General features: G+C 33.7%; 5 protein-coding genes and 1 pseudogene across 6 annotated transcripts; all 6 read left to right on the top strand.

Annotated features, from left to right (window-relative positions):
* Positions 1–13,776: 13,776 nt before the first annotated feature.
* On the top strand, positions 13,777–17,145 carry LOC124924702 (annotated as a pseudogene).
* A 1,234-nt stretch (positions 17,146–18,379) lies between these two features.
* LOC124927119 (putative GEM-like protein 8) lies at positions 18,380–19,832 on the top strand. The gene is made up of 4 exons (XM_047467470.1): positions 18,380–18,883; positions 18,989–19,054; positions 19,139–19,413; positions 19,525–19,832. Exons 1-4 carry the CDS (start codon positions 18,706–18,708, stop codon positions 19,720–19,722), a joined length of 717 nt encoding a protein of 238 aa, XP_047323426.1. The 5' UTR covers positions 18,380–18,705; the 3' UTR covers positions 19,723–19,832.
* Positions 19,833–26,911: 7,079 nt separating this feature from the next.
* On the top strand, positions 26,912–62,911 carry LOC124927120 (putative GEM-like protein 8). Of its 2 annotated transcripts, none has more exons than XM_047467472.1 (3): positions 26,912–27,071; positions 62,291–62,580; positions 62,672–62,911. In XM_047467472.1, the coding sequence occupies exons 1-3, from the start codon at positions 26,975–26,977 to the stop codon at positions 62,870–62,872; spliced, it is 588 nt and encodes a 195-aa protein (XP_047323428.1). In that variant the 5' UTR covers positions 26,912–26,974; the 3' UTR covers positions 62,873–62,911. The 2 variants fall into 2 exon arrangements, with proteins under 2 accessions (XP_047323428.1, XP_047323427.1); XM_047467471.1 differs by lacking the exon at positions 26,912–27,071 and adding an exon at positions 62,098–62,204.
* Positions 27,135–28,612, top strand: LOC124927937 (putative GEM-like protein 8). Its single transcript, XM_047468449.1, has 2 exons — positions 27,135–27,431; positions 28,403–28,612. Exons 1-2 carry the CDS (start codon positions 27,135–27,137, stop codon positions 28,601–28,603), a joined length of 498 nt encoding a protein of 165 aa, XP_047324405.1. The 3' UTR covers positions 28,604–28,612.
* Positions 55,879–56,894, top strand: LOC124927121 (GEM-like protein 6). Its single transcript, XM_047467473.1, has 3 exons — positions 55,879–56,039; positions 56,136–56,410; positions 56,527–56,894. The coding sequence occupies exons 1-3, from the start codon at positions 55,883–55,885 to the stop codon at positions 56,722–56,724; spliced, it is 630 nt and encodes a 209-aa protein (XP_047323429.1). The 5' UTR covers positions 55,879–55,882; the 3' UTR covers positions 56,725–56,894.
* LOC124927933 (putative GEM-like protein 8) lies at positions 59,021–59,875 on the top strand. The gene is made up of 4 exons (XM_047468446.1): positions 59,021–59,158; positions 59,263–59,328; positions 59,413–59,733; positions 59,799–59,875. The coding sequence occupies exons 1-4, from the start codon at positions 59,032–59,034 to the stop codon at positions 59,873–59,875; spliced, it is 591 nt and encodes a 196-aa protein (XP_047324402.1). The 5' UTR covers positions 59,021–59,031.
* Positions 62,912–72,089: the final 9,178 nt, after the last annotated feature.

Here is a 72,089-nt window from a genome sequence, read left to right as displayed (position 1 = left end):
TACAATACTGAAATTTCACACAAAAAAATAGTAGACTAATTATAGAGTAATCACACAGATAGACAGTGAGTAGTTTGTGCTTGAGCTTCAATGATTGGATAGAGAGAGAGTGACCAAGTTAGCTTTAGATTCGGTTGTTCGTCCGTCGTCCGGTCAAATCTTCTTTGTGGACACGTGTCCTCCTTTTTTTGGATGGCCACTAATAGTATGAGAGTACAACAAACTATGAGCATTGGGATCGTGACCGTACCAGACAAGTAATGCGCCAATTATCATTTAATATTGTCTTATACTAGAGAGATACAACGTGGGCAATTTGAATGATCAACACGTACGTGGCAGTCTTTCATTTATTGGGATCAACTAGCTTGTCATACTATTAAAATCGGTAACTGCATATGAGCTGAGTGAGAACGTAGTTAGACGCTCCTACGGACGTCTAATCAACTTAGACGACGTCTAACTACGCTTCTCCTTTAGACCGCGTCTAAAAGAGTTAGAACGTATCTAACTGTGCTTCCCTTTAGACCACGTCTAAAGGAGTTAGAACGCGTCTAACTGCGCTTCCCTTTAGACCACGTCTAAAGGAGTTAGACTGCGTTTAACTGCGCTTTCCTTTAGACCACGTCTAAAGGAGTTAGTCCGTGTCTAACTATGCTTCCCTTTAGACCACGTCTAAAGGAGTTAGATCGCGTCTATCTGCGCTTCCCTTTAGACCACGTCTAAAGGAGTTAGATCGCGTCTAATTGCGCTTCTCTTTAGACCACGTCTAAAGGAGTTAGACCGCATCTAACTATGCTTCTCTTTAGACCACGTCTAAAGGAGTTAGACCGCGTCTAACTGCGCTTCCCTTTAGACCATGTTTAAAGGAGTTAGACCGCGTCTAACTGCGCTTCCCTTTAGACCATGTTTAAAGGAGTTAGACCGCATCTAACAACGCACACTCCTTAGACCACGTCTAAAGGAGTTAGACGACGTCCGAATAGACAGTCTTCTTTAGATCTGTACCTGCACAACGGCAAATAACTTAACTTAGTTTTGTTCAAACTATATCATCAAAATTATGTTGTGCATATTCTTTTACGTTAATTAATTATTTCTTTGTTAATTAATTTTCTCTTTTATTTGTTTATTTAACCCAACAATGTGAGAGAAAATGGATACTAGGGTCGGATTTTCAGTTGACCCGCTAATAAACTTAAAACAGTTAAAAATAAAATTAAAAAATGTTATATGTATGTTTCGAACTTTCAACCTAACAAAACAAGTACAACCATTTAACCAACTAGGCTAATAAAACTTTGTATTTTAAATTCAATACCAAATTTGATGAACGCAAGACATTTTAACAATATAAGTTCAACTTTTTAACTAACTAATCTATTTACATATAATGATGCTTAATTTTAAAAGTGTTCGGATTTTCGGGTCGAGAGTTGTGGTTAATTTGGTTATATATGTGATTTAATGGATACTTGTGTCAAATTTTGGGTTGACCCGCCCATAAATTTAAAACAGTTAAAAATAATATTAAAAATACTATATGTACGAACTTGCAACAACCTAACAAAACAAGTATAACCTTTTAACCAACTAGGCTAATATGACGTTATTTTTTAATTTTATGAACACAGAACATCTTAACAATATAAGTTCAAATTTGTAACTAACTAATATATATATATATATATATATATATATATATATATATATATATATATATATATATATATATATATATATATATATATATATATATATAATGATGCTTAATTTTAAAAGTGTCTGGATTGTCAAGTCGAGAGTTGTGGTTAATTTGGATATATATGTGAGAATAAATAAATATTTGAATCGTATTTTGGGCTGACCCGTCCATAAACTTAAAACGATTAAAATAATATAAAAAATTTATATGTGTGTTTCGAACTTGCAACCAAGAAAACAAGTACAACTCTTTAACCAAGTGTGATTGGGATGTAATTTGCCGAGCATTAATAAGTCGATATCAATTGAAAGTGGTTAAAATATATGAATCAAATATTTGATTGACCAAAGTGTGAGGTCACGATGTTAAATGTTAAAAATATGAATAAAATATTTAATTGACCAAATTGAAAGTGTAAGGTTACAAGATAAAGGGTTTATTCGGAAAAAATATGTGATGAGATATGTGACAAGATAAATTGTTTTACCGAAACGAATAAAATGTGGAATGAGAGTGTTCTATTTTCTATTTTAATATATTATTCGTGATTTGTTAAGAACTTTAAACATTGAATACATATTATTATTATGTTTTTATTTAAATTTATTTTATTTATATTTTATTCGTGTGTATCAAATGAGAATTTTTCTAGTTTTCTTAATCTTGTAATTTTACATTATTCCATGTGTAGTATAAATAAGAGAATATGGTTACATAGAAGACTAAAGACTAATGTATTTATATATGAATAACAATTCGCCTATGGGTCTAATATTTGGTGGAATAATTTGCTGCCCACTTCTTTCTCCAAAAAGATCCAAAATAGTAAACTTTGTTCAATTTTTGTCAGATTGCTTTTCCATAAAACCTTACCAGGAAACTGCTCAACGATTGGTTTGGTTGACGCCATCTTAAAAAAAGAACAGTATGTTGGAATCCTAAACCCATATAACATCGTGACGAATATGAATAAAACCCTAAACCCTTATATAATCGTGACAAATATGAACTATATAACCCTATAACCCTAAACTCATATATAAGATAATAATATGAATCTTAAAACCAATAACAAGGAGGTTTGACGGAAAAAATCATATATACAAATTTGAACCCTAAACCCTAAACTCATATATACGATCGTGACGAATATTAACCTTAAAACCCTAAACCCTAAACTCATATATACAACTGTGACGAATATGAACCCTAAAACCTTAAACCTTAAACCCTAAATATGACGAATATGAACAATAATACTCACCTGAAAAATCAAGACGAGATTTGAAAGAATGATAAACAAGCTTTGATGGATGAGTCGAGGCAGCAGTGAAGATGAGCAACTAGAGAGAGAGACGAAGACGACGAGAGATGACATTTTCAATGTATAAGTAGGGAGAGAAATGAAATTTTAATTAGAATCTGAATTGTCGTACAATCGTACAATATCAAATCGTCACAAACTTAAAAGATCGTCACGAACCTACATCAAATCATCATGGACTACAAAGAGATTTGTGACGATGAAAGATAATAAGGACATTTCACAGCTTTAAATGTCATTTTTACAAACAATATAAACTCTGTGTTATTTTTCAAATTTGACCTCTAATTGGAGACATTTCGTCAAATTTTTTGTTTAATCCTCAAAAGTGTTGTACATGTGAAAATTAATGGATGGGATTGTGTAACAAATGATGTTAAAAAAATAATTATTTAAAAGATTTTTTATAATATAATTTATTATTTTTAAATAAATGATTAATCTATTTAAATCAATAAAAGAAATATTTATAATATATTATTTTAAAACCTTTTTAATAAATATATATTTAATATTTGAGGCTAATTTGTAAATTTACCCAAAATAAATGGATGGGAGCAATAAAAAGTATTGACAACCAAATGTTAGGGAATGATAGTGCCATTTTTTTAATTTGAAATTCTCTCACCTATAAAATTTTGAATCAATTCAAAAATATATTAATCCTCTACAACTTTCTTGTTAATATTTTTTTCACTCACTATTGTTTCTCTTCACAAAATTCACATAATCTAAAAAAATATTAATTAGTAGTTCGGATGTTAGAATCTTTCACATAAAATTTACTTATGAAAATAATATATTGATTTTTAAACAAATTCTCCATCAAACCATTGGGAAACAACATTTTATTATTAAAACCTATTGTATTTAATAAATTCTTACTTATTAAAAATTTCTTATCAAATTCTTATTAAATAAAATATTTTGAAACATTTTATTTAAGAGTGTAAATAAACCGGTCAAAATGAACCAAAACCGTTTAAACCAAATTAGTTATCAAATCGAACTAACTAAACTGAATTCATTATAGTTTTTTTTACCAAATCGATCCCAACAGTTCGGTTTGTCAAAACCACTAAAACCGCTCAAACCGAACAAATGTTTAAAAAGTAATATTTAAATCAGACGAGAATAAAAATCAAATCTTAAATCGACAATAATGAGTAATGTGTTATAACTATTAGATCATAACACATATTTAAAATATAGAAATGATTTAGGCAGCAACTGACATAGGGGAGAGAAGGTAGCGAATCCGACATGAATAGAGAGAAAAATAAAATAAGAGTTTCCCTCTCCAGAAGATTTTCAGAAAATACTCATCCCCATATTTCTCTCTCTAAACGCGAAAGGGTTTCTTCTTCCTTGCTCGAATTTTTTCTTCCTTGCTCGAACTAAAATGCTACTCGTTGTCATTAGAAACAAAGTTCGAGCCCCAATCCAACTTTCACAAAGAGAAACAAAGCTCTCGTTGTCGTCGGAAAAATGTATGTTATTAAGGATAACCCTAATTTGATCTTAGTATTGTAATTTGTTTCTTTCAAAGTATTTAAATTATTATATGAACAAAGAAATCGATAGCATGTATGAAATAAATGCTTTGTGTTTTAATTCTAGTTGTTTTTAATATTAACATGTTTACAAAAGTGGGAGATAATAGGGCCAACTACTAACACTTTTGTCTTCTTAACTTTCTAAAGTACTTGATTAAAATTTCATTGTATGAACACTATAATAGTAATTAAAGATAGTTTCATGAAAATTTATTGTATATACGCCTATAATAATTAATAAATAATAATTTTAAGGTTCAAATACGACTTAAAATGCTTAAAACTAATTATATAAAGGAAAATGACTTCAAAATGCTTGAAAACTGAAAAATATATTGCAAACTATCATATAAAATGATTAACACCTTCATATAAAACGGTTAACACTTTCATACCAAACGATTTACACCTTCATATAAAGCGTATTATATACAGACTTGTAATACGATTTACTTAAGTACTTTTAAAATAAAATATTATAACAAAATATTTTTATAATCATTTAGAATGTTTGGTTTATGTTCAAAAATGATTTAAATTTTTTGAAAATTGAATTATATACAATAAAGACAACATAAAATATTTAATAAATAAAAAATATATAACAAACTATCATATAAAATGATTTAACACCTTCATATAAAACGATTAACATCTTAATATAAAACAATTTACACATTCATATAAAACGTATTATAGACCTATAATGAGATTTACTTACTTGATTAATAATTAAAAGATTATAATAAATGTTGTTAAAATTATTTAGAATGCTTGGTTTAATATTCAATACGATTTATAATACTTGAAAACTGAACCATGTACAACAAATATGACTTAAATGCTTGAAAACTGATAAATATATAGCAAATTATCATATAAAATGAATAACACCTTCGTATAAAATGATTTACTCATTCATATAAAACGTATTACAGAACTGTAGATTTACTTAATTGCTTAATAATTAAAAGATTATAACAAAAGTTATTAAAATCATTTAATGTTTGGTTTAATGTTCAAATACGACTTATAATGCTTGAAAACTGAATAAAATAAATACGATTTAAAATGTTTGAAAAGTGAAAAATATGTAGCAAACTATCATATAAAACGATTAAATCTTCATAAAAAATTATTAACACCATCATATAAAACGATTAACATATTCATATAAAATGATTTACACCTCCATAAAGCGTATTACAGACCTGTAATGCGATTTATTTAAGTGCTTTAAAAATAAAATATTATAACAAAAGATTTTATCATTTAGAATATTTGGTTGAAGCTCCGTAGACTAAGGAAAACGTCGACGCGTGTACCCTTTCTTCCGTAGAGAACCGTCTTTGTCTCTCCGCTCGAGAAAGTTGCTTATTCAACCGAAACAGCTCCTTCTGCGGCTTAAGCCATTAGGTGTAGGCGCTTGGAAGAAAGTGCAATGCACTAAAGCCGCCATGTCTTTCACATGAACATAGTTTCCCCTCCCACCATCGGTCGAGAAGCCGCGAGGTTGGTTGTTCTAGTTAAGAAGAGTCCCTCCGCTCCGTGGGCCCAACCATAGGTCCTACCTACTACTTCGATGGAAGAATGATTGACCGAGACATTGGAGTTGTCCTGTGCTGTGATTCTTTGATGTCCATGCCAAGCTGCTAAACAAGCCAGGAACTCCCGCTCGCTGCCAGAAGGCAGCGAGCTATCTACCAAAATAGAGTGCTGGACAGCTATCCTTCAACGCAAGCGAAAGGGACTTTCCACTTCCTTACAGGTTCTATTTCTTCAACCAAACCAGACCACTTCCATTAATTGATTTCCCAGCGACTTAAAATGCATAAAACTGAATTATATACAGGAAAGACGGCTTAAAATGCTTAAAAACAATTTTTATTTTTATCAAAATGTTATATAAAATGATTTAACACCTTCATATAAAATGATTAACACATTTATATAAAGCGTACTACAGACCAACCTGTAATGAGATTTACTTAAGTGCCTAATAATTAAAATATTATAACAAAAGTTGTTACAACTATTTAGAATGTTTGGTTTAATGTTCAAATACGACTTATTATAATGCTTGACACTGAATTATATAAAAAAAATACGACTTAAAATTCTTAAAAACTGAAAAAATATATAAAAAAAATTGTTATATAAAATGATTAACACCTTCATATAAAATGATTTACACATCCATATAAAATATAATTTAAACATGTAATGAGATTATTTAAGTTCTTTATAATTAAAAAATTATAATAAAATTTGCTAAAATCATTTAAAATGATTGGTTTAATGTTCAAATACGACTTATAATGTTTAAAACTAATTATTTAAAGCAGTTACGATTTTTATTGTTTGAAAAATATTTACAACAAAGTATTATATAAAACTATTTACACCTTCATATAAAATGATTTACACCTTCATATAAAGCGTATTACAGACATGTACGTAATGCGATTACTTAAGTGTTTTAAAAATAAAAATTATAACAGATGGTTGTTATAATCATTTAACTTTCTAACAAACTGTTAAAATATATAGCAAATTGTCATATACATGAATAGTTTTACATGATAAATTGCAAAGTAAAATTGTCATATACATGTATTATACATTTTGAGAAGTTTTTAATATTTCCTGGCAACTTGTGTTCATTTTATTCCTCAACTTGTTTATGTCCGAGTTTTTCCTCAACTTGTTTAACTTGTTTATGTCTGAGTCGAGGATAGACACCATACCATGTAATTTAGTTTGAGCGTCTTTATTCATTTCTTGGTAGTTTTAAGTGTGATGTCAGAACTCCCCTTCTTGTTGTATCCTATAAATGTTTCTATATGCTTCCTGCATTAGACATCACAATCATTATCATTTTTGTTATCCTGCTATGAAAGTTTCAAGACATATTTTGAATTTAGAGACCTTATCAACAATAGAGTAGTGTATACTCTTAAAAAAATGTGAGAAACTTGGCCTTATGTATACAATGATGAAAAAGAAATGATGTGAAGTAACATATATTTATTCTTAAATGATAAAAAAAAATAGAGTATTACCAATTCTAGTACCAACATATATTTATTCTCAAATGATACTTCCAATTTTATGTTGTCAAGTAATTGTATTTTCTTTTCGGTCATGTTGTAGCATACTAAGTAGAAATGTTCGCTGTAATATTAAGGGGAAAAAATCTGGAGAGTGTGTTATACACTAATACAAAATGTATAAACAATATAGTGTTAGTAGAGCTTACACAAGGCAAGTGGTGAAATAAATCTTATGTTTTTCTGGCCTTTTCTATTGTCTAAAATTCACGTTCAACAAAACCTCCCAAGCATCAACTATAGAACTGTCAACCCATTTATCGTTCTCTATGTTGAGGAAGTCCTCGCGCATCAACTACATGTATATAGTCTCAAATAACCTTTCTCTGCAAAACACAATAACATAATATATTTCAAAATAGTGTGAACATAAAACATTAATTTGGGTTATGTCCTTCTACAAAGATCAACCTCAAAATTAACTTATGCTTCATAGTCAATCTTTCTACATCCTTAAAAAGTTCGGAGAAAAAGGGGAAATTCAATTTCTTAGGTAATTTTATCACTCTCTTTTTGGATTTTAAGGGTGGAGGAGCCATCATTGCTTTTTTTGACTTTCCCAAGACTTGAATAGATGAAGGAGGAGTTTTCACTGGTACAATTGAGGGGCATTGCGTGCATGTTCCTTCATTCGATTTAGTGTGTATGCCTTCGTTGTTGATGTCTTCATTAGGAGGAACTTTCATTGATACAATTGGGAGACATTGTGTAGATGTTCCTTCATTCTTTTCAGTGTGTATTGTTAGGAATTTCAAGTTGAATAATACTTTCCTATTGAAATCAATTGATCTGATTAATTTCACAAGTCAACCAAATCATACTAGCAGATCAGCAAAGTAATAAAGAACACCAGATTTACGTGGAAAACCCTCTCAACACGGAGGGTAAAAAACCACGGGGCAAAACCAACAGATTTCACTAATTAGTAAGAAACCGATACAATTGTTCTTCTCAACTTTAAACCTAAAGTTGAGGTATACATACAGAGAAACTAATTTCATTCAAACCCAAACAAATCTAGGTTTGAGAAAACATGAAATTTCCTTTACAAATAAGAGAGAAATGAACCTGAGGGTAATCAAGACAAAGAAGGTGATACTCTGTTCTCCTTCTCTTCTTCTTCCTCTATATCTTCTTCTCTTCTTCTTCCTCTGTATTTTCTTCACTCTGTTTCTCTTGATCTCTTCACAGAACTTTCACTGAAAATTGTGGTAGAGAGAGAAACAAAATTAGGGTTTATTTGATTTTTATATTGCCTAATTGGGCTGGACCCATAAGGCCCAACAATCTCCCCCTCTAGCCCATGGAGAGAGGCACACCGATCTTCAAGTCATCACTTGGTATTCACGCCGACAAGCCGACAACAAAGCTCAAACTTGTCTTTTAGAACTATCTTCGTAAACATGTCTGATGGATTCTTATCAGTGTGAATTTTCTTCAGCTTCATCTGCTGGCTTTCTATTGCATCTCTTAATCAATGAAATCTCACATCAATATGCTTAGTTCTGGAATGATATGTAGCATTCTTGCTCAAATCTATAACACTCTGGCTATCACAGAAAACAACTGCATCTTCTTGTTGCATACCAAGCTCCAAGAGAAATCTAATCAACCACAATAGCTCTGTACCAGCTTCAGTGGCTGCAATGTATTCTGCTTCTGTGGTTGACAAAGCCACACATTTCTGCAATTTGGATTGCCATGACACGGCTCCCCCTGCAAAAGTAAACACATAACCTGAAGTGGATTTTTTGTGATCCAGATCTCCAGCCATATCAGAATCAGTGTAACCTTCTAGCACATGTTCACCATTTCTAAAACTCAAACACAAATTGGAAGTGCCTCTTAGATATCTAAGAATCCATTTCACTGCTTCCCAATGTTGTTTTCCTGGATTAGAAAGGAATCTGCTTACCACACCGACTGCATAAGCTATATCTGGCCTAGTGCAAACCATTGCATACATCAAACTCCCTACAGTTGAGGAGTATGGCACACTTGACATTTCATCCTTTTCTTTTTCTGTTGATGGACACAACTTCTTGCTCAATTTCAAATGTCTAGGAAGTGGACAACTTACTTTCTTTGCTCCTTGCATGTTGAATCTTTCAAGCACCCTTTCAATGTACTTCTCTTGTGACAACCAAAGTCTCTTAGCCTTTCTGTCACGAGTAATCTTCATGCCCAATATCTGGCGTGCTTGACCCATGTCTTTCATTTCAAATGTCTTGGACATCTCTTTCTTCAACATAGTTGTAAACAGAGCATCCTGTCCTGCAATCAACATATCATCAACATAAAGTAAAAGGATTATAAATTTTCCATTAGGAAATCTTTTGAAGAAAACACATGGATCTGCCTTGGTTTTCTGGTACCCATGACTCATCATAAAGGAGTCAAATTTCTTGTACCACTGTCTCAGGGCTTGTTTCAAACCATATAGACTCTTCTTCAATTTGCAAACCATATAGATCTCTTTTTCTTTCACTTCAAATCCCTCTGGTTGCACCATATAGATCTCTTCTTCAAGGTTACCATGAAGGAATGCAATTTTTACATCAAGTTGTTCAAGTTCAAGATCTAGGCCAGATACTAGACCTAACACTACACGAATGGAAGTCATTTTTACCACTGGTGAGAAAATTTCCTCAAAGTTGATGCCCTGTTTCTGTCCAAAACCCTTTACAACCAGTCGGGCTTTGTACTTCATAAGTTCTCCATTTTCATCTCTCTTTATCTTGAACACCCATTTATTTCTCAAGGCCTTTCTGCCCTTAGGAAGCTCCACAAGCTTATATGTGTCATTTTCTTGCAATGACTTCATCTCGTCTTTCATTGCATCCTGCCACTTAATTTTGTCTTTATGAGCTTGTGCCTCCTGAAAACTTTCTGGCTCTCCTTCTTCTGTCAACAGGATATACTCTGAAGAAGGGTATCTTTTAGAAGGTTTGTGCTCTCTTTTTGATCTTCTTACTTGGGGCTCTTCTGGCTCCACTTGATGATGTTGCTCCCCCTGCATAGAAGCATCATTAACAATATCATCATCATTACTACCATTCATGTCAGAGGTTTCTTCAGCAACTTCTTCATCATGTTCATCTTCATTTGTTACTGCTGACTGTACATATGAAGGAACTGGTATGAGTTCTATGAACTCATCAACCCTCTCTGAATTCTCGTTGATTTCTAGACTTATCCCTGTCTGACCTTCAAAGAACACAACATCTCTGCACCTGACAATTCTCTTCTTTTCTGAGTCCCATAACCTGTACCCAAATTCTTCATTTCCATATCCAAGGAAAATACATGGAGTTGCTTTATCATCCAACTTGGATCTTTGTTCCTTTGGAATATGCACATATGTTTTGCATCCAAACACCCTTAGATGTGAGTATGAAACATTCTTCTTAGACCATATTGTTTACGGTATCTCGAATTTCAAAGGAACAGATGGCGACTTGTTTATGAGATAGCAGGCTGTGCGAACTACTTCTCCCCAAAACTGTTTTGGCAACTTTGCCATCTTCAACATGCATCTCACCTTTTCTACAATGGTGCGATTCATTCTCTCAGCCACACCATTGTGTTGCGGAGTTCCAGGCACTGTCTTCTCATGTCAAATACCATATTTGGTACAGTATGCTTTAAATTCCTTGGAGGTGTACTCTCCCCCGTTATCAAAGCGAAGACATTTCAGCTTACTGTCTGTCTCTCTTTCTACCATGACATGGAACTCTTGAAAACAATTGAATATCTGGTCTTTTGTTCTCATAAAATAAACCCACACCTTTCTAGACGCATCATCAATAAATGTTAAAAAAATATCGATTTCCACCGAATGACTCCACTTCAAAAGGACCACACATATCAGAATAAATCAAGTCTCACACATTATGTTTTCTTTCTGATGTCTGACAAAAAGAGACTCGATGTTGCTTACCAAATGGGCAGTAGTCGCATAGATCCAGAACCTCATCTTTGGTTGAGGGGATGTGCAGCTTCCTCACCAGAATTCGCAGCCCTTTCTCACTCATGTGGCCAAGGCGTTGATGCCACAGATTTAGAGAGCTTTCAGCTTGTACTGCATTCAGATCATCTTTGAGTACCTTCACATGTGTTCTGTACAATGAGTGCCACGACTTCCCTTTTGCTACAATCATTGATCCTTTGCTGAGTTTCCATTCACCACCACCAAGATAATGCTTGAATCCATCTTTGTCCAATGCATCACCTGATATCAAATTTAGACGCAAATCAGGAATATGCCGCACATCTTTCAGTGTTAACCGATGCCCCTGTTCTGTCTGCAAATAAATGTCACCAATACCCACAATGCTTGAGTGACTAGTATTACCAATCTTCACTGTACCAAGATCTCCAGCCTTGTACGTGGTGAAGAACTCTTTATTTGGTGTAGCATGATAGCAAGCACCTGTATCAACTATCCACTCAACTCCTTGGTGATCTTCTACATGTAGATATTGTTCCTTTTCACAAGAAAGAATAACTACATCCTCTACAGTTACTGTGGCTGTGGTATTTCTGTTTTCATCATCTTTATTCTGATTTTTTCCTTCATTCTTTAGTCTTTTTTAGGCTCTACAATTTTTCTTCATGTGACCTTCTTTACCACAGTGATAACATTCTCTTCCCTTAGATTTTGATCTGCCTCTTGACTTGTTATGGCCTCTTGATTGTTGTCGGTGTTCAGCTCTTCCCCTGTTCTCTGTGACTAGGGCCTGTGCACTATTTGTATTAGTTTACTTCCTTCTTGTCTCCTCATTGAACAAGCTGCTAGTAACTATACTCATAGTAAGCACACCATTCGGAGCTGCATTACTAACTGTCACAACCAATGTCTCCCAACTGTCAGGCAATGATCCCAATAGCAATAAGGCTTGTAGCTCATCTTCTAAGGTCATCTCCATCACTAATAATTGATTAATCAAGCTCTGGAACTCGTTTAAATGCTCAGCAACACCTGTGCCTTCTCTGAATTTCAGATTTACCAACTTTCGGATCAGAAACGCTTTGTTACCTGCCGTTTTCTGCTCATACAATGACTCTAGCTTCTTCCATAGCTCATGAGCACTTTTCTCACTTGCTACATGGTGATAAACACTATCATCAAGCCATTGTCTGATTGTGCCGACTGCTTTCCGGTTCAGTTTTATCCAATCAGCTTCAGCCATCTCTTTTGGCTTTGCACTATCTCCTTCAACTGGCTCATACAGATCCTTACAATAAAGGATGTCCTCCATTTTGGATTTCCAAATCTGCCAGTTATTGTTTGTCAGCCTGATCATAGTGCTATTGCCTTCCATCTGAACCTAAGAAAAGCACTCTTCAATAGAAAGTAAACCTAACAGCTCTGATACCACTTGTTAGGAATTTCAAGTTGAATAATACTTTCCTATTGAAATCAATTGATCTGATTAATTTCACAAGTCAACCAAATCATACTAGAAGATCAGCAAAGTAATAAAGAACACCAGATTTACGTGGAAAACTCTCTCAACACGGAGGGTAAAAAACCACGGGGCAAAACCAACAGATTTCACTAATTAGTAAGAAACCGATACAATTGTTCTTCTCAACTTTAAACCTAAAGTTGAGGTATACATACAGAGAAACTAATTTCATTCAAACCCAAACAAATCTAGGTTTGAGAAAACATGAAATTCCCTTTACAAATAAGAGAGAAATGAACCTGAGGGTAATCAAGACAAAAAAGGTGATACTCTGTTCTCCTTCTCTTCTTCTTCCTCTATATCTTCTTCTCTTCTTCTTCCTTTGTATTTTCTTCACTCTGTTTCTCTTGATCTCTTCACAGAACTTTCACTGAAAATTGTGGTAGAGAGAGAAACAAAATTAGGGTTTATTTGGTTTTTATATTGTCTAATTGGGCTGGACCCATAAAGCCCAACATGTATGCCTTCGTTAGGAGGATAGTTTATATGAGGAATGTTTTTGTCTTTGTGAGGATGTCTTGGTCGGTTTAATGCTGTCTTCTATAAGCTATTTAGGAAGGTTTTTCTAAGCATTGGATTCTAGTTTATGAGCTTACAAATAGGGTTAATAATGACTTCTATAACTGGGAATGAATTCATGTTGTAACTCTGGGTAAAAAAATATGTGTTTTAGCATTTCTGCACCGTCTGCCAATAGTTTGAACACAGTGTAGCCTCAGCAATTCTTTTGAACGTATAGGCAATAGTTGGTGTCAATCCCCTAATAGACTGCTTAGGCATGTCCTTCTTAGGCTCTCCTTCTCAGGTCGCTCCTTCTTAGACTGCTCCTTCTTAGGATACTTCTTCTTAGTCAGCTCCTTCTCAGACATGTCATTTAAAGATTGATCATCTTTTTTCTATTATTTGAAAGTTTGTAATTGATCTACAATGTCCAAACCCCCAAGTTTGGACTCATACGCAATTCACTTGTACATACTATTGTTGTCCCAACATCCCAAAATGGGAAAAGTCTTGGGATGTTTCGGTGTACGCTCAATGACTTTGTCCAAGTAGCACTGATCCATTTGCATATATAAATATTTTATCAAAAATATATATATATCTAATAAATTATAATAATGTATTTATATGTCAATTGATCATTTATCAAAAAAAAAATATGTTAGTGGTCCATGAAAAAATGACATTTTATTATAATGCCACTTTAAAGTAGCACTATCCATACGTACATCTAAGGTGAAGGTGAATTTGCACCAGTTAAAATATTTTAATTTTGAAACAGCCTATAGAGATTTAAAGATTTTGAATTTACAACACAAATAACACAACAAACTATGCACTTTAAGAATATATTTACATGATAATTTGTTGCATATAAGTAGAAATTGATGTATACTTGTAGAACTTTGTGAAGTACACAAAAAACTGGAGACAACATAAACAATGAAGTTTATCTTAAAATGTTGTCTCCAACTCTATTCTTTAGAATTATTTTGGCATTTCATTCGAGAGAACTCAACTATGCATTTAGATATGCCTAGTGAAAAATGGAACCAAATCCAATGACCCTCACTGTATTTTTTTTTGTTTTTCGGATAATTATTGAATGAGGTTGTGAATGTCAATGGAAGAGGTTCGGGTCTTAAAAAAATACAGTTTTCTCTATAGAAAGTTTTTTTTTTTAAAATGCGTAATAAAATTTTCATGGGTTGTTCTTGCCAGTATTTCCAAGGGTGTGAAGTATTTGCTTGATGTGATTTGCTTAATTTAATTCTCCTCATTTATTATTTTAGTTGAACCTTTACAAATGAAATCAAACAAATAAGAAAAAATTTTAAATGAAGGTATGAAATATAGTTTATATGAACGTGTAAATCGTTTTATATGAATGTATAAATCGTTTTATATGACAGTTATTGTAAATATTTCAATTTTCAGGCAATAAAAATTGTACTACTTTATATAATTCAATTTTCAAACATTATAAGTCGTATTTTAATATTAAACTCATCATTCTAAATGATTTTAACAATTTTTATTATAATTTTTTCATTATTAAATATTTAAGTAAATCTCATTACAGGTTTGAACTACGCTTTATAAGAAGAAGAATGTGTAAATCGTTTTATATTAAGTTTAAAGTTAACTGTAAAAAAAATGATGTTGGTTGTTTTAGAGAATGATGTTTTTTACTAGAGTGGGACAACTAGTAAGTCGGTTTATATATTTCTGGGAGCTAAAGTTTTGAAGACGGTTGAGTTTATTAAATCATTTTTATATTCAGGCAGAAAGTGACATAAAAAGTATGCTGCCTGACATGGGTCATCACGTGGCATTGTCTGGCTTCCCCTATGGAGATGACGAGCTTCAACATCAGATTTCCCTCCTCTACAAGAATAGCCAAAAGAGAAATAAATAAATAAAGAAACCATCTTTACAGTCTAGCATTTTCCTTTGATCTGATCATGACATGGAATGGCACACAATGAAGGTTGTTAGGCTTATCATTCATGAACTACCCTTTTCTTTTTTCTCAATGAAAACTTGTTATTGGTCTAATACTTTTGCATGGACACTTTTTTTTGTAAGCAATGACGCTTTCCAGTCAGCTTCATGCTTGAAGAGAAAACCCATCATTTAAGAAAACATAAAATTCCAGCTCATAAAGCTAAATGATGATAAAAATAAGTCTATCTTGCTTGTTAAATAGAATTATAAACAAATAGATGATGGAAGAATCTGGGATCACTAATCTTTCCAAAAACAGATCCAAACACACACCACCAACTCAGACAAACAACCTTTTCAATTTCAGAACCGATCATTACAGTTGTTGACTCAGCCATACTAAAAGTTTCTATTCAACTGACCTTATAAAGTTAAGTTGCCTTCCCTAGTTTTGGAAAATATGAAAGGGCACACAAATATTTAATAATACATCCATTATTTAATCTAAAGCCAACTTGAGATGACACTTTTATTCATGTGGATGAGGCAAAAATGAGTCATCAAACAACTGAAAGATTTGAAAGCCTTATAAATTAGTGCCTATTACATTGATTCTAATTACCCACTGCAACAAGTCCACTGATCATTCCAAAACTTATTTCAAATCAAAGAGATTTGTTAAACGTGAAGAATTTGAAAACTGTTGAGAATTTCACTGGATTTCCCATTATTAGCTCAAACAGGCTTTTGCTTGATCATGGTAGACAGAATCATATATATGCAGTGATAAATAGAACGAAAAGACCAGCAGAAAAGGAAGCAAATAGCATTCTAGAGCATGGTAAATACTTTTTATCCTCAAGAATTCTCATATATTTATTCATGACAAAAAAATTAATCAAAGCTTATGTATTTTGGTTGATGTATGTATTTACAGTAAAACTAGGATCCAATATCACCACAATATTGAAGGGGAAGTTGAGCTTAGGAGCCAAAATTATCCTTTAAAATGGTGGAGTGGGTAAGATCTTCAAGCAAAAGTTCAATGTAGGAAATGGAGAGAAGATCTTGAAGGCTTCTCAATGTTATATATCCACAACTGTCGGTCCAATAGCTGGTTTGCTATTCATCACAACTCACAGAATTGCCTTTTATAGTGAAAGATCCCTTAAACTCCAGTCCTCAAGTGGAATGTCAGCCAGAGCCCATTATAAGGTAAGCTTACAAACTTCATTTCACTAAAAAATAAATCATTTTACTATAATTCCCTACATTTTTCTTGGAAAAAGTTGGAAGTACTAATGGTCTATCATTCTTCCTATCTTATGCAGGTATCGATACCTTTGGGGAAGATAAGGGGCACGATCTTGAGCCAAAACGAGAAGAGGACATCGCAGAAGTACATTGAACTTGCTACTGTGGATAAAACTTTGATTTCTGGTTTATGGGATTTCTCAATTATCAGAAAACCTACACTTGCATTCTAAAAGCTATTTCTCTAACTCAATTCTTTCAACTCACCCAGAAGTGATGATCAGAAGATCATTTTTAGTTGTAGATTTTTTCTTCTCATAAACAAGATTATAATGTACAGTACGAAGAAAGTTTATATGTGCATCTTTGTAAAAATCTTATCATTAACTAATGATAAGCATTCTAATGAAAAGTTAAGACAAATTAAATTTTCAGGAATTTTAAGTTATCGCATCATAAATGCAACTGCATTTCTTTTTGTAGTTAGAAATCTTCAATTTGAAATCATCATTCATTATGAAGTACAACAGTTAAATCTTGTAATATTATGGGTGAAACTCAATACTTTCAATGCTTCTTGAAATTAGTAAGTTTAATGAATCCAAAAAGACTCATGACTTAGAACTTGAGAGGTTAAGGTCTCAAGTTCGATTCCTAGTGAAAGCACCTTGATCCCTTTCCATGAAATAAACCCTAGTCTGAAAAAACAAGAATCCAAAATGGAAAAAATGATATTTAACCAATTCAACAACTCATAAATCCAGATTACAGATAAGAAGAAAAAACAATAATGAAAATTTTGACACTAAAAGCTGATCCCCAAGCCAAATTCAGAGAAAGGTATGGGGTAATTTTTACAATCCTACTACTCCTTCCAGAGTTAAAAAAAAAAAAAAAAGAGGCCTGAAAATGGACATCTTGGGATGATTAAACTTGATGTCATGTTTTTTGGCATACAATCCCATCTATTACAGCAATGGGTGGAACAAAAGAACATTCCAAGGAAAACGTATCGGAAAAGATAGGATGAAGGGCTTCTTCCTACACACGTTCTCTTCCATCAAGAAAATGGAAATTTGCAAAGGATGAGATTTCTTTATCCTGATAGAAATCTAATAACTGTATTTTTTTTCTTCGTTTTTCTGTCTTTTCTTCCCCCGTTCTTGTAAAAAATCACATTGGTTGGATACAACGCTGAACCTTTTTCTAAAAATACACATTAAAAGCACTAGATTAAAGTGAAAGATCATTTGGGTTATTGTGCTAGCAGGATACTGGCCTGGTTAAAAAGACATGGTAATGTAAAAAAAGTAAATAAATCCAAAGTCAAGTTGAGACCTTTAATCTTTATTTCAAGATCCCCAAATACTAATTAAACTTTCAACTTTGGTTGAAGTTGAATTATTTATTTAATTATTTTTACTTCCTGCTTTTAAACCATAAAGACATAGTGCCACCTCAAAAAGTTATTATACACACAACTTATCCAATCAGCAAAATATTATCCCATGTGTTTTGTTACTTTTCTGGATTAAATGTTCAAGATCCCCATCACCCATTCAGCCAACCACTTTTTACTTCCAATGTTAAGTTTCAGTACACCAGATTTCTAACTAATTAACTAGCTGAAGGGCTAAAAGTCTAGTAAGCTGGCTTTACTTAGATTAAAATATGGAAGGATACACAGACAAACAAAAAAGCAAGCATTATCTAATCTAAAGCTAACTTGAGAGGACACTTTTATTCATGTGGATGAGGCAAACATGAGTCATCAAACAACTGAAAGCTTTAAACCAATTGTGCTTCCATTCTCCTCCCTCCCCTAATCTTTATAAATATGTGCCGTTTAAATTGTTTTGGAGCACCCACTGCAAGAATTCCTTTGAACATGAAAAATCTGCAGCCCGTTGAGCATTTTATTGGAATTCCCACCAGATCAAACAGACTCTTGCTTGATCATGGTCGCCATAATCATATATCTTTTCCTGTCAATGGATCATTGAAGTTCAATCAGAGTAAGTTTTACTCCCCATTTTACTATTTCATTTTAAGAATTTGAGGATTATTATATTTTTTTTCAATTTTTCATTTTCTTAATGTTTCTTTTATTGTAAATGCAGTAATAAATAAAAAGAGAAGACCGACAGAGAGAGCAATTAATGCAGCAAATAACATTCTAGAGCATGGTAGATACTTTTCCCCAAACAATTCCTTCCATATATTCATTAAATAAATCATGATTTGTTTTCTAATGAAATTCATGCTTGCAGTAAAACTAGGATCTAATATCAGTGCAATAGTAAAGGGGAAGTTGGGCTTAGGAGCCAAAATCCTCAAAAATGGTGGAGTGGAGAAGGTTTTCAAGCATAAATTTAGTGTTGAAAATGGAGAGAAGATCTTAAATGCTTCTCAGTGTTATATCTCCACAACAGCTGGTCCCATAGCCGGTCTTCTTTTCATCACAACTAACAGGATTGCATTCTGTAGTGAAAGATCTATCAAACTCCAGTCCCCAAATGGAATGTCAGCCAGAGCCCATTATAAGGTCACACTTACAGACTTTAATTCTTTGAAACAAAACAGTCATTTTAGTAAAAAATCATATTTATGATCTTTCTGAAGTACTTAATGGTCAAATGATTCCTATCTTATGCAGATATCGATACCACTAGGAAAGATAAAAGGCGCAATCGTGAGCCAAAACTCGGAGAGGCCATCACAGAAGTACATTGAACTTGCTACTGTGGATAACTTTGATTTTTGGTTCATGGGATTTCTCAATTATCAAAATACTTACAAATACATTATACAAGCTATTTCTCTACCTCAATACTTTGAACTTTCTACTCACTAAGAAGTAGTGATCAGAAGAACATTTTACTTTGACAATCCTCTTCTTGTCCAAAGGACTATATTGTACAGTAACAAATCAATGGAAATGAAATTTCTCTTTATTTTTGTAAATGCCTATCATTAACTGTGATAAGAATTCTAATGAACAAATTTATACACAGAATACATATGAACTTTTAACTTTTATCTGCTTCCAAAAAATAAAATTCAATAAAGTAAAGTTCCAACATTATAAGATTTCTAAAACCATCAATAATATAATATCCCTCATTGATAAGATTGCAGATACCTGTCGATGGAAGTGAAGAAATTTATGAAATTGATCTTTGTAGAAATTTGCAGAGAAAGAGAATTTCATATATTTTGGATGATTTAAACATCACCAAAGTGGCTGTAGTTAAAAGGAAAATACTATAACACGGAAAATAAATTACAAAATAATTTTCTAGATAAACAAACATTAACAAGTGTTTTTGAGAAAGCAAGCCATCCTCCAATCATTTTGAGTAAATTCTTGGGAAGGCAAAGGAAGTTTAGGAATAGGCCTATTTGTTTTGAAAAGAAAAAAAAATGTAAGTTATCCCGAAAGATCTCATGTTCCTTTCATTACATAAAATTCACCACATTATAGGGATGGTAAACCAATTCTTTTTAAGGCGAATCTCCCTTATTACAATCAGTCCAAACTTACCAAAATCCGTCGATTGACTTTGGCATAACCCGACTAGGGCTGAGAATACAATCCCACAATTATCCCCTCTTCTAGCCTAGTGGCAATAAGAGGTGGATACTAACCCTAATATCTTGGATTCGAGCCCGTCAGGCGACAAGTTCTGCGCCTGGTTAAATGTGTTTGTAGGCTACATACTTAATCCGTTATCCTATTTATAATCCCACAATTATTTGACAAATAGGCCGTGCCCAAATCTTTTCGTAAGAAAAAAATGCCATCATTTGCTCACATTAAGCACCTCGTGAGTAAAGACTTACCATATGGTAAAATACTACATCCACCCGAAGAAAGACACATGTTGGGTCGATTTTCATATTCAAGATAAATTTTATTTAATTATCAAAGATGTCAAACTTGGTATTCTTATTAACTCAATTTCAAAGGGTCAGTGATTCCTAACTGTTGAAATTGAGTTGATGGGTCAGGCCCAAATTTAATAGGCCCAACTAACTAAAGTGTCAAAGGCTTAAGTTTGTTAAGTTTGTTAAATTAGTTAGGACAAGTTGTTTATATATATATATATGAGTAATTCACACAAGAGTGTAAGAGATTTCAGAGGTGTGATTGATATATATGAAGAACGAGGTGTAACTGAAACGTTTAATTGTGATAGTGGAATCGAGTTCGTAACAGAGCTCGACGGAGACGTAGACCATCTTTTTTGGGTCGAACTCCGATATCAAATCTTGTATTTTTTTATTGGTTTCTTGCTGCTATATTTCTTAAGTTCTTTGATTGATTAGGAGGGAAATTCCCTACAGTGGTATCAGAGCTCGGTTTGGGCAAGATTAGAATCAATCTTGAAGAATCTTGAGGAATCTTGGAAAGGTCTTTAATGCTGGCTAGTGATACAGATAAGGAAGATTCCGGCTCAGGCGCAGAAAAAGACAAAGTGGACAAGGTTCAATATTATACCAGAAAGAGATCAACACACAAGACAGTACCTTGGGAATTCCAGTGGCAGTCCATCTCAAGCATGAAGACTGACATTGACAAGTTCGATGGCAATGGAGATTTTCGCATTTGGCAGCGGAAAATCAGGGCTCTCTTGGCACAGCAGCATCTTCTGCGAACTCTAGAAGAACCAGTCTCGTGGCCAATGGAGATGAATAAAGATCAAAAGATCGAGATGACAGAGACAGCGATTGGTACAATCATTTTTCATCTCTCAGATTCTGTAATCCGATTGATAGACAATGAGAAGACTCCGGCATCGATGTGGAGGCGCCTAGACGAGCTGTTCCAATCCAAATCTTTGATCAACAAGATTTACTTGAAGGAAAGGTTGTTCAGTTACAAGATGATGCAAGAAAAGACTCTTACTCAAAATCTTGATGAGTTCTTGAAACTCAATATCGAGTTGGCAAACTCAGGCGAGAACGAAGCTATGAGCAATGAAAACCAGGCAATAATCATCCTCAACTCTCTTCCCGAATCCTACAAAGAAGTCCGTAATGCGATCAAATATGGACGAACAAGTATCACTCTTGAAGAGGTGATTTCGGCATTGAAGTCGAGAGAGTTAGAATTAAGGACAGAAAAGAAAGCGAGTTCGAATGGTGAGAATTACATGGCCAAAGGGAAAAACTTCTTCAAAGGGCAACCTCGCACCAATAACAAATCGAAAGACAAGAAAAGCAAAACATCACAATCAGAATCTACAGAAACAAGAAAATGCTATCATTGTGGAAAGGTTGGTCATCTTCGAAACCACTGCTATAGCTGGCTAAAAGATAACAAGAAAAAGCAAGTGGAGACTAAAAAATCAGCGAATTATGGTGATGGCTATGATAGTGGAGAGGTCTTAATGGCGTCAATGGAAGATACTAGGAGGGACTGGGTTCTTGATTCCGGTTGTACTTTCACATGACGTACAGAAAAGATTGGATCTCTAATTTCCAGAAACTGAGTGGTTGCAAGGTGCTGATGGGAAATAGCAATGCATGTCAAGAAGAAGGTATTGGAGATGTTAGCATAAAAATGTTCGATGGTGTTGTAAGGGTTCTGAAACAAGTCAGGTTTGTGCCTCAGCTGTCACGAAACCTCGTCTCTCTCGGGATTCTTGATGACTTGGGATACACAAATCAGATAGTGTCGGGGAAGATGAAAATAATGAAGGAAAACAGGTTAATGATGCAAGGTATCAAGCAAGAGGGTTTGTATCAGCTGATTGGTGAAACTGTGTCGAGACAGTCTGCACTTGTAGTTTCAGATGAAGACAAGAAGGCCACGATATGGCATCGGAGGCTCGGTCACATCAGTGAGAAGGGTTTGCAGATTCTCAGCGACAAGAATATATTAGGCTCAGATAGAGTCAAGGGTTTAAACTTTTGCGAGCATTGCGTGTTAGGCAAGCAGCATCGGCAGAAATTTAAGACAGGAGTTCATAAGTCCAAGGGCGTGTTGGAGTATGTCCATTCAGACTTATGGGGTCCTGAGAAAACATCGACGCATGGAGGTAACTCGTATTTCTTGTCAATCGTAGATGATTATTCTCGTAAAGTATGAGTTTATCTATTGAAACACAAAAGCGATGCTTTTGAGAAGTTCAAAACATGGAAGACTTTGGTTGAGAATCTGACAGGTAAAAAATTAAAGATCCTAAGAACAGATAATGGGTTAGAGTTTTGCAACGAAGTGTTTGATAGTCATTGTCATGAGCTAGGGGTTCAAAGACATAGAACAGTTCGATCCACACCCCAGCAAAACGGAGTTGCTGAGCGAATGAGTCGGACTTTGTTAGATAAGTCTCGATGCATGCTTTTCGGGGCAGGTTTGTCCAAGTCTTTCTGGGGAGAAGCTGTAATGACAGCAGCATATTTGGTGAATCGATGTCCGTCGACAGCAATTGAGTTCAAAACTCCTGAAGAAATGTGGACAGGTAAACCTCCAGATTTGTCTCATCTTAGACCATTTGGATGTACAGCCTTCGCTCATCAAAAAGAAGGCAAGTTAGAGCCAAGAAGTGTGAAATGTGTGTTTCTTGGGTATCCTCAAGGAGTGAAAGGTTATAGGCTGTGGTTAAAACAGTCTGGTGGTTTTAAAACCATAAACAGCAGGGACGTAGTATTCAATGAAGAGGAGTTTGTGTGTCTCTCTCAGAATCAATCTAATCAAGGTGACTTGGGTAAAAGCGAGCAGGGGACTGGTCAAGTGGAGATTAATGCAGGGGATCATGGTCAGGTGGAGCCATTGATTTCAGATCAAAACACTGAAATGGTTGCTGATAATCAGGAGGAATTTACTGGTACAGATGTTGAACCTGTTGTGGCACAAGACGAGGAAATTACAGCTCAGTCGGAAGCTAGTTATCAACTCGCAAGGGACGGGGAAAGGAGGCAACCAAAACCCATCCAGAGGTATGGGTTCTCAGCTTATACCGATATGTTGGCATATGCGTTTATGACAGAAGTTGAGTTAGACAAAACTGAGCTGGAAGATTTCAAAGAGGCTTTGAGTTCTAGTGATAAATCCAAGTGGATGGAAGCTATGAAGGAAGAAATGAATTCACTTTATAAGAATTCAACTTGGGAGATTGTTCCAAGGCCTGTCAAACAATCTGTAATCAAGTGCAGGTGGATCTATAAGATCAAGGAAGGTATTTCGATTCAGGAGGGGGTCAAGTACAAAGCAAGATTAGTTGCTAAAGGGTTCTCTCAAAAGGAAGGAGTGGCCTATAATGAGATCTTCTCACCAGTTGTTAAGTACAAAACAATTCGGATAATGCTCTCGCTGGTAACTCAGTTCGATCTTGAGTTAGAACAAATGGATGTTAAGACTGCGTTTCTTCATGGAAATTTAGAGGAAACCATCTACATGGAGCAGCCAGAAGGGTTCAAAGTTCATCAAGAGAAGAACATGGTGTGTTTGCTTAGGAAGTCGTTGTATGGACTCAAACAATCACCAAGGCAGTGGTATTTACGGTTTGATGTGTTTATTACTCAACAAGGCTTTATGAGGAGTAGCTATGATACTTGTTTATATACTTTAGAGGGAAGAATATACTTGAAGCTGATTATCTTCTGCTATATGTAGATGATATGCTACTAATCAGCAAAGAAGCTTCAAGTGTGAAGAAGTTGAAAATTGTTCTAAGTTCTGAGTTCGATATGAAGGACTTAGGCAAAGCTGCTAAGATTCTTGGGATAAGGATTAAGAGAGACAGGAAGAATGGTGTAATGACTCTCAGCCAGCAAGGGTATCTCGAGAAGGTGATTGACAAGTTCGAAATTCGAGGAGCCAAGCCAGCAAAGTTGCCGATCACGAATCAGTATCTGATGTTGTCTGTGAACTCGGCAAAAACCAGGTCAGATCAGACTTATATGGAAAAGATTCCGTATTCAAGTGCAGTTGGGTCTATGATGTACTCAATGGTCTGTACCAGGCCAGACTTGGCACATGCGATTAGTGTCTTGAGCAGGTTTATGGCAAGTCCAGGCCGTGAACATTGGCTCGCAATGAAGTGGTTACTAAGATACATAGCCTCGACTACTAATGTGGGGATATGTTACAGGAAAAGAAGTGGAGCAGATGTTAGTGTAATTGGTTACGTGGACTCAGACTATGCAGGAGATAAAGACTCAAGGAAATCAACTTCGGCTTTCTATTTTTTGGTGAACGGTAACTGTATCAGTTGGAAGAGCCAGTTGCAATCAGTAGTGGCCTTATCAACAACAGAAGCCGAATATATCGCAGCAACTGAAGCTGTAAAGGAAGCAATGTGGATTCAGGGTCTGCTGCAAGAACTGAAGGTGTTCGAAGGACCTGCGACGGTGTTCACAGATAGCCAAAGTGCACTACACTTGTGCAAGAATCCCGTGTTCCATGACAGAACAAAACACGTGGATATCAAGCACCATTTCATTCGAGAGAAGATAGCAAAATGGGTGGTTTCAATCAACAAGGTTGGAACAGAAGATAACCCGGCTGATGTTGGAACCAAGGTACTACCTCTAAGTAAATTCAGACATTGTTTGGATTTGCTTAGAGTTCAAGAGATTTAGTGCAATGAAGGCTTCGAGCAATGAAGTGATGAACATATTCGATTTCACTAGAACAAGAGAAGGACCCTTCAACTCAAGGTGGAGATTGTTGAAATTGAGTTGATGGGTCAGGCCCAAATTTAATAGGCCCAACTAACTAAAGTGTCAAAGGCTTAAGTTTGTTAAGTTTGTTAAGTTAGTTAGGACAAGTTGTTTATATATATATATATGAGTAATTCACACAAGAGTGTAAGAGATTTCAGAGGTGTGATTGATATATATGAAGAACGAGGTGTAACTGAAACGTTTAATTGTGATAGTGGAATCGAGTTCGTAACAGAGCTCGACGGAGACGTAGACCATCTTTTTTGGGTCGAACTCCGATATCAAATCTTGTGTTGTTTTATTGGTTTCTTGCTGCTATATTTCTTAAGTTCTTTGATTGATTAGGAGAGAAATTCCCTACACTAACCAATTCCACAATACTTGATCCAGAGCTTGAAGAAAATAAATTAAGAAAGAATGGAAGAGTGTAAAACATTAAGCATCTTCTGTCAGAATATTCACTTCAACTTGTCCTACAAATAGAATCCCAGCAAGAGGGAAATTTGATGGGGAAATTATGCAGACATAATGGTAGAAAGGTAGTGATTTTGCCAATTCTTCTTCCATGTTGGAAAAAGAAGGCCTGAAAGATAGACATTTTGGGAAGTTTTGATGCTTTTCTCACCTTTCACAGCTCAAAATGACGCGGTAAGAAAGGTTATAAAGGTATGTAATCAATTAGATTGCAATTTGTTATTTCATGAACTGAGATTTATCAAAACTCTTTTTCTTCCTATCCAGATCTTAAGACAGTTAAATTTATTAAATCATTTTTATTTTCAGGCAGATAGTTAAATATAAGCCGACTAACATGGGTCATCATGTGGCATTGTCTGGCTTCCCCTGTGGAGTTGACGAGCTTCAACACCAGATTTCTTTGCCCTACAAGAATAGCCAAAAGAGAAATAAAGAAACCATCTTTACAGTCTAGCATTTTCCTTTGATCTGATCTGATATGATAATGACATGGAATGGCACACAATGAAGGTTGCTAGGCTTATCATTCATGAACTACCCTTTTCTTTTTTCTCAAAGAAAACTTGTTATTGGTCTAATATATTTGCATGGACACTTTTTTTGTAAGCAATGACGCTTCTTTCCATTCAGCTTCATGCTTGAAGAGAAAACCCATCATTTCAGAAAGCATAAATTCCAGCTCATAAAGCTAAATGATGATGAAATAAGTCTATCTTGATTGTTAAAGAGAATTATAAACAAATAGATGATGGCAGAATCTGGGAACACTAATCTTTCCAAAAAGAGACCCAAAACGCACCACCACCTCAGCCAAACAACCTTTACAATTTCAGAAACCGATCAATACAGTTGTTGACTCAGCAATCCTAACTCCATTCAACTGACCTTATAAGTACATTTGCAGAAGATCTGGTCTCATTCATCTTCTCATCTTGATCAATCTCAGTCTTCTAAACATGAATATCCTTTCTCAGCAACAATTTTACAGAAACCCATTGACCACATTGGAGAAAGGTTTTAGTCGTTCTATCAATGCAATCGAGTGGAAACACAGTAAGTGTTCAACCTTCTTCTCAATAAGCATTAATTTTGTTTTCAACTGTTCAAACTTTAACCATGACTTCTTCGATGATGCGCAGCTCAAGTGGGTTTAACTTGTCAACAGCAGTGAAGAGAAAATTGAGCTTGGGAGCTACAATTCTTCAAAATGGTGGATTGGAGAAAGTATTCAAAAGAAATTTCCAAGTCAGACAAGGAGAGATGCTTGTAACTGCTTCCCAATGTTATTTATCTACAACAGCCGGTCCCATCGCGGGTCTTCTCTTCATTTCTTCCGAAAAGATTGCATTCCTTAGCGAAAGATGTATCAAATTATGCTCTCAAAACGGACAGTTTGTTAGAGCACACTACAAGGTGAGATCTTCTTTAATCAAACCCTTTTCTGATTCAAGGTTTCCACGTCTTTTCAACGTGTTTGAACTGACGCATACTATATTATGGGAGCTGCTTTTCCCACCCCCTCCCATATTCCCAACCCCCTCCCTCACTCCTCAATCAACTCTAAAATTCTAAAATGACTTATTTAACTCTTGCCACCTTTATATATTTACATTTCTTATTTTATTTATTTTAGGGCGCCGGTGAAGCGACTTATTATTAAAAATATTACGTTTAACTAATTATTAATATATAATATTATTAAGACTTATTATTAAAAATATTATGTTTGAATAAGTATTAATATATAATATTATTAAATAAAATATTATGATTATATTAATTATTAATTATTATTTAATAGATAATTTTATTTATAAAAATATTAATAATTATTAATATTATGTTTGACTAATTATTAATATATAATATTATTAATTAAAATTAGAAATAATTATTAATATATAATATTATTAATTAAAATTAAAAATATTATGTTTGACTAATTATTAATATATAATATTATTAATTAAAATATTATAATTAGACTAATTATTAATTATTATTTGATAAATAATTTTTATAAGTATTTTAATATATATATATATATATATAATTAATATAATAAAATATTAATTATTTATATTTTATTAAATTATTATATATTTCAATATTTAATATATTTTAAATAATTATAATATAAAAATAATAATATTTTGTATTTTTAATTAAATAAATAAAGTTAAAAAATATTAAAAATTAATTAATTAATTATATTTAATAAAATCACTCAATAATAAAATAAAATAAAATAAATAAAATAAGAAATGTGTAAATATATAAAGGTGATAGGGATAAATAAGTCATTTTAAAATTAATTAAGTAATTAAGCGGGGGTGGGAATATGGGAGGGGGTGAGAAAAGCAATTTGCCTATATTATATGCAGGTGACGATACCTCTGGCAAAAATAAGCGAGGCCATTGAAAACAAGAACATCACAAGACCTAAAGAGAAATACATCGAGATTGTGACTGTGGATAATTTTGATTTCTGGTTTTTGGGTTTCTCAAATTATCGAAAAACTTATAAGAATCTTCAAAGGGAAATCTCCGAATCTAAAATATCAGAGAACTGCAATGTAATGTGATTTCAGCATATAATTTAACTCAAGATTTTTGTAACTCTGATTTGCTATTTTTTTGTATTGATCTTGTATAAAATTACTTTTTCATTGATTAATCAAACTTTCAAGAACAAGTTCTCCACTAACTATTTAATTGGTTAATTGGGAAATTTGGTGGGTAAGAGTTCAAATTTGAAAATTAACTCATTGTTAATAATATTTGAAAAAAATGACATTTTAATCCGTAAAATGTTATTTTTGTCCTTAATATCATTTTTTTGGGTTTTTGGTGTCAAACCCTCTCCATTTCTTATGTTCATCTTCCCTCCCTAAATTATCATCCCCGCGATTTTCCAACTTTCAGCAGCGATTTCTCCCTCTTTCGCCGGGAAGCCGGTTTCTCCCAACATCAGCACGACCCTCCATCTTTTCCCTCTCTAATTTGAAGAAGACAATAATCATCGTGAAATGGGTATGTTAATATGTTATAGTTGTTTCGTAAAATTATATTTTCTTTGATATCAAGATTTCGTCACAATCTATACATTTTAGGATCTAGTGTACATTTTCTTGTAAAAGTCTTATATGACTTGTGTTAAACCTCCAGCAATGCTGTGAAGCTTTCATCTCTATAATATTTTTGCTCATTTGTACCAGCTCTAATAAACTTTGATATCAAGATTTCGTCTCGAATGGTTCGTTGGGAGTTGATACAAATGTTTAAAATTCTTATAGATCGTTGTGAACCTCCATGCTCAAACTTTGTCTCTCTATATAAAAGTGTGTACATAAAAAGAAGTGTAACATAAAAAGAAGTGACATAAAAAAATATACAAAATCGTCACTTATACATATCAAAATATATACTAGATCGTCAAGAATACATACTATATCGTCAAAAATACATACAAGATAGTAAAAAATACAATTAATGAACAATATGATATGATCGACTTTATCGATAGAGACGGGGTCTGACTATGGATGAAGGCTTATGAAAAACAGTTTGAAAGAAATCATGTTAGGGATTTAATTCGCTTTCTATTCTACGCAAACTTTTGTAAACACTTGAAACAGATTCAAGGCGGAATTGTTTACTTGGGTTTGAAGCTCAAGATGAAAGATGAAAAGATGACAGAAATGAAAGAACACAGCAGTTTGTTTATGGATGTTCGGTGAAACTCTTCTACGTCACCTCTTCTTCCAACCACCGGAAGGATTCACTATAATATGATTAGAATCAAATACAGTTTGCACACACTTAGCTCACTATTGAACAGAACACACTCTGTTCAATTTACAAGATGAAGAATATCACTCAGCTAAAGGTGTTTTTGATTTTCTAGCTCTCTCTTGATTCACACACAGTACAACTAGGAAAGCAGCTTCACGGTAAATGCTTGATTTCACAGAAGTTCTTCTCAGATAGTATTTCTCTCAGTTGATCGAATAGATGGTTGTTTGTCCGTTGTCCTTAGGATTTGATAAATACTAAGTAGAGGCTAACGGTCAAATCTTTTTGAATGATATGTGGCACTCTTCCATTGGAAAGCCTCCATTGTACACAGCAGGTTCTAAGCACAAAGATCGTGGTCGTACATCACTAGTAGTGCGCCGAATATTCCATTAGAGATGTACCTGCAAAACAAGTAATAAGAGAAAAATTCTCTTACGTGGCATTCATTGGTTGGTTGCATATAGCTGTTGTACTGATCTTCACTAGAAAGTGGAGCAGGAGTAGGGTACAGCTATAGCACGTGGGTAGGCAGGTGCTAGCTTCAAAGATACTGTTTAAGCTTAGCCTTAGACGTATTTCAGTTAGACGACCTCGTCTAATGAAATCAAACATCCCCGTCTAATAACAGAGTCCATTAGACCACCTGGTCTAATGAAATTAGACTTACGTCTAATTACAATCACTTCAAACTAATCTGAAGGAGTTAGACTCATGTCTAACTTTCATTGATTATACTCCACGTCTAATCATTCACTAACCATTAGACTGCATGTCTAACTCCACTGCACGTCTAATTCCGGTTCTAACTCAGACTTGTCTGAAGAAGTTAGACTTACGTTTAACTTTCACCAATTATACTACATGTCTAATTGTCACAAACCCTTAAACTGCACGTCTAACTCCACTGAGTTAGACTGCACGTCTAACTCCACTGAGTTAGACTGCACGTCTAATTCTGGTTCTACCTCAGACTTGTCTGAAGGAGTTAGACTTACGTCTAACTTTCACATTACAATAGATTGCACGTCTAACTCCACTAAGTTAGACTGCACGTCTAATTCCGAATATATTAGACTGCACGTCTAACTCCACTGAGTTAGACTGCGCGTCTAATTCCGAATGTATTAGACTGCACGTCTAACTCCGCTGAGTTAGACTGCACGTCTAATTCCGAATGCATTAGACTGCACGTCTAACTCCGAATGTATTAGACTACACGTCTAACTCCGCTGAGTTAGACTGCACGTCTAACTCTGCTGAGTTAGACTGCACGTCTAATTTCGAATATATTAGACTGCACGTCTAACTCCGCTGAGTTAGACTGCACGTCTAATTCCGTATACATTAGACTATACGTCTAATTGCAAATATATTAGATTGCACGTCTAACTCTACTGAGTTAGACTACATGTCTAATTCCGTAGATCTATTAGATTGTACGTCTAACTCCGCTGAGTTAGACTGCACGTCTAACTCCGCTGAGTTAGACTGCACGTCTAATTTCATTGATCTATTAGACTGCACGTCTAATTCTGTTGAGTTAGACTGTACGTCTAATTCTATGCATTCATTAGATTGCACGCCTAACTCCGTTGAGTTAGACTGCACGTCTAATTCTATGCATTCATTAGACTGCACGTCTAACTCCGTTGAGTTAGATTGCACGTCTAATTCTATACATCTAATGCCAAAATCGGTCTAATGAGCCTCATTAGAGCCAAGTCTTATTGAAATATGATTTCGATACACCTGCATCAAAACGCATAAGTCATTTCATCATCAAAATTATAATGGTTAAATTATTTCAACACTTAGTCAAAATAATTTGACCCAACACAATAGAAGACTAAATAGGTCTCTTTGACAAGATCGTCATGAATACATACAAGATCGTAATGAATACATACAAGATCGTCACAAATACATACAAATTAGTTAAATAGGTCTTTGACATAGATTAATTTGTTCTCGAGATCTTGTCTTAGTTTCATTCTTGACAATAATAAAATAATGAATATAAAAAAAATGCATGTCAAGGTTATCTATCTATCTATATATATATATATAGAATGATGCTTAAATTTAAAAGTGTCTGAATTGCCGGGAGAGCTGTGGATAATTTGGATATATATGTGAGAGTAAATGAATATTTGGATCGGATTTTGGGTTGACATGCCCATAAAATTGAAACGGTTAAAAATAATATTAAAAATATTATATGTATGTTTCAAACTTGTAACCTAACAAAACAAGTACAACTCTTTAACCAACTAAGCTAATAAAATTTTATATTTTAAATTCAATATCAAATTTGATGAATGTGTGACATTTTAACAATATAAGTTGACTAAAAATTTAAACTGGTTGTGATTGAGCCAAGGTAGGAGTGCATTCTTGCAACTCTAGCCATTGTTCCTGATCTTGTGGAAAGAATTAGGTTGGGACAAGCTGATGACCCACATCTCACCTTATGGAAGCAAAGAGAGGAGAAAGGAGAGACACTTTTGTATATCACTAAGAATAATCTTGTGTATCATAGGAATAGGCTATGGGTACCATCTGTAGGTTCTTTAAGGCAAGAATTATTGGTTGAGGCACATACTACTCCATATTCTATTCATCCAGGAAGTACCAAGATGTTCAAAGATCTGCAGATGCTGTATTGGTGGCCTGGTATGAAGAAGAATATCAGTAAATATGTTAGTGAGTGCTTAACTTTCCAGCAAGTTAAGATTGAGCATCAAAGGCCTACTGAACTTCTCTACCCACTATCCATTCCTGTTTCGAAATAGGATGATATTGCCATGGATTTTGTTTTTGAATTATCTCTGACTTGAGGAAAATGAATGTCATCTGGGTAATTGTAGATCGTCTAACTAAATCGGCACATTTCCTACCTATAAAGACAACTTTCTCAATGAATCAATATGCAGAGTTGTATCTACAAGAGATTGTTAGACTTCACGGCATCCCAACCAGAATTGTGTCCGATCGAGATCCTCGTTTCACCTCACACTTCTGAGAGAGCTTACACAAGGGTTTTGGGATGAAGCTAGCATTCAGTATTGTATTTCACCCCAGATACATAGGGCCTTTTGAAATTCTTGAGGCAGTAGGTGAGATTTCTTATAGATTAACATTACCTCCTAGACTTGTTATAGTTCATAATGTCTTCCATTTCTCCAACTTAAGGAAGTACATTCCCAATGCCAACCATGTAATTCATCATGAAGAGGTGCAATTAGCAAATGACCTATCTTATGAAGAGTGCCCAACCCAAATTCTAGGAAGCAACTTGGGAAGTAGAACAAGATATGTCAAGGTGCTTTGGCACAATAGTTCATTAGAGGAAGCAACTTGGGAAGTAGAACAAGATATGGTCAAGGTGCTTTGGCACAATAGTTCATTAGAGGAAGCAACTTGGGAAGTAGAACAAGATATGTAGAAGAATTATACTGAGTTATTTTGTAAGTAAATTTCGAGGTCGAAATTTTTATAAGTAGGGTAGAATTATTATGCCCAAGTTCACATTTTCATGTTATAGAAATCTAGTAGTGTCAAGGGCATATTAATTGAGTTTCACCCTTATGTGGTCACTTATAATTTGACTTAGGAATACTTACTAGAATAAATAAAGAATAGATTTATTATTATTATTATTAGAAACAATAATATAAAATGGGACAGAATGTACAAGGGACCTTGTAAAAGGGAATTTAAATTATACTTAGGAATTTAGGAATTATGACTGATACAGCAAGTAAAAAGGACCCATGTAAGGGACTTGCCAGATAATTAGGATAAATATAATCCTAATTTATTTCCTCTTTTAGTCACTAATAAAATCCACACATGTTATCATATAATTAAACCACTTGGAAGCTTAGAAACATTCCACCACAACCCAATTGCATGATTCCCACTTGCATGCCTTCCACATTGCACATCAACCTTAACCCACCCTTACTCCCAATTATCCTTCTTCATTAGAAATTCAGCTTTCTCTCTCTATCAACAAGTCCTAAAAAGGAATTCTTTAAGGAACCTTTTAAAAGCAATCAACATTTAGGAATTCTGAAAGAACAGCTAGCCTTAGGAAAGATCATTTCTTTATCCAATTCTGAAATTAAGGAAAGCTCTTTCTCAAACTCACTCTTAAACTAACACATGTATATGTATCTCTAGTATTTTCTATATAATATTCATATATATTTGGATAACATGTTTCTATAGAATAACATGGTTTTATTGACAAGCATGGTTTATAAACAATCTGTTTTCCAAAAATGACAAGGTTTATCATGTTTTCCAAGTATGATAGGGTTTCCATGATTGTTAAATATACACAGTTTTTATAAAACCGAAACCCTTATGATTTTTGAATATATTGTGACACATTATTGATGAACAAGTATTGATGGAAACAGGAGGAGGCTGGCCAGCATGAGCTCTGGTCAGCTGAATCCAAAATATTGGCTGAATATTTATGGTGGCTGAATATTTATGGGATCAGAGTTACTAGCATGAGCTCTAGTTACTGTTGTCCAACTAAATGATGGTCCAAACAGGTCAAGGGCTTTTAGGGTTGGACTTCTAATTTTGCTTAACCAAATACGGCTCAAACAAATTCCTTGCCTTCAGGATCAGCTCTGAAATGTGTAGGATCAAAATATGGCTCAAGATTTTACTATACAGGCCCCATGAAATCATATTTTCTAAACATGCCATTGGTGTTTATAAACTGATTAACTCTTTTTAAATGATGAACATTTTTATGCATATGTCTCCCTTTTAAAAGCAAAGAATTCCAGCATGTTTTAAACGCCTAATTACTTGCTGAGTCATTAGATATTCATATGTCACTCTTTCTTTCACAACCAGAAGAATATTCACTAGAAGGCTTTGATTTGTATAGAACAAACTACACAAACCTAGTTAGAAGCCACAGGACATAACAACCGCCTACTTCTGAAGTTTTAGCTAACTCTCTATTGAATAGAACAACCTTTGTTCAATATACAATACTGAAATTTCACACATAAAAAACAGTAGACTAATTATAGAGTAATCACATAGATAGATAGTGAGTAGTTTGTTCTTGAGCTTCAGAGATTGGATAGAGAGAGAGTGACCAAGTTAGCTTTAGATCTAGTTGTTCGTCCGTCGTCTGGTCAAATCTTCTTTGTGGACACGTGTCCTCCTTTTTTTGGATGGCCACTAATAGTATGAGCGTACAACAAACTATGAGCATTGGAATCGTGGTCGTACCAGACAAGTAGTGCACCGATATCATTTAATATTGTCTTGTACTAGAGAGATACAACGTGGGCAATTTGAATGATAAACACGTACGTGGTAGTCTTTCATTTGTTGGGATCAACTGGCTTGTCAGACTATTAAAATCGGTAACTGCATATGAGTTGAGTGAGAACGTAGTTAGACACTCCTTCGGACGTCTAATCAACTTACACGACGTCTAATTGCGCTTATCCTTTAGACCGTGTCTAAATGAGTTAGACCGCATCTAACTATGCTTCCCTTTAGACCACATCTAAATGAGTTAGAAAGCGTCTAACTGCGCATCCCTTTAGACCACGTCTAAAGGAGTTAGACCGCGTCTAACAATGCGCACTCCTTAGACCACGTCTAAAAGAGTTAGACGGCATCCGAATAGACATTCTTTTTTAGATCTGTACCTGCACAACGACAAATAACCTAACTTAGTTTTGTTCAAACCATATTATCAAAATTATGTTGTGCATATTCTTTTACTTTAATTAATTTTCTCTTTTCTTTGTTTAATTTAACCCAACAGTTTCTCCATTTTTGATGATGTTAAAACTAAGTTAGAACAATCGAGTTAAGAACACAAGTTCAATTTAGAATACAAACTTAAGAATTATCCAATGTATTTAAACAGAATTAAAAGTACATAACGTAAGATGATAGATTTAAGATCCTTCCCTTTTAACTCTTGGAGTTACTTCTTGAAAAACTGATTCCCCAGTTAAAAGGTTATGCAGCCGACCTACTGCTCGACCACCATCACCACCGCCTCTATCTCCTCCACGACCGTTTTTACGACCACCTCAATCAGCCTGGCAGCTAGAAGGCTTTCTTTTGGATCGAGTGCCATGAGCGCTTGACCCCCTTCTACTGTTACCTTCCCCCATTTTAACAGCATCGGCAGCCGCCTTAGCGGCCTCAACAGCAGCATCCTCTTCAGCTTGAAGATGTTGAGCGACTGCATCAGCAGTTTCTAAACATTCATCTTCCACATCCAAGCCGGTCTTGAGTATAGAGATCGAAGGACCCTACCCTTCCCTGAAGCGACTTCGCTACAATATTGTTCAGAATGTAGATATGGTATTTTAGAACTTTCTTCTTCCCGTTGATGTTAATCGGACCGCCTATGTCCGAGAAGAGAGTATGCATTTATGAAATAGTCTCGGTCGGATTCATGACATTGAATGTGTGACTCTCCAATGGGATTTCGAAGAACTCGGCGAATAAGGCTTTAGAGATAGAAATTTTTGCACCATTCATCGCCGTTTTGATCGAATCTCAAACAACTTTTCCTAGCTTAAAGAACTCTCAGACTTCCTCTTCATAGAGAATAAAAGGACCGCCGAGGAACTTCCTGAGGCTAGACGCCTCCAGGGTTTTGAACATATCAACAACGTCTTGCTGTTCATAAACATAGACAGATTCAAAATCAACCTACAAGATATTTTGAGAAAGAGAAAGTCTTCTTAGCATACATCTTAGAGATTGAAGATGAAAATGGAGAAGAATTGTTTAGGGTTTCTTTAGAGAGAATTCATAGCACAAGAACAATTATAGGGTTTTAAAAATCTCAACGAATGTGTGAAAATTTCGTTTGACGTGCAATATGTTCTTAAATAGAATTCGAGCAGTCACGTATCCAAAAGACATCATTAGAAATAAAATCGTCATTTAATTTAAAAGCATTTTCCAAGATTAGTCATCATTTAAAATTCTTTCATAAAATCCCTCATAAATGTAAAATATTGCTTTAGTAAGCCTTTAGGAATATTAGTCATGTTTTTAACATTAAAAGACACGCGTCTCAATGTTAATTGATATTTAGAAATATTTATCAGATTTTATTTTATCTAATAAATATATTATCTCTAAATAATTTTGAAAACAATGACTATTTTTACTATTTGAGCGAGAAATAAAAGTGACAGCGCATAAAAAATAACAGTTGTCCTCAACTCGTCCGAAGATGAGACGTCTAATGACACACGTAGTTAGACGTCTATATTATCTACATGCCTTGCTTTCTAAACTGGGTAGACGTCTTGTTCAGACATCGTCTAAACACGCACGTCTACAGACATCTAGCATGCATCTGTTCGGACAACGTCTAACTACGTTCGTCTACAAAAGCTTCAGACGTTTGTCTAACATATAGACGTCTAACCAAGCTTAATTTTCAAGTTGCTTAAGAAACAACTCGTTTAAGTACATCGTTTCTTTAGACGACTGATCTAATCAGTCCGATTAAGACATCCGTCTACACACGTTTGTCCAACCGCCTTAATCAACAAATTTTCCCCTCAATTTGTGCATGTTTGATTAAAATAAATTAATTGAGGTCTACAAGACCCAAAATATTTCTAAAGCAAGAAAACTTAGTCTCGGGGAGTGACTTCGTGAACACGTCTACCACTTGCTGATTTGTTGGAACATATTCTAGACGAATATGCTTCTGACTAACATGCTTCCGGATTCCTCCATGCAGTTGACTTGTTGTACCTATAAAATACATATTTACAGCTTTTTAGTACCCACATTCACTAAGGTCCTCGGTCAATCAGTCCTTTGGGAATCCATATTTGAATTATCTTGATAGATTTTTCTTGTTGGGTTGTGATCAATGCGTATGATTTAGACTTAGAAGACGTCTTTCTGCTAGCAGCTGTTCCATTAACCTTAGAAGATGGTTTTTGTCTAAAACTCCTTGACTTATTGTCAGGTTTTAGTTTTCTAGACTTGTTGACTGCTCCCTTCCTAGGCTTCAGTCAACTGTCAGTAGGCTTAATATAAATTATCTCATCCTTTAAGGTTAAGTACTCACACCTTGAATCAGTTCCTTTATTAGTTAAACTACCTCTAACAAAGATTATAGTCTTAATTTTGTCTTTCTCTAGGTTTAACTTTTCACAAGACTTGTCAGGGCTGGCATTGTCAAATCCTAAACCGAATTTGCATCCGGCAGGCCTTAACATACTTATTTGTTGTCTGACTGCATCTCCAAACCTCGTCCAGGAACTTACCACATAAGTCAAACGTTAGTTTTCAGAAAATAGTGTTTGAACCTTTTCCTTGAGTTTCTCATTCTCATATGAGAGCTCAGCCATTTTGTGTTCAAAATCTTTTGGTTTAGAAGTTTGAGATGAAGAAGAGTTATCAATTTCATATTTCATTCTCGTTTAATTACAAGAGTCTGACAACTTCTTGTACTCAATGACAATGTCATTAAATGTAGCAGTTAATTCATCTCTTTTGAATTCTTCAAAGGAGAAGTCAAATAACTATAATTCTTCTTCTTCCATGAAGCAGTTAACGTTTTCATCATCACTATCGTTGGATAATGAACTATGTTGCTTTGGGCCCACTTGGCCTTGCTATCAGCAACCAAGAGAGCCTTAAGCTCCTTATGGTTCTTCTTGTCATCTTTTCTCTTGTCATCACGCTTTGGCTTCCTACATTCCACTTTGAAGTATCTTAGTTTATCACAGTTAAAATACTTCAAATTAGCCTTATAGTTACTCTTATCATCATTGTTATTATTTGAAGAGCTTGAGTTAGGATTGCTCTTCTTCATTAATTTTCCGAATTTCTTCACAAAGAGAGTCATGGCGTCGCTGCTAATCTGCTCGGCAACAGTCTTCACAGGGGTGGCAACATGTGGCTCCTCAGCAGTCACTAGTGCCTTGGTAGAGATGATGGATGTGGAATGCTCCTCTTCATTCTTAGAGTTTATCTTAAACTTGTAGGCCTTCAGATCGGCTAGAAAATCATAGAGCTCTATCTTGTTGAGGTCTTTAGATTACCTCATCACCGTCGTCTTGATATTCCACTCTCTAGGCAGAGCACGCATGACTTTGATTGCAACCTCTCTTTTGCTATAAGTCTTGCCCAAAGTGGATAGAGTAGTGATGATTTTACGGAATCTCTCATCGAACTCATTCATCGTCTCTCTAGGACGCATCTTGAAGTTATCGAACTACTGTGTGAAAACCATGAGTTTGTTTTCCTTGGTTTGCTCGTTGCCCTCACACAGTTGAGTCAGTCTCTCCTATATTTTTTTTTGTAGTGGGGCATAAAATGATCTTGTTGAACATGTTATCATCCATAGTCTTGTAAAGGATGTCTTTAGCCATGCTGTCGAGGTTGTTCTTACTCTTATCTTCACTGGTCCATTCACATCTAGGCTTCTTAATCTTTATCAGACCATCTATGACAAACCAAATGTCATCATCTATGGAAGATAGATGAGTCAGATAGATGAGTTTGCACTCTCACCTGCCATCCATTGTTGTTTTCCTTATAGAATATAGGAACCTTGTTGGTGACAGACATAGACATGATTTAAGATCTGATGATGCTTGAGAATAGAAAACATGGCTCTTATACCACTTATTAGGATCGATGTTGACAATAGAGACGGGGTCTGGCTATTGTGAACAACTTATAAACTTCAATTCAGTATTAACTCTGTTAGAAGTTAAAACTTATTTCTATTCTACGCAAATCTTCATAAACTCTTGAAACGGATTCAAGTGCAGATGAACGAATATAAATGGCAAAAAGTAAAGAACAAAAAGAGTTTTATGGATGTTCGGAGATAAAACACATACGTCGCCCTTTCTTCCACAACCGGAAGGATATTCACTAGAAGACTTTGATTTGTATAGAACACACTACACAAACCTAGTTAGAAACCACGGGACATAACAATCGCCTACTTCTGAACTTTTAGCTAACTCTCTATTGAATAGAACAACCTTTGTTCAATATACAATACTGAAATTTCACACAGAAAAAACAGTAGACTAATTATAGAGTAATCACATAGATAGACAGTGAGTAGTTTGTGCTTGAGCTTCAGAGATTGGATAGAGAGAGAGTGACCAAGTTAGCTTTAGATCTAGTTGTTCGTCCTTCGTCTGGTCAAATCTTCTTTGTGGACATGTGTCCTCCTTTTTTTGGACGGCCACTAATAGTATGAGACTACAACAAACTATGAGCATTGGGATCATGGCCATACCAGACAAGTAGTGCGCCGATTATCATTTAATATTGTCTTGTACTAGAGAGATACAACGTGGGCAATTTGAATGATAAACACGTACGTGGCAGTCTTTCATTTGTTGGGATCAACTGGCTTGTCAGACTATTAAAATCGGTAACTGCATATGAGTTGAGTGAGAACGTAGTTAGCGCTCCTTCGGACGTCTAATCAACTTACACGACGTCTAGTTGCGCTTCTCCTTTAGACTGCGTCTAAAGGAGTTAGAACGTATCTAATTGTTCTTCCCTTTAGACCACGTCTAAAGGAGTTAGAACGCGTCTAACTGCGCTTCCCTTTAGACCACGTCTAAAGGAGTTAGACTGCATTTAACTGCGTTTTCCTTTAGACCACGTCTAAAGGAGTTAGTTTGTGTCTAACTGCGCTACCCTTTAGACCACGTCTAAAGGAGTTAGAACACGTCTAACTACGCTTCCCTTTAGACCACGTCTAAAGGAGTTAGACTGCGTCTAATTGCGCTTTCCTTTAGACCACGTCTAAAGGAGTTAGATCGCGTCTAACTATGCTTCCCTTTAGACTACGTCTAAAAGAGTTAGACCGCGTCTAACTGCGCTTTCCTTTAGACCACGTCTAATTGCGCTTCCCTATAGACCATGTCTAAAGGAGCTAGACCGCCTATAACAATACACACTCCTTAGACCACGTCTAAAGGAGTTAGACGACGTCCGAATAGACAGTCTTCTTTAGATCTGTACCTGCACAACGATAAATAACTTAACTTAGTGTTGTTCAAACTATATTATCAAAATTATGTAGTGCATATTCTTTTACGTTAAATTAGTTATTTCTTTCTTAATTAATTTTCTCTTTTCTTTGTTTAATTTAACCCAACAATGTGAGAGAAAATGGATACTTGGGTCGGATTTTTGGTTGACCCGCTAATAAACTTAAAATAGTTAAAAATAAAATTAAAAAATGCTATATGTATGTTTTGAACTTACAACCTAACAAAACAAATACAACCCTTTAACCAACTAAGCTAATAAAACTTTGTATTTAAAATTTAATACCAAATTTGATGAACGCAGGACATTTTAACAATATAAGTTCAACTTTTTAACTAACTAATCTATTTATATATAATGATGTTTAATTTTAAAAGTGTCCGGATTGTCGGGTCAAGAGTTGTGGTTAATTTGGTTATATATGTGATTTAATGGATACATGGGTCGAATTTTGGGTTGACCCGCCCATAAATTTAAAACGGTTAAAAATAATATTAAAAATGTTATATGTATGTTTCAAACTTGCAACCTAACAAAACAAGTACAACCCTTTTAACCAACTAGGCTAATAAGACTTTATTTTTTGAATTTGATGAACGCGGAACATTTTAACAATATATGTTCAAATTTGTAACTAACTGATCTATATATCTATATATATATATAATGATGCTTAATTTTAAAAGTGTCTGGATTGTCGGGTCGAGAGTTGTGGTTAATTTGAATATATATGTGAGAGTAAATAAATATTTGGATCGGATTTTGGGTTGACCCGTCCATAAACTTAAAACGGTTAAAAATAATATTAAAAATTTTATATGTGTGTTTCGAACTTGCAACCAACAAAACAAATACAACTCTTTAACCAAGTATGATTGGGATGTGATTTGCCGAGGATTAATAAGTCAGTATCAATTGAAAGTGGTTAAAATATATGAATCAAATATTTGATTGACCAAAGTGTGAGGTCACGATGTTAAATGTTAAAAATATGAATAAAATATTTAATTGACCAAAGTGAAAGTGTAAGGTTACGAGATAAAGGGTTTATTCGGAAAAAATATGTGATGAGATATGTGACAAGATAAATTGTTTTACCGAAATGAATAAAATGTGGAATGAGAGTGTTCTATTTTCTATTTTAATATATTATTCGTGATTTGTTAAGAACATTAAACATTGAATACATATTATTATTATGTTTTTATTTAAATTTATTTTATTTATATTTTATTCGTGTGTATCAAATGAGAATTTTTCTAGTTTTCTTAATCTTGTAATTTTACATCATTCCAAGTGTAGTATAAATAAGAGAATATTGTTACATAGAAGACTATAAAGACTAAAGACTGTTAGGATCGGGGACGCCCTTGGAGGACCGGGGTGTTTCCGGTTTCAGGAAGGGTGGCCGCTTACAACACACACAACTCTTTTGGTGATAGTCCGGTTAGAGACTAAAACCGCTCTTAACACTACACAGATTGTCACAGACTCTTGAACCGAGTTCAAGTGCGGAAATGTCCGTTTCAATCTGAAGCAACGAATACGATTCGGATGAAGTTTATGAGGAGTCGGTTTAAGGATATGAGTGACCGGTTTAAGGCGTATGATTAGTTTGAGGTTAGGTAAAGTAAATAAAAGCAAAGGAAAGAATACGAGACAAGGATTTGTTTATGGATGTTCGGAGCAAACCCTCCTACGTCACCCCTTCTTCTCAGGTTATGAGAAGGATCTCCACTAACTCTTTAGAGTTACAACAATACTGCCGGTCGAGCCCAACTTCGCTACTCGCCGGTTACACCAAACTCACACTTTGATGTAATACAACAACTCAACACAACAACACACAAAAAAGCTTCCGGTTTTAGACAAAGCGGTTTTTGGAATATATGACTTTATCTCTCTAACTTAATGATTTTCTTAAGAAGATGTGATTGATATTTTTCGCTTGATTCGCTGCATTAAATGAAGACGTCTCGTCTTCCTTTTATAGCTGAGATGACACAACGGTCATATTTTCTCTCTCCTGGTAATGATCAAGAGGCTTGCACGCCTTCCCTCTTGGACAGATCAATTTGGACACATGGCAGACATGCGCTTTAGCCGGTTTGCATTTTGGACACATGGCAGCTCTTAGCCGGCCGTCTGACAGCTACCTGCTGCCTGGAGATTGCTCCTGCTGCCTGGAGATTGCTTCTGGATTTGGACAAGCATGCCTGACAGCTACCTGCTGCCTGGAGATTGCTTCTGGATTTGGATTACTCATTTAATAACCGGAGCTTGGCAGCATTTAATCAACCGGAACATTTATGAATGAGCGGCTGCAGTTAATCAACCGGAACCGGAACATTTATGACTGAGCGGCTGCAGTTAATCAACCGGAACATTTATGACTGAGCGGCTGCAGTTAAGTGTCGGTTCTGACCGGTTCCAGACTCCTTAATGAACTCTAGTTGACCAACCGGTTGACTGAACTTCTTGGCCAAACCGGTTGCTTTTACTTCAAACCGAAGTCAAACAACCGAACGGTATATATATTTCCAATCGAATGAATTTTGCTCAATTTCCCTGAAACAGCAAAACTTTAAATATTATTTGCAACCAGTGGGATTTGATCCCTGGTCACCTGTGTGACAGGCAGAGGCGTTTACCACTACGCTACAACAGCTTCTTGTTATATTTAAACCAATTAATATACTTGATATGACTTAGCGGTTTAACATATTTATTTAAACTTAATTTATCTATTCATTAACCTTTCATAAGTTCTAACAATTATTTTCTATCAATTTCTCCCTTTTTGATTATTTAGAATAAATATTCAAAAATCGTAATGTGTGGCCGGTTTAAAATTAATCTACTTAATTTTTCTATCAATTTCTCCCTTTTTGATTATTTAGAATAAATATTCAAAACTTGTAATGTGTGGCCGGTTTTTGAAAAAGCTTATATTTGTTTGACCGGTTTTAAAGAGCTTACACTTGTTTGACCGGTTTTAAAGAGCTTACAATTGTTTGGCCGGTTTTAAAGAGCTTACAATTGTTTGGCCGGTTTTAAAGGGCTTACAATTGTTTGGCCGGTTTTAAAGAGCTTACAATTGTTTGGCCGGTTTTAAAGAGCTTACATTTGTTTGGCCGGTTTTAAAGAGCTTACATTTGTTTGGCCGTTTTTTGGAAAACTTATATTTGTTTGGCCGGTTTTGGAAAAACGGTTTCGTTAAAGGAATTTTTTTTTTTTTTTTTTTTTTAACAAATTTTCTTCAAATTTTGTAATCTAACAATTCTAAAATATTTCTAAGGGAAGAAAACTTAGACTCGAGAAGTGGCTTTGTGAGGATGTTAGCCACTTCATGCTTGTTCCCTTCATGTGATGTGTTCGTCAGCAGCCGGCTGTCCGGATGCCATGATGTCTCTTCCAAGCTTCTGTCTTGATTTACCTGCATTCATAGACAATAGAAAATCTGGTCCCCATTTTTCTTTGGGTCTGTGGCTTATTAGTCCCTTGGGAATCCAGACTTTAATAAGTCGGATAACTTTCCCGGTTATGGTTCTAATTACTTTTCCGGTGCTTGGTTTTACATTTTTCTGTTGTTCTAAGAGTGCCTTATTTTGTGGTGACTTTTGATTAATTTTATGTGAGTGTGTATCGATTTGTTTACCTACTGGCCGGTTGGCTTTCCTTCTCTTAGGATGAAGCCATTTTTCCGAGTCAGTTGGACTTACATATTTTATTTCTTTTTCCGGTTTTAGATCACATTCTTCCTCATTTTCGGTTGATGAACTCTTGACAGATCTTATGAAAGGAAGATTGTCTTTTGTGAGTTTCATCTCGTTGGAATGCTTGTGAGTGGCGGATTTGTTATAACCAATACCAAATTTACATTTGGGATGTCTTTGGTAATTAGACATCTGGCTTACCGCTTCACTAGATCTCTTCCAAGAAGCCGTGACATATTTAATTCTCTCATTTTCTTCGGTTAACGATTGGACTGTCTCCTTGAGCTTCTCATTCTCTAAGGATAGTCCAACCGATTCGTAAGTCTCGGTTCCGCTTGGCTCACCAGCGGTACCACTTGACTTTCCGGTTTCATATTTTGTTTGGGTCGGTATTAAAACAGCCAATTTTTTGAACTCATCGACCATGTCGTTGAGTGCAATAACTAAGTCTTCTTTAGTAAATTCTTCAGAAGAGAAATCAAATACCTCAGATTCTTTCTCCGCCATGAAGCATGCATCAACTTTATCATCGCCGTCGATGGATGATGAGTCGTCCGAATCGCTATCGGCCCATTTGCTATTGATTTCATAAGCTATCAGAGCCTTATGATCTTTCGGTTCTCCTTTATTTGGTCGCTACCCTCACACAGTTGGATCAACTTCTCCCAAATTTCTTTAGCAGAAGAGCACAACTTGATCTTACTAAACATGTTTCTGTCCAACGACTTGAACAAAATGTTTTTGGCAACATTATCCAAGTTATTCATCTTCTTATCTTCCGCCGTCCATTTGTATCTCGGCTTATCAATCTTTATCGGACCATCGGTAATAACATACCACATGTCGTCGTCTTGTGAGGCCAAATACACTTCCATCCGTATCTTCCAATCAACATATTCTTCGATGCAGAACATGGGGGGCTCGTTGATGAAAGACATGATGGTATTCGGTTGCTTGAGTGTTAAGATCCTCGCTCTGATACCACTTGTTAGGATCGGGGACGCCCTTGGAGGACCGGGGTGTTTCCGGTTTCAGGAAGGGTGGCCGCTTACAACACACACAACTCTTTTGGTGATAGTCCGGTTAGAGACTAATACCGCTCTTAACACTACACAGATTGTCACAGACTCTTGAACCGAGTTCAAGTGCGGAAATGTCCGTTTCAATCTGAAGCAACGAATACGATTCGGATGAAGTTTATGAGGAGTCGGTTTAAGGATATGAGTGACCGGTTTAAGGCGTATGATTAGTTTGAGGTTAGGTAAAGTAAATAAAAGCAAAGGAAAGAACACGAGACAAGGATTTGTTTATGGATGTTCGGAGCAAACTCTCCTACGTCACCCCTTCTTCTCAGGTTATGAGAAGGATCTCCACTAACTCTTTAGAGTTACAACAATACTGCCGGTCGAGCCCAACTTCGCTACTCGCCGGTTACACCAAACTCACACTTTGATGTAATACAACAACTCAACACAACAACACACAAAAAAGCTTCCGGTTTTAGGCAAACCGGTTTTTGGAATATATGACTTTATCTCTCTAACTTAATGATTTTCTTAAAAAGATGTGATTGATATTTTTCGCTTGATTCGCTGCATTAAATGAAGACGTCTCGTCTTCCTTTTATAGCTGAGATGACACAACGATCATATTTTCTCTCTCCTGGTAATGATCAAGAGGCTTGCACGCCTTCCCTCTTGGACAGATCAATTTGGACACATGGCAGACATGCGCTTTAGCCGGTTTGCATTTTGGACACATGGCAGCTCTTAGCCGGCCGCCTGACAACTACCTGCTGCCTGGAGATTGCTTCTGGATTTGGACAAGCATGCCTGACAGCTACCTGCTGCCTGGAGATTGCTTCTGGATTTGGATTACTCATTTAATAACCGGAGCTTGGCAGCATTTAATCAACCGGAACATTTATGACTGAGCGGCTGCAGTTAATCAACCGGAACATTTATGACTGAGCGGCTGCAGTTAATCAACCGGAACATTTATGACTGAGCGCTGCAGTTAATCAACCGGAACTGGAACATTTATGACTGAGCGGCTGCAGTTAATCAACCGGAACCGGAACATTTATGACTGAGCGGCTGCAGTTAATCAACCGGAACATTTATGACTGAGCGGCTGCAGTTAAGTGTCGGTTGACCAATCCGGTTTGACTGAACTTTACTGACCGGTTCCGGACTCCTTAATGAACTCTAGTTGACCAACCAGTTGACTGAACTTCTTGGCCAAACCGGTTGCTTTTACTTCAAACCGAAGTCAAACAACAGCTACAACAGCTTCTTGTTATATTTAAACCAATTAATATACTTGATATGACTTAGCGGTTTAACATATTTATTTAAACTTAATTTATCTATTCATTAACCTTTCATAAGTTCTAACAATTATTTTCTATCAATTTCTCCCTTTTTGATTATTTAGAATAAATATTCAAAAATCGTAATGTGTGGCCGGTTTAAAATTAATCTACTTAATTTTTCTATCAAAGACTAATGTATTTATATATGAATAACAATTCACCTATGGGTCTAATATTTGGTGGAATAATTTGCCGTCCACTTCTTTCTCCAAAAAGATCCAAAATATTAAACTTTTGTTCAATTTTTGTCAGATTGCTTTTCTATGAAACCTTACTAGGAAACTGCTCAACAATTGTTTTGGTTGACGCCATCTTAAAAAAAGAACAGTATGTTGGAATCCTAAACCCATATAACATCGTGACGAATATGAATAAAACTTTAAACCCATATACGATCGTGACAAATATAAACTCTATAACCCTAAACTCATATATAAGATCATAATATGAACCCTAAAACCAATAACAAGGAGGTTTGACGAAAAAAAATCATATATATAAATTTGAACCCTAAACCCTAAAATCATGACGAATATGAACCTTAAAACCCTAAACCCTAAACTCATATATATAGTTGTGACGAATATGAACCCTAAAACCTTAAACCTTAAACCCTAAATATGACGAACATGAACAATAATACTCACCTGAATAATCAAGACGAGTTTTGAAAGAGTGATAAAACAAGCTTTGATGGATGAGTCGAGGAAGCAGTGAAGATGAGCAACTAGAGAGAGAGACGAAGACAACGAGAGATGAAATTTTCAATGTATAGGTAGGGAGAGAAATGAAATTTTAATTAGAATCTGAATTATCGTACAATCATACAATATCAAATCATCACAAACTTAAAAGATCCTCACGAACCTACATCAAATCATCATGAACTACAAATAGGTTTGTGACGATGAAAGATAATAAGGACATTTCACAGCTCAAAATGTCATTTTTACAAACAATATCAACTCTTTGTTATTTTTCAAATTTGACCTCTTATTTGGATATTTCGTCAAATTTTTCGTTTAATCCTCAAAAGTGTTGTACATGTGAAAATTAATGGATGGGATTGTGTAAAAATGATTTTAAAAAAATAATTATTTAAAAGATTTTTTATAATATAATTTATTATTTTTAAATAAATGATTAATCTTTTTAAATCAATAAATTAAATATTTATAATATATTATTTTAAAACCTTTTTAATAAATATATATTTAATATTTGAGGCTAATTTGTAAATTTACCCAAAATAAATGGATGGGAGCAATAAAAAAATATTGACAACCAAATGTTAGGGAATGATAGTGCCATTTTTTTTAATTCGAAATTCTCTCTCCTATCAAATTTTGAATCAATTCCAAAATATATTAATCCTCTACAACTTTCTTGTTAATATTTTTTTCACTCAATATTGTTTCTCTTCACAAAATTCACATAATATAAAAAAATCTTAATTAGTAGTTGGAATGTTTGAATCTTTCACATAAAATTTACTTATGAAAATAATATATTGATTTTTAAACAAATTCACCATCAAACCATTGGGCAACAACATTTTATTATTAAAACCTATTGTATTTAATAAATTCTTACTTATTAAAAATTTCTTATCAAATTCTTATTAAATAAAATATTTTGAAACATTTTATTTAAGAGTGTAAATAAACTGATCAAAATGAACCAAAACCGTTTAAACCAAATTAGTTATCAAATCGAACCAACTAAACTGAATTCATTATAGTTTTTTTTACCAAATCGATTAGTTCGGTTTGTTAAAACCACTAAAACCGCTCAAACCGCTCAAATGTTTAAAAAGTAATATTTAAATCAGACGAGAATAAAAATCAAATCTTAAATCAACAATAATGAGTAATGTGTTATAACTATTAGATCATAACACATATTTAAAATAGAGAAATGATTTAGGCAGCAACTAACATAAGGGAGAGTAGGTAGAGAATCCAACATGAATAGAGAGAAAAATAAAATAAGAGTTTCCCCTTTCGAAAGATTTTCAGAAAATTCTCATCCCCGTATTTCTCTCTCTAAACGCGAAAGGGTTTCTTCTTCCTTGCTCGAGCTAAATGATACTCGTTGTCATTAGAAACAAAGCTCGATCCCCGATCCAACTTTCACAAAGAGAAACAAAGCTCTCGTTGTCGTCGGGAAAATGTATGTTATTAAGGATGAACCCTAATTTGATCTTAGTGTATTATAATTTGTTTCTTTCATAGTATTTAAATCATTATATGAACAAAGAAATCGATAGCATGTATGGAATAAATGCTTTGTGTTTTAATTCTAGTTGTTTTTAATATTAAAATGTTTACAAAAGTGGGAGATAATAGGGGCCAACTTCAAACACTTTTGTCTTCTTAACTTTCTAAAGTACTTGATTAAAATTTCATTGTATGAACACTATAATAGTAATTAAAGATAGTTTTACATGAAAATTTATTGTATATACGCCTATAATAATGAATAAATAATAATTTTAAGGTTCAAATACGACTTAAAATGCTTGAAAAGTGAAAAATATATAACAAACTATCATATAAAATAATTAACACCTTCATATAAAACGGTTAACACTTTCATACAAAATGATTTACACCTTCATATAAAGCGTATTATATACAGACTTGTAATACGATTTACTTAATTACTTTTAAAATAAAATATTATAACAAAATATTGTTATAATCATTTAGAATGTTTGGTTTATGCTCAAAAATAATTTAAAATTTTTGAAAATTGAATTATATACAGGAAAGACAACATAAAATATTTAAAAACTAAAAAATATTTAACAAACTATCATATAAAATGATTTAACACTTTCATATAAAACGATTAACATCTTAATATAAAACAATTTACACATTCATATAAAAACGTATTACAGACCTATAATGAGATTTACTTACTTGATTAATAATTAAAAGATTATAATAAATGTTGTTAAAATTATTTAGAATGCTTGGTTTAATATTCAATACGATTTATAATACTTGAGGCCAACTACTAACACTTTTGTCTTCTTAACTTTCTAAAGTACTTGATTAAAATTTCATTGTATGAACACTATAATAGTAATTAAAGATAGTTTTACATGAAAATTTATTATATATACGCCTATAATAATGAATAAATAATAATTTTAAAAAATACGACTTAAAATGTTTGAAACTGAATTATATAAAGGAAAATGACTTCAAAATGCTTGAAAAGTGAAAAATATATAGCAAACTATCATATAAAATGATTAACAACTTCATATAAAACGGTTAACACTTTCATACAAAATGATTTACACCTTCATATAAAGCGTATTATATACAGACTTGTAATACGATTTACTTAAGTACTTTTAAAATAAAATATTATAACAAAAGATTGTTATAATCATTTAGAATGTTTGGTTTATGTTCAAAAATAATTTAAAGTTTTTGAAAATTGAATTATATACAGGAAAGACAACATAAAATATTTAAAAACTAAAAAACATTTAACAAACTATCATATAAAATGATTTAACACCTTCATATAAAACGATTAACATCTTAATATAAAACAATTTACACATTCATATAAAACATATTACAGACCTATAATGAGATTTACTTACTTGATTAATAATTAAAAGATTATAATAAATGTTGTTAAAATTATTTATAGTGCTTGGTTTAATATTTAATACGATTTATAATACTTGAAAACTGAACCATGTACAACAAATATGACTTAAATGCTTGAAAACTGATAAATATATAGCAAATTATATAAAATGAATAACACCTTCGTATAAAATGACTTACTCCTTAATATAAAACATATTACAGTAGTGTAATTAGATTTACTTAATTGCTTAATAATTAAAAGATTATAACAAAAGTTATTAAAATCATTTATAATGTTTGGTTTAATGTTCAAATACGACTTATAATGCTTGAAAACTGATTTAAAATAAATACGACTTAAAATGTTTGAAAAGTGAAAAATATGTAGCAAACTATCATATAAAACGATTAAACCTTCATATAAAATGATTAACACCGTCATATAAAACGATTAACATATTCATATAAAACGATTTACACCTCCATAAAGCGTATTACAGACCTGTAATGCGATTTATTTAAGTGATTTAAAAATAAAATATTATAACAAAAGATTGTTATCATTTAGAATATTTGGTTGAAGGTTAAAAACGACTTAAAATGCATAAAACAGAATTATGTACAGGAAAGACGACTTAAAATGCTTAAAAACAAATTTTTTTTTTATCAAAATGTCATATAAAATGATTAACACCTTCATATAAAATGATTAACACCTTCGTATAAATTAACATATTCATATAGAATGATTTACACATTTATATAAAGTGTACTACAGACCAACCTGTAATGAGATTTACTTAAGTGCTTAATAATTAAAATATTATAACAAAAGTTGTTACAACTATTTAGAATGTTTGATTTAATGTTCAAATACGACTTATAATGCTTGACACTGAATTATAAAAACAAATACGACTTAAAATTCTTGAAAACTGAAAAAATATCAAAAAAAATTATTATATAAAATGATTAACACCTTCATATAAAATGATTTACACATCCATATAAAATGTAATTTAAACATGTAATGAGATTACTTAAGTTCTTTATAATTAAAAAGATTATAATAAAATTTGTTAAAATCATTTAAAATGATTGGTTTAATCTTCAAATACGACTTATAATGTTTAAAACTAATTATATAAAGCAGTTACGATTTTTATTGTTTGAAAACTAAATATATTTACAACAAAGTATCATATAAAACTATTTACACCTTCATATAAAATGATTTGCACCTTCATATAAAGCATAAAGCGTATTACATACATGTACGTAATGCGATTACTTAAGTGTTTTAAAAATAAAAATTATAACAGATGGTTGTTATAATCATTTAACTTTCTAAAAAACTGTTAAAATATATAGCAAACTGTCATATACATGAATAGTTTTACGTGATAAATTGCAAAGTAAAATTTTCATATACATGTATTATACATTTTGAGAAGTTTTTAATATTTTCTGGCAACCTGTGTTCATTTTTTCCTCAACTTGTTTATGTCCGAGTCGAGGATAGACACCATACCATGTGATTTAGTTTGAGCGTCTTTATTCATTTCTTGGTAGTTTTAAGTGTGATGTCAGAGCTCCTCTTCTTGTTGTATCCTATAAATGTTTCTATATGCTTCATGCATTAGACATCACAATCATTATCATTTTTGTTATCCTGCTATGAAAGTTTCAAGACATATTTTGAATTTAGAGACCTTATCAACAATAGAGTAGTGTATACTCTTAAAAAAAATGTGAGAAACTTGGCCTTATGTATACAAGGATGAAAAAGAAATGATGTCAAGTAACATATATTTATTCTTAAATGATAAAAAAAAAAGATTAAAGCATTACCAATTCTAGTACCAACATATATTTATTCTCAAATGATACTTCCAATTTTATGTTGTCAAGTAATTGTATTTTCTTTTTGTTCATGTTGTAGCATACTAAGTAGAAATGTTCGCTGTAATATTAAGGGAAAAAATCTGCAAGAGAGTGTGTTATACACTAATACAAAATGTATAAACAATATAGTGTTAGTAGAGCTTACACAAGGCAAATGGTGAAATAAATCTTATGCTTTTTCGGCCTTGTCTATCGTCTAAAATTCACGTTCAACAAAACCTCTCAAGCATTAACTATAGAACTGTCAACCCATTTATCGTTCTCTATGTTGAGGAAGTCCTCGTGCATCAACTACATGTATATAGTCTCAAATAACCTTTCTCTGCAAAACACAATAATATAATATATTTCAAATAGAGGTAGTTTTCATTTTTCTATATAAAATAGTGTGAACATAAAATATTAATTTGGATTATCTCCTTCTACAAAGATCAACCCCGAAATTAACTTATGCTTCATTGTCATTCTTTCTACATCCTTAAAAAGTTCGGAGAAAAAGGGGAAATTCAATCTCTTAGGTAATTTTATCACTCTCTTTTTGGATTTTAAGGGTGGAGGAGCCGTCATTGCTTTTTTTGACTTTCCCAAGACTTGAATAGATGAAGGAGGAGTTTTCACTGGTACAATTGAGGGACATTGTGTGCATGTTCCTTCATTCAATTTAGTGTGTATGCCTTCGTTGTTAATGTCTTCGTTAGGAGGAACTTTCATTGATACAATTGGGAGACATTGTGTGGATGTTCCTTCGTTCTTTTGAGTGTGTATGCCTTCGTTAGGAGGATAGTTTATATGAGGAATGTTTTTGTCTTTGTGAGGATGTCTTGGTCGGTTTAATGTTGTCTTCTATAAGCTATTTAGGAAGGTTTTTCTAAGCATTGGATTCTAGTTTATGAGCTTGCAAATAGGGTTAATAATGACTTCTATAACTACAAATGAATTCATGTTGTAACTCTGGGTAAAAAAATATGTGTTTTAGCATTTCTGCACCGTCTGCCAATAGTTTGAACACAGTGTAGCCTCAACAATTCTTTTGAACGTATAGGCAATAGTTGGTGTCGATCCCCTAAAAGACTGCTTAGGCATGTCCTTAGGCTCTCCTTCTCAGGTTGCTCCTTCTTAGACTGCTCCTGTTTAGGCTACTTCTTCTTAGTCAGCTCCTTCTCAGACATGTCATTTAAAGATTGATCATCTTTTTCTATTATTTGAAAGTTTGTAATTGATCTACAATGTTCAAACCCCCAAGTTTGGACTCATACGCAATCCACTTGTACATCCTATTGTTGTTCCAACATCCCAAAATGGGAAACGTCTTGGGATGTTTCGGTGTATGCTCAATGACTTTGTCCAAGTAGCACCGATCCATTTGCATATATAAATATTTTATCAAAAATATATATCTAATAAATTACAACAATGTATTTATATGTCAATTGATCATTTATCAAAAAAATGTTAGTGGTCCATGAAAAAATGACGTTTTATTATAATGCCACTTTAGAGCACTATCCACAAGTACATCTAAGTTGAATTTGGTGATTTTGCACCAGTTAAAATATTTTAATTTTGAAACAGTAAGATTTTGAATCTTACAACACAAATAACACAACAAACTATGCACTTTAAGAATAGGTTTACATGATAATTTGTTGCATATAAGCATATAAGTAGAAATTGATGTATACTTGCACGGTTAACTTTGTGAAGTCCACAAAAAACTGGAGACAAAATAAACAATGAAGTTTATCTTAAAATGTTGTCTCCAACTCTATTCTCTTGAATTATTTTGGCATTTCATTCGAGAGAACTCAACTGTGCATAAAAATGAAACCAAATCCAATGACCCTCACTGTATTTTTTTTGTTTTTCGGATAATTGTTGAATGAGGTTGTGAATGTCCATGGGAAAGGTTTGGGTCTTAAAAAATACAGTTTTCTCTATAGAAAGTTTTTTTTAAATGCGTAATAAAATTTTCTTGAGTTGTTCTTGCCAGTATTTTCAAGGGTGTGAGGTATTTGCTTAATTTAATTCTCCTCATTTATTATTTTAGTTGACCTCTACAAATGAAATCAAACAAATAAGAAAAAGTTTTAAATGAAGGTGTGAAATATGGTTTATATGAATGTATAAATCGTTTTATATGACAGTTATTGTAAATATTTCAATTTTCAAGCAATAAAAGTCGTACTACTTTATATAATTCAATTTTCAAACATTATAAGTCGTATTTTAATATTAAACTCATCATTCTAAATAATTTTAACAACTTTTATTATAATCTTTTCATTATTAAACATTTAAGTAAATCTCATTACAGGTTTGAACTACGCTTTATAAGAAGAAGAATGTGTAAATCGTTTTATATTAAGTTTAAAGTTAACTGTCAAAAAAAATGATGTTGGTTGTTTTAGAGAATGATGTTTTTCACTAGAGTGGGACAACTAGTAAGTCGGTTTATATATTTCCGGGAGCTAAAGTTTTGAACACGGTTGAGTTTATTAAATCATTTTTATATTCAGGCAGAAAGTGACATAAAAAGTATGCTGACTGACATGGGTCATCATGTGGCATTGTCTGGCTTCCCCTATGGAGATGACGAGCTTCAACATCAGATTTCCCTCCTCTACAAGAATAGCCAAAAGAGAAAGAAATAAATAAAGAAACCATCTTTACAGTCTAGCATTTTTCTTTGATCTGATCATGACATGGAATGGAATGGCACACAATGAAGGTTGTTAGGCTTATCATTCATGAACTACCCTTTTCTTTTTTCTCAAAGAAAACTTGTTATTGGTCTAATATTTTTGCATGGACACTTTTTTTTGTAAGCAATGACGCTTCTTTCTATTCAGCTACATGCTTGAAGAGAAAACCCATCATTTCAGAAAGCATAAATTCCAGCTCATAAAGCTAAATGATGATAAAAATAAGTCTATCTTGCTTGTTAAATAGAATTATAAACAAATAGATGATGGAAGAATCTGGGATCACTAATCTTTCCAAAAAGAGATCCAAAACAACCTTTTCAATTTCAGAAACCGATCATTACAGTTGTTGACTCAGCCATACTAAAAGTTTCTATTCAACTGACCTTATAAAGTTAAGTTGCCTTCCCTAGTTTTGGAAAATATGAAAGGGCACACAAATATTTAATAATACATCCATTATTTAATCTAAAGCCAACTTGAGATGACACTTTTATTCATGTGGATGAGGCAAAAATGAGTCATCAAACAACTGAAAGATTTGAATCAACTGAAACAACTTTTACAAATCTTTGAAAGCCTTATAAATTAGTGCCAATTACATTGATTCGAATTACCCACTGCAACAAGTCCACTGATCATTCCAAAACTTAATTCAAATCAAAGAGATTTGTTAAACATGAAGAATTTGAAAACTGTTGAGAATTTCACTGGATTTCCCATTATTAGCTCAAACAGGCTTTTGCTTGATCATGGTAGACAGAATCATTTATATGCAGTGATAAATAGAACGAAAAGACCAGCAGAAAAGGAAGCAAATAGCATTCTAGAGCATGGTAAATACTTTTTTCCTCAAGAATTCTCATATATTTATTCATGACAAAAAAAATTAATCAAAGCTTATGTCTTTTGGATGATGTATGTATTTACAGTAAGACTAGGATCCAATATCACCACAATATTGAAGGGGAAGTTGAGCTTAGGAGCCAAAATTATCCAAAATGGTGGAGTGGGTAAGATCTTCAAGCAAAAGTTCAATGTAGGAAATGGAGAGAAGATCTTGAAGGCTTCTCAATGTTATATATCCACAACTGTCGGTCCAATAGCTGGTTTGCTATTCATCACAACTCACAGAATTGCCTTTTATAGTGAAAGATCCCTTAAACTCCAGTCCTCAAGTGGAATGTCAGCCAGAGCCCATTATAAGGTAAGCTTACAAACTTCAATCCTCTAAAAAATAAATCATTTTACTATAATTCCCTACATTTTTCTTGGAAAAAGTTGGAAGTACTAATGGTCTATCATTCTTCCTATCTTATGCAGGTATCGATACCTTTAGGAAAGATAAGGGGCACGATCTTGAGCCAAAACGAGAAGAGGCCTTCACAGAAGTACATTGAACTTGCTACTGTGGATAACTTTGATTTCTGGTTTATGGGATTTCTCAATTATCAGAAGACCTACACTAGCATTCTAAAAGCTGTTTCTCTACCTCAATTCTTTCAACTCACCCAGCAGTGATGATCAAGAATATCATTTTTTGTTGTAGAGTTTTTCTTTATAAACAAGATTATAATGTACAGTACCAAGAAAGTTTATATGTGCATCTTTGTAAAAATCTTATCATTAACTAATGATAAGCATTCTAATGAAAAGTTAAGACAAATTAAATTTTCAGGAATTTTAAGTTATAGCATCATAAATGCAACTGCATTTCTTTTTGTAGTTAGAAATCTTCAATTAGAAATCATCATTCATTATGAAGTACAACAGTTAAATCTTGTAATATTATGGGTGAAACTCAATACTTTCAATGCTTGAAATTAGTAAGTTTAATGAATCCAAAAAGACTCACTTAGAACTTGAAAGGTTAAGGTCTCAAGTTCGATTCCTAGTGAAACCACCTTGATCCCTTTCCATGAAATAAACCCTAGTCTGAAAAAACAAGAATCCAAAATGGAAAAAATGATATTTAACCAGTGTTCTAAATGGCGGCCGCCTAGGCGGTAGGCGGTCCAACACCGCTCCGCCTATACATGAGGCGGTCAGATTATTTAATTATTTATTATTTTTGATTAATTAATTACTAATATTAATATATATATATATATATATATATATATATATATAAATTTAATAAAAAAAACTCTTTATCTCCCACTATTTCTCATCTCATTCACCTCACATCGCTTGATCATCTACATCTTCTTTGATTATCTACCTCTTCTTCAGCATATTAGCCTATTACATTATTTGAATCTATGTGCAGTATACTTGTTTAGATACATTAGATGAGGAACATGAAGAAAATGTTGATTTTGAGTATGATGATGAGAGAATTATGAATGTAGCTGATGGTGCATACATAGATGATTTAGAAGATTAATTATGCTTACATACTTATTTTTTTGTTAAATATTACTATGTTAGAGAATATTAATTTGGCTTTTTGATAAAATGATAATTATAGAACATCTTTATTATATTTATATTTAAATTTATTTATATTTATATTCAACCGCTTAGGCACCGCCTAAGCACCCGAGGCAGTAGGCAGTCACTTACCGCACCGCCACCGCCTACCGCCGTTTAGAACACTGTATTTAACCAATTCAACAACTCATAAATCCAGATTACAGATAAGAAGAAAAAACAATAATGAAAATTTTGACACTAAAAGCTGATCCCCAAGCCAAATTCAGAGAAAGGTATGGGGGTAATTTTTACAATCCTACTACTCCTTCCAAAGTTAAAAAAAAAAAAAAAAAAAAGAGAGGCCTGAAAATGGACATCTTGGGATGATTAAACTTGATGTCATGTTTTTTGGCATACAATCCCATCTATTACAGCAATGAGTGGAACAAAAGAACATTCCAAGGAAAACATATCGGAAAAGATAGGATGAAGGGCTTCTTCCTACACACGTTCTCTTCCATCAAGAAAATGGAAATTTGCAAAGGATGAGATTTCTTTATCCTGATAGAAATCTAATAACTGTATTTTTTTTTTCTTCGTTTTCCTGTCTTTTCTTCCCCCATTCTTGTAAAAAATCACATTGGTTGGATACAACGTTGAACCTTTTTCTAAAAGAACAAAACACTCATCAAGGTATCTCAGTCCGAAGAGACTTCAAAGATCTCAGTTTAATTTTGATACACATTAAAAGCACCAGATTAAAGTGAAAGACCATTTGGGTTATTGTGCTAGCAGGATACTGGCCTGGTTAAAAAGACATGGTAATGTAAAAAAAGTAAATAAATACAAAGTCAAGTTCAGACCTTAAATCTTTATTTCAAGATCCCCAAATACTAATTGAACTTTCAACTTTGGTTGAAGTTGAATTATTTATTTTATTATTTTTACTTCCTGCTTTTAAACCATAAAGACATAGTGCCACCTCAAAAAGTTATTATACACACAACTTATCCCATCAGCAAAATATTATCCCATGTGTTTTGTTACTTTTCTGGATTAAATGTTCAAGATCCCCATCACCCATTCAGCCAACCACTTTTTACTTCCAATGTTAAGTTTCAGTACACCAGATTTCTAACTAATTAACTAGCTGAAGGGCTAAAAGTCTAGTAAGCTGGCTTTACTTAGCTTAAAATATGGAAGGATACACAGACAAACAAAAAAGCAAGCATTATCTAATCAAAAGCTAACTTGAGAGGACACTTTTATTCATGTGGATGAGGCAAACATAAGTCATCAAAGAACTGAAAGCTTTAAACCAATTGTGCTTCCATTCTCCTACCTCCCCTAACCTTTATAAATATGTGCCATTTAAATTGTTTTGAAGCACCCACCGCAAGAATTCCTTTGAACATGAAAAATCTGCAGCCCGTTGAGCATTTTATTGGAATTCCCACCAGATCAAACAGACTCTTGCTTGATCATGGTCGCCATAATCATATATCTTTTCCTGTCAATGGATCATTGAAGTTCAATCAGAGTAAGTTTTACTCCCCATTTTACTATTTTATTTTAAGAATTTGAGGATTATTATATTTTTTTCAATTTTACATTTTCTTAATGTTTCTTTTATTGTAAATGCAGTAATAAATAAAAAGAGGAGACCGACAGAGAGAGCAATTAATGCAGCAAATAACATTCTAGAGCATGGTAGATATTTTTCCCCAAACAATTCCTTCCATATATTCATTAAATAAATCATGATTTGTTTTCTAATGAAATTCTTGCTTGCAGTAAAACTAGGATCTAATATCAGTGCAATAGTAAAGGGGAAGTTGGGCTTAGGAGCCAAAATCCTCAAAAATGGTGGAGTGGAGAAGGTTTTGAAGCATAAGTTTAGTGTTGAAAATGGAGAGAAGATCTTAAAGGCTTCTCAGTGTTATATCTCCACAACAGCTGGTCCCATAGCCGGTCTTCTTTTCATCACAACTAACAGGATTGCCTTCTGTAGTGAAAGATCTATCAAACTCCAGTCCCCAAATGGAATGTCAGCCAGAGCCCATTATAAGGTAACACTTACAGACTTTAATTCTTTGAAACAAAACAATCATTTTAGTAAAAAATCATATTTATGATCTTACTGAAGTACTTAATGGTCAAATGATTCCTATCTTATGCAGATATCAATACCACTAGGAAACATAAAAGGCGCAATCGTGAGCCAAAACTCGGAGAGGCCATCACAGAAGTACATTGAACTTGCTACTGTGGATAACTTTGATTTTTGGTTCATGGGATTTCTCAATTATCAAAATACTTACAAATACATTATACAAGCTATTTCTCTACCTCAATACTTTAAACTTTCTACTCACTAAGAAGTAGTGATCAGAAGAACATTTTACTTTGACAATCCTCTTCTTGTCCAAAGGACTATATTGTACAGTAACAAATCAATGGAAATGAAATTTCTCTTTATTTTTGTTAATGACTATCATTAACTGTGATAAGAATTCTAATGAACAAATTTATACACAGAATACATATGAACTTTCAACTTTTATCTGGTTCCAAAAAATAAAATTCAATAAAGTAAAGTTCCAACAATATAAGATCTCTAAAACCATCAATCATATAATATCCCTCACTGATAAGATTGCAGATACCTGTCGATGGAAGTGAAGAAATTTATGAAATTGATCTTTGTAGAAATTTGCAGAGAAAGAGAATTTCATATATTTTGGATCCCTATAACAAGTGTTTTTGAGAAAGCAAGTCATCCTCCAATCATTTTGAGTAAATTCTTGGGAAGGCAAAGGAAGTTTAGGAATAGGCCTATTTGTTTTGAAAGGAAAAAAAAATGTCAGTTATCCCGAAAGATCTCATGTTCCTTTCATTACATAAAATTCACCACATTATAGGGATGGTAAACTAATTCTTTTTAAGGCGAATCTCCCTTATTACAATCAGTTCAAACTTACCAAAATCCGTCGATTGACTTTGGCATAACCCGACTAGGGCTGAGAATACAATCCCACAATTATGGATACTAACCCTAATATCTTGGATTCGAGCCTGTCAGGCGACAAATTCTGCGCCTGGTTAAATGTGTTTGCGGGCTACATACTTAATCTGTTATCCTATTTACAATCCCACAATTATTTGACAAATGGGCCGTGCCCAAATCTTTTCGTAAGAAAAAAATGCCAACATTTGCTCACATTAAGCACCTCGTGAGTAAAGACTTACAATATGGTAAAATACTACATCCACCCGAAGAAAAACACATGTTGGGTCGATTTTCATATTCAAGATAAATTTTATTTAATTATCAAAGATGTCAAACTTGGTATTCTTATTAACTCAATTTCAAAGGGTCAGTGATTCCTAACCAATTTCACAATACTTGATCCAGAGCTTGAAGAAAATAAATTAAGAAAGAATGGAAGAGGGTAAAACATTAAGCATCTTCTGTCAGAATATTCACTTCAACTTGTCCTACAAATAGAATCCCAGCAAGAGGGAAATTTGATGGGGCAATTATGCAGACATAATGTTAGAAAGGTAGTGATTTTGCCAATTCTTCTTCCATATTGGAAAAAGAAGGCCTGAAAGACATTTTGGGAAGTTTTGATGCTTTTCTCACCTTTCACAGCTCAAAATGACGCAGTAAGAAAGGTCACAAAGGTATGTAATCAACTGGATTGCAATTTGTTATTTCATGAACTGAGATTTATCAAAACTCTTTTTCTTCCTATCCAGATCTTAAAATTCTACTTCAAAATGATTGTTGTTGTTTTATAAAATGATTTTTTTTACTGCAATGCAACAACTAGTACATCTTCTATATATTTGGTTTTGGGGAGCAACTGTTTTGAAGACAGTTGAATTTATTAAATCATTTTTATTTTCAGGCAGATAGTTACATAAAAAATATAAGCCGACTAACATGGGTCATCATGTGGCATTGTCTGGTTTCCCCTGTGGAGTTGACGAGCTTCAACACCAGATTTCTTTGCCCTACAAGAATAGCCAAAAGAGAAATAAAGAGATAAAGAAACCATCTTTACAGTCTAGCATTTTCCTTTGATCTGATCTGATCTGATATGATTATGACATGGAATGGCACACAATGAAGGTTGCTAGGCTTATCATTCATGAACTACCCTTTTCTTTTTTCTCAAAGAAAACTTGTTATTGGTCTAATATATTTGCATGGACACTTTTTTTGTAAGCAATGACGCTTCTTTCCATTCAGCTTCATGCTTGAAGAGAAAACCCATCATTTCAGAAAGCATAAATTCCAGCTCATAAAGCTAAATGATGATGAAATAAGTCTATCTTGCTTGTTAAAGAGAATTATAAACAAATAGATGATGGCAGAATCTGGGATCACTAAAAGTTTCCATTCAACTGACCTTATAAGTACATTTGCAGAAGAACTGGTCTCATTCATCTTCTCATCTTGATCAGTCTCAACCTTCTAAACATGAATATCCTTTCTCAGCAACAATTTTACAGAAACCCATTGACGACATTGGAGAAAGGTTTTAGTCGTTCTATCAATGCAATTGAGTGGAAACACAGTAAGTGTTCAACCTTCTTCTCAATACGCATTAATTTTGTTTTCAACTGTTCAAACTTTAACCATGACTTCTTGGATGATGCGCAGCTCAAGTGGGTTTGAAAGGACTAGGATTTAACTTGTCAACAGCAGTGAAGAGAAAATTGAGCTTGGGAGCTACAATTCTTCAAAATGGTGGATTGGAGAAAGTATTCAAAAGAAATTTCCAAGTCAGACTAGGAGAGATGCTTGTAACTGCTTCCCAATGTTATTTATCGACAACAGCCGGTCCCATCGCGGGTCTTCTCTTCATCTCTTCCGAAAAGATTGCATTCCTAAGCGAAAGATGTATCAAATTATGCTCTCAAAACGGACAGTTTGTTAGAGCACAATACAAGGTGAGATCTTCTTTAACCAAACCCTTTTCTGATTCATGGTTTCCACATCTTTTCAACGTGTTTGAACTGACGCATACTATATTATATGCAGGTGACGATACCTCTGGCAAAAATAAGTGAGGCCATTGAAAACAAGAACATCACAATACCTAAAGAGAAATACATCGAGATTGTGACGGTGGATAATTTTGATTTCTGGTTTTTGGGTTTCTCAAATTATCGAAGAACTTATAAGAATCTTCAAAGGGAAATCTCCGAATCTAAAATATCAGAGAACTGCAATGTAATGTGATTTCAGCATATAATTTAACTCAAGATTTTTGTAACTCTGTTTTGCTATATTTTTGTATTGATCTTGTATATAACTTACTTTTTCATTGATTAATCAAACTTTCAAGAACAAGTTCTCCACTAACTATTTATTGGTTAATTGGGCCAAAAAAATGACATTTTAAGTCCGTAAAATGTTATTTTTGTCCTTAATATCCTTTTTTTTGGGTTTTGGGTGTCAAACCCTCTCCATTTCTTATGTTCCTCTTCTCTTCCTAAATTATCATTCCCACGATTCTTCAACTTTCAGCAGCGATTTCTCCCTCTCTGGGAAGACAACTGGTTTCTCCCAACATCAGCACGACACTCTATCTTTTCTCTCTCTAATTTGAAGAAGACAATAATCATTGTGAAATAGGTATGTTAATATGTTATAGTTGTTTCGTAATGTATTGTTGATACTATAGTTGATATACTTGTCACTTTAGTTGTTTAATCATAATTATTTCGTGACAATTTTGTGTAGTCCTTGACAATCCGGTGTAGTTCGTCATGATCTTGTGTATTTCGTCATGATCTTTGTATTTCGTCGCGATCTTATATAGTATTATTCTATCTATTCACTATCTTTTAATTATTTTTAATTGCTTGCAACTGCTCAAGTAATTATTTTCTATGATGGAGGGTGGGAAATTGTTGATTGTGTTAGTTGTTTTGTTCCAAATTCATCCCGAGGTGTGGCATGTTTTTGTTGAGCATGATTTGAACTTGGTTTATTAATGAGATATATTTTAGGATTTAAAGTTTAGGATTAAGGGTTTTCATGATTATTAAAATTATATCAAATTGGAGAATTGTTTAAAAACAAGTTTGTGACTAAAGAGTCGCCACCTAAATTTCTTATAAAATTAGGAAAATAAATTATTGGCATATAAAACAATAACGCATTTGAAAAGAGATTCATTAAGGGTTCTTTGCTTGGTTACACGTGAAAAAAGGCTTTGACTCTATGTCTCACATGCCCGTTAAAAAAAACAGTTTCTACTTCTAATATTTTGTCCATTTTCAAAAAATATTTTATACTTATTTTTTCCGTTTATTTGTCAATTCTTATCCGATTTAAAATATTAATATTAAATCAATCTAAAGGTAATACTTATTAAATATAATAAGTAATAAACTGTTAGACTTTAAACTATAATCGGGCCTTTCAAGTTCTTTAATTCAAGAAACGGGTTCTTGATGATCGGGTCGATGGTGGAATTCAACACTCAAGCGCAGCGGACATAGAATGAGATGAGAATTCGAGGTTAAGGAGAGAAGAGCCAAGGGGAGAAGAGAAATACCACTAGATTACACCTAGCGGTCCAAGAAAGGGGGGAGAGCCGAGAGATAACTTAGAGCACCAAGTTCCAAAATATTCAATTCATAGCCCCAAAAAGTGGGGTGGGCATCACCATTTAAAGAGGCTGGTTTACCAAAAAGTATTCGGTTACAACTACTTCTAACATAACATAATTCGATTTCAAGAGAAATAAGAGAGAAAGTAAACAAAACAGAATTAGTCAATAAAAACATAAACTGGCCCATATGGACACTTGGGCCGAGAGACGGGTGCATAAAATATTTTAGGACCGAGGTTTTTGATGAGAAGACCGTAACATAATCTCCCCCTTCGAGGTTCGTCGCCCTCGACGAAAAAAACGTGGACTGGTCAGCCTCTAATAAGCATCTTCAACTTCAAAACTATTGCTTCGGTCGGGCTTCGGCACATTCAGCAAGGGTCACAGCATAAGACCGTATTTTCTCAAAAAACTTTCGGCAGAATCGCTTCAGTAGTGGAACTGGCCGGGTTCTTGCGGTCTTTTGCGTTGCCGGGTCGCTTACCACTCCGCCCATGTGAGAAATTTCTGTGCACCTAAGGTCGAGTTTTTCAGTGTTTAGAGCTGGCCTTGGTTGCTGCAATGTCCCCAGCGCCTGGTGCAAAAATAATTTCTTCCAACTTCGATTAAACTCCATACTTGGCTCAAAAATCCAGGCCAAGTCTTTTTCCCGAACCAGCATAACAGCAGCATCGAAGGAGCCATAGCTTCTAATTAGATCGTTAGGAATATCTTCCAAGGTCAATGCCGCGAGTGAAACAGTTTGGCCTTCGGGCTTACTCTTTACTTGCATTTTGGAAGCAACAATATATTCATCTAAGGTCTTTTCCAGCTGGTTTCCATGCATCAAACTGGCCTGCGACCGAGGAATCCCCTTTAGGACTGTGGTTCTGTCTTGCTTCTCATAGGATAGGGTCAGCTTTTCAAAGTCCCAAGAAGACGGGCCTAGAGTAATCAACCATTCAATTCCCAACACAATATCATATCCATCCATGGAAATTACCTTCATTTCTGTTTGGTATTCATTGCCTTCCATCGACCACTTCAAGTCTTTGCAAACACTAGAACATAACACATTAGACCCATCGACCACTCTAACCGATTGCACCCTAGTTGCTATGCTTTTGTGGTCTATTTTCTCCAAAATCCTGCTATTGATAAAATTGTGGGTGCTGCCTGTATCAATCAGGATCACCACCAGCAGATTCCCAACTTTGCCAAGAATATGGAGCGTTTGGAAAGTTTTAGACCCGGTCAAGGCATGTAAGGATATGGTTGGTTCATCCCTTGGGCCGAGCAATGAAGGTAGATCATCCAAAACAGGTTCTTGGTCAGGTTCTTGATCTTCTTGATTGGCCGAGACCATGAATAACTTTGATTTACACCTATGGTTTGATTGCCATTTTTCATTGCAAGAGTAGCATAGGCCCTTCTTTCGCTTTTCATCCATTGAGGTTGGGTCTAATTGCTTAACATGACCCTGGTTTGCATTTGAAGAGGACCCATATGATGAATTCTTGAAGTTAGTATTGGTGCTCGGCCCGGCTGTGTTGATATTGGATGGCATGGGCAGCAATGATGCTTCAGTACTGTACAAGTTACCACTGCTCATTAAGGACCGATATGTTGCTTCTTGGACTTTAGCCATGGCCATGGCTTCGTTTAAAGAATCTGGGAATCGCAACCTGATGCAATTTGCAATTTCCTCCCTTAGACCGGACAAGTAGCAATCTATGACGTACTCCCTTGGCATGCTGTAGAGTTTTTGAGAGATCGACATGTATCGCAGATTATATTCTTGAACCGACCCAACCTGTTTTAAATTCATCAGCTGTCTCATTGGTGTGTCATGTATAGAGGGCCCGAATTGAGTCATAAAGTCTCTCTTGAACACGTCCCAAGATAAGGCTTCCATATGATTTCGGTTTTGAAGATATGACCCGTACCACATTCTTGTTTCTCCAGAAAAATGAATGGGGGCGATTTCTAATTTAGTGACATCCTTAGTTTTGTCCACCCTAAAAAATTGCTCGGCAGATATTAGCCAACCCTCGACATCCGACCCATCAAACCGAGGAAAATCGACCTTGGTTAGCCGAGTAGGAGGAGCATAGTGTTGGTCGCGGTTCTGGCCAGGGTGCGGGGGCCTAAATGGGGAATGACTGTGGAAAGAATTATCTTCATAGGGTCTGTGACGGGGTTCTTGCACATTTCCATATGCCCCGCTCTCAAAGGCTGCCATTCTTTCTTCAGCCGCATCAAATCTTCGGTCTATGGCAGCTTGCATCGCAGCTGTTTGTTGGGACAGGTTTTCAATGAGGGCCTTATGCGCATCCATTTCTGATTGCTGGCGAGTTTCTACCATGTTGAGAATCGTCCAGCTCTGATACCAAGATGTTAGACTTTAAACTATAACCGGGCCTTTCAAGTTCTTTAATTCAAGAAACGAGTTCTTGATGATCGGGCCGATGGTGGAATTCAACACTCAAGCGCAGCGGACATAGAATGAGATGAAAATTCGAGGTTAAGGAGAGAAGAGCCAAGGGGAGAAGAGAAATACCACTAGATTACACATAGAGGTCCAAGAAAGGGGGGGGGGAGGGCCGAGAGATAACTTAGAGCACCAAGTTCCAAAATATTCAATTCATAGCCCCAAAAAGTGGGGTGAGCATCACCATTTAAAGAGGCTGGTTTACCCAAAAGTATTCGGTTACAACTACTTCTAACATAACAGAATTCAGTTTCAAGAGAAATAAGAGAGAAAGTAAACAAAACAGAATTAGTCAATAAAAACATAAACTGACCCATATGGACACTTGGGCCGAGAGACGAGTGTATATAATATTTTAGGACCGAGGTTTTTGATGAGCAGACCGTAACATAAACATAGTTATTATTATTCATAAATAAATAAACTGAGAAAATATATGAGAAAATAAAAGGAATTAAAATTTATTATATTCATAAATTAATTTTATGATTATAAATAAATCACCCCAATATTTTTTTGTTGAATTTTTTGAAATGGTTAAAGACATTTAAATTTAACAAATTAAATAAAATTGAAACATATATGGGTAATTTGTATGATCTTCGTCATTCTTGAACAAAAACTCGAGAATAAAAACCTTTTTTCAATCTTAAAATTTAAATTTAAATATTTTTAATATATAAAATCAATAAATAAATTTAATTCGGTAAAAAACCTTAACTCATTTTATTAGTAAATTTCAATTAATAATTTAAATTTAAAAAAATTAAAATGCTTAAGTGAACTTAAATGTTTCCTAAAATACTAGAAGCTTCTTGAACTTGTAAGCTTTAAATATTTTCTAAAATCTAGAAGCCTCTTGAGTAAGAAACTCTCAAACAAATTTTTTTTTCTCATTTTCTCTTTTTCTTATTCTCGTTTTTTTTTTTACTTTTTTTTTTCTTGTGTCTGCTTGGTTGTCTGATATTTATAGTGGCTCTTGTCCCCCATTAAAATTTATGATGTAATTTGCGAAAAAAATTGCGACCGCCCGGTCATTTAGAATTTTTTGTGTCCGTAAATAATCTCTCATTTTTTCCCTTAATTCCCCCCCAAAAAAAAAACAAATAAATCAAAATTAATATTTATTAATTTTATTTATCCTATTTATTTGCACAAATAAATTAATATTAATATATATATATATATATATATATATATATGCCTATTTATTTTAGTATATAAAATAAAATAACACTTTTAATAATAAATTAAATCATTTAAAATTTAATTTATTTATAAAACTATTATTTATTTTATTTGCATGATACAATATTCTTTACCAAAAAATAGTTTTATATTTTTAAACAAAAATCATTTAATAGGCTCCAAATTTATTTACAAATATAAATTTAGAAGAACAAATATGTGTCTACAATGATACTTGAAAACTGAAATATATAAAGGAAATAAAATTTTTATTGCTTGAAAACTAAAAAGTATATATCAAACTCTCATATAAAACAATTCACACCTTAATTTAAAATGATTTATACATTCATATAAAACGATTTACATCTTCATATAAAATGATTTACAGACCTATAATGTGATTTACTAAAATTCTTAAAGAATATTTTTACATGATAATTTGTTGCATATATGCATATAGTTATGACTTTTGAATAAATAATAGTTTTACATAAAAATAAAATATGATAACAAAACTTGTTAAAATCATTTATAATGATTGGTTTAATGTTCAAATACGACTTATAATGCTTGCAAATTGAAATCTTTTCATGATGTTTCATGTAAATCAACCATCCACATCCCTATCCATTCTCCCAATTCTCAATGTTGCTGATGTCCAACTACCAAATGTTGTTAAGGTCAAAATTCCGACAATTGGAATGGCATTTTCGTCCAAAATTGTACTACGTGAATATTATAATGCATATGCCCAAACAAGTGGTTTTGGAATTTGAAAACTAGGAACAAAATATGTAGTAGATGGGAAGCAAAAATATTTCATCATTGCATGTGCTAAAAATGTGTTACAACCTCGACATTCCACTAAGACAAAAATGTATGGCCAAAACTAGCGATGTTGTTTGGAATGAAGGTGAATTTGTGATAACTAGTTTATTTCTTGAGCATAATCATTTATTGAGCCCGAGAAAGTCACGACATCTTAAATTTTACGTTTTTTTTGGATTCAATGTCAAAGAGAATATTGGAATTAAATGATGAAGATGTGATAGCTTTGTGTAAGAGATTTCAATCATTTGTAGTGGAGCCTGGAGGTTATGATAAATTGTCATTTGACGAGAGATCTTATTGAAATTTCATTTCAGAAGATAGAATGTTGATGTTAGGTGATGGAGATTCGGAAACGTTAAGTAATTATTTCTCGTAAATGCAAACTAGGTGCTTAACTTTTACTATGTGTTTGACTTAGAAGAGGAATCTCGGATAAAAAATTTGATTTGGACAGATGGAAGATAACAAGCAACTTATGAATACTTCTCTGATGTCATCACTTTTGATACAACATATTTGACCAAGCGCTACGACATGCCTTTTACTTTATTTGTCGGGGTCAATCCTCATGGTCAATCAATTTTGTTTGGATGTGGATTATTATCGAGTGAAGATTCAGAGTCATTCACTTGGTCGTTTAAAGCTTGGTTGACATGTATGCAAACATGTGCTCCAAACACCATAATAAATTACCAATGTCGATCAATGACAATTACAATTGAAAAGGTATTTCCGAACACTCATAATCGTTATTGTCTCTAGAATATTATGAAAAAATTTCCTAAAAAATTAGTTGATCGCGCTGAATATAAAATGATAAAGAAAGTAATGAAGGACATTGTTTATAACTCCATTATAATTGGTTCAAAATGATAGTAGAGTTTAAATTGGACCAGAATGATTGGTTGAATTCTTTGTATGTGGAATTAAGTAAATGAATTCATGTGTATGTTAAAATTCACTTCTGGATAGGTATGTCAACATCTCAAAGAAGTGAAAGTATGAATGCATTTTTTGACAACTTTGATCATTCAAAATCATCACTAAAGCAATTTGTTGAGCAATATGATATGACATTAAAAAAACATTAAAAAGGAAACAAAATTAGATTTTTAGTCTTTTAATTCGTTCATACCAATTGTCAGTTTTTATGTATTGGAAAGACAATTTCATAGTGTCTATACTAATGACATATTTAAGTTGTTCCAGACTGAAGTTGGAGTGTTGATGTTCTGCAATACCTTTGTATTGAAAGAGGAAATTACCACTATTATATTTGAAGTTGAGGAGAACATTTTGGAGATTAATGGAGAAATTTAAGATATATTTCTTACAAAGTGCACTATACCGAACTAGACTGCAATGTTAAATTTCAATGTCAAATGTTTAAGTTCAGAGGTATTTTGTGTAGGCACATCATGACTGTGTTAAGAAAAATTAAGGTGAATGGGGTACCAATGTGTTTTATCATAGACCAGTGGCGTAAAAATATTGAGCGTGAGTATCAAACTATCACCAATATTTACGATTCAAATATGTATGTGGAAGAAAAAACGTTACAACACTCTAACCCCATTAATGAAAAATGTTCATCACCTTGGAGCAAAAACTGTAGAAAATTATTCTATTTTGCTCAAAGGCTTAAAAGCCTTCAAGTAACAATTTATGATAATGAAACATAATCATGGAAGGGCAGACAAAGGCACATAAGTATCTCTAGACAAAAGCACTGAGGTATCTTCATCAATATAAATTTGATACACTCTCATGTGAAAGTAAGAGCTCAAGGTCGACCACCAACTAAAATGGAACAATCTTTCATTGAGAAAATTTTGATTAAGTTGATGACCAAATCGAGATCCTAAAAGAAGGTTTGACTACATTATTCTTTATCTTAATTATTACCATGTTATGTTTAATAAAATTTTGTAATTTTTTTTGTTTTAGCCTACAACTTCAATTCCAACATAGCTCCACAGCCAGACATGAATGTCCACTACTCCATTGACATGCCTGATACTTCATTGACGTTTCTCATGTCATTGCAACTTTGGTAGGTAGGATCGACAACGAATACACAAATAGACGTGAATGTCTACTACCCAATGATAACACAAAAGATTAAGAAAGTTAATTGTGTAAACATGTTGTAACTCAAACTTTCATAAGATAGTGAATTAATAAATAAAACTTGTTTTTAGTATCTTTGGGAATTTTTTTATGTTCAAATAAACTTAAAAAAACTTGATTTTAGTATGTTTGGAACTTTTTTTTTATGTTTATTTTGATTATTAAAAAAACTTACAAATAAGATTCCATTAAAAAACTTGTTTTTTTTCTGAAAATAAATTATGTAAAAATGTTCCGAACATGGCTATATTCGGGATCAAATATCCCTTAATTTGTTCCTTAATTTTCTTTGATTTAGATCATGAATTTATAAATTTTATGCTAATTAAGAAATATATAATGATGTAAAATGTAGCAACCAAATTAATGTATTTATACAATAATATGTCACCTCAAATGAGATTAATTTTCAACAGAACTTTTCATTTCATTTGAAGCAACGAATTGTATTTCATTTTATATATAATGTTACAATGTGTATTCATGAAAATTTGAGCCCAGACATCGATTATTCTACCGTCCACGTAGCTTTCACTTTTCAATGAAATCATATAGTTTTTAGTCGACGTGGTTTGCTCGCTCCAAAATAAAACTTCTCTGCAAAGAAAATGTAGAAAACGCATCTTGATAGGAGTTAAGAAAACATTAAAATGACTATGAAGAGTTCTAAAGATGTTACATTACGTTCAAATCGGTAAAAAATAACTCCATAATTAATTTATATTTATTAGTTATTATAATCGTTTCGAAGTACTTGGCATATTTCTTTGAAGTTGTTGCCATGTATGGAGAGCTAAGAGCCACCGAAAATTTTTTAATCTTCCTCTTAGGATGTGTTCTAATTGTTTTTTTTTCTATTTCAACCACCACTTCAGGTGGTGTTTCAACTTGAACCTTTGCGGGTTGAGGTTCTATGGCAACTACTTAATTTATCTTTGTTATTTATTCTAATCGTTTCAAAGTATTTGACATATTTCTTCGAAGTTGTTGCCATGTATGGAGAGCTAAGAGCCGCCACATTTTTTTTTATCTTCCTCTTAGGACGTGTTCTAATTGGGGCTTCTTTTCCTACTTCAACTACCACTTTGTGTGGTGTTTCAATTCAATCCTCTATGGGTTGAGGTTCTATATAAACCACTTCATGTGTCTTAGGGGTGTTTTGTGAAGTATTTGTGGATGAAATCTTTGAGAAATTTATTTGTGTCCATAAACTC

Source organism: Impatiens glandulifera, chromosome 2 (genome assembly GCF_907164915.1).
Source record: "Impatiens glandulifera chromosome 2, dImpGla2.1, whole genome shotgun sequence".
NCBI classification, from domain to species: Eukaryota; Viridiplantae; Streptophyta; class Magnoliopsida; order Ericales; family Balsaminaceae; genus Impatiens; species Impatiens glandulifera.
The sequence above is the reverse complement of the archived record's forward strand: the minus strand, read 5'-3'. Positions and strand labels throughout refer to the sequence as shown.

Coding starts and splice junctions, on each gene's coding strand:
- LOC124927119 (XM_047467470.1), top strand. CDS start 18,706: ATGTGCCGTTTAAATTGTTTTGGAGCACCCACTGCAAGAATTCCTTTG. Junction 19,055..19,138: donor AAATAACATTCTAGAGCATG/GTAGATACTTTT, acceptor TCATGCTTGCAG/TAAAACTAGGATCTAATATC. Junction 19,414..19,524: donor CAGCCAGAGCCCATTATAAG/GTCACACTTACA, acceptor TATCTTATGCAG/ATATCGATACCACTAGGAAA.
- LOC124927120 (XM_047467472.1), top strand. CDS start 26,975: ATGAATATCCTTTCTCAGCAACAATTTTACAGAAACCCATTGACCACA. Junction 27,072..62,290: donor TGCAATCGAGTGGAAACACA/GTAAGTGTTCAA, acceptor GATGATGCGCAG/CTCAAGTGGGTTTGAAAGGA. Junction 62,581..62,671: donor TTGTTAGAGCACAATACAAG/GTGAGATCTTCT, acceptor TATTATATGCAG/GTGACGATACCTCTGGCAAA.
- LOC124927937 (XM_047468449.1), top strand. CDS start 27,135: ATGACTTCTTCGATGATGCGCAGCTCAAGTGGGTTTAACTTGTCAACA. Junction 27,432..28,402: donor TTGTTAGAGCACACTACAAG/GTGAGATCTTCT, acceptor TATTATATGCAG/GTGACGATACCTCTGGCAAA.
- LOC124927121 (XM_047467473.1), top strand. CDS start 55,883: ATGAAGAATTTGAAAACTGTTGAGAATTTCACTGGATTTCCCATTATT. Junction 56,040..56,135: donor AAATAGCATTCTAGAGCATG/GTAAATACTTTT, acceptor ATGTATTTACAG/TAAGACTAGGATCCAATATC. Junction 56,411..56,526: donor CAGCCAGAGCCCATTATAAG/GTAAGCTTACAA, acceptor TATCTTATGCAG/GTATCGATACCTTTAGGAAA.
- LOC124927933 (XM_047468446.1), top strand. CDS start 59,032: ATGAAAAATCTGCAGCCCGTTGAGCATTTTATTGGAATTCCCACCAGA. Junction 59,329..59,412: donor AAATAACATTCTAGAGCATG/GTAGATATTTTT, acceptor TCTTGCTTGCAG/TAAAACTAGGATCTAATATC. Junction 59,734..59,798: donor GAAACAAAACAATCATTTTA/GTAAAAAATCAT, acceptor TATCTTATGCAG/ATATCAATACCACTAGGAAA.